Source organism: Vigna unguiculata, chromosome 3 (genome assembly GCF_037176805.1).
Source record: "Vigna unguiculata cultivar grain cowpea cultivar isolate G323 ecotype 2 chromosome 3, ASM3717680v1, whole genome shotgun sequence".
In the NCBI taxonomy this organism is placed as follows: Eukaryota; Viridiplantae; Streptophyta; class Magnoliopsida; order Fabales; family Fabaceae; genus Vigna; species Vigna unguiculata.
This window is the reverse complement of record NC_140794.1, coordinates 19,835,687-19,907,775: the sequence shown is the minus strand read 5'-3', so window position 1 is coordinate 19,907,775 and position 72,089 is coordinate 19,835,687. Positions and strand designations below refer to the sequence as shown.

Here is a 72,089-nt window from a genome sequence, read left to right as displayed (position 1 = left end):
ATCATGCATTAACACATTTTATGAATTAAAAACATGCATGTGGAAACATTTCATTCCCCCTTCATTTAGGATAACTCGAGAGCAATAATCTAGGATAGAAAACTTCATTGACATAGGTGATGCATTCATCCAAAATCTTGCTAAGTTTTGTAGACTAGAAAAAGATTTTAAGAACAATTTGGACTCGCTCTTGATTGAACAAAGAGAGAGAGAAAAATAAAAGAGAACAAGAGAAAAGCTTCAAGAGTTTGAAAAGCAAAGAGTAATAAAAAAGCTTGCGAAGCTTCGTGCTGAGGCACAAAAAAGAGAACAAGAGGAATATGAGAAAAATGAGAAGAAGAAAAGATATGAGGAAGAAAAGGAAAGAGAGGAGAGTCTTAGAAAAGCCAAAGAAGAGAATGAAAGAAAAGAATTTAAAGAAAGAGAGAAAATTAAACAAGAGAATGAGCTTGAAAGAAAATCACAAGTGGTAGAGTTAAAGAGCATTTCAAACGAAAAAAGGGAACTCATTGTTAGGGATTTGGTGTACCATCATTCACCAATTCCTTCCATGAAGACCCAATTTCCAAAGATACTTTTTCCATCTTTAAACTCTTCTCACTTTTTCATTCAATCTTTTGTTTTTTTCCCTCTCAAACATTTTGTTTTCCATCTCATTCACTTATTTCATCCTCCTCAACATTTTGTTTTACACATATTATGTATAGTGCATATCACAAAAAGTTTTTAACAACATTTTTATGTATTATTCGTATCATTTTCAAAATTATTACTACTTAGAATCTTTACAATCGGTACAAAAATGTTGCAAATTTAATTTTTTTGTAATACTTGAAAAATATCTTCTATACATTTTATAACATTTAAAAAAAAGGTTACCTATATACAGTTTCTAACATTTAAAAGAATGTTACTAATTGTGTTATTTTGTAACAAATAAAAATTGTTACATATTGCCTTTTTTTAATATTTTAAAATTATTACTATTTATCTATTTAAAAAAAAAGAAATAGGTGATATTAATTCACTTTTTATGATATTGAAACAATCATATGACAAGATTTAAGTAAAAATCAATTTTGTAGTACCATAACATGCTTCATACAAGATTAAAGGGTAATATAAATCTTTATATAGTAATTTTTCTAAAAGTACATAGTAGATTCATATTAGATTTGTAAGTTTGAGACAAAGCCATCACATTACCATGTAGATATAATATTGAGTACACCTATATAGGAAACATAATAAAGTTGCTACAAATAAGTACCTAACTACACTAGCATTATGACATGCTAGGAATCAACAATAAAGTATGCCACAATAAGAAAACATGTTCTAAACAAATTACAATTAAAAAAAATGTATACAACCATAATAAAGGTCATTATTTCTTCCCCTTTTCTTGATCTTAGCACCACTAAAATTTCCTTTCTATTGTGTCATGGCTTTAAACTCATTTAACACCTGTAAAAAAAATATGGTTAAGAATAAATAGGATATTACTCTTGTATTGTGATTACAAAGAAAATAAATAATGCTTTCATCTTGAGAACTGATTCAATTGGATAGATTTCTTCAAGTCCTGGATCCACTAATTTGTGAATATCTTCTAAAGATTTCTTCAAGTCCTCTATGAATTCAGCACATCGAACTGGAAAGAAAGTTGAAAACCACAAAATATAACTCTAGAATCTATTTGATAATCAAAGGTATGGAAATACAAATATAATCAACAATCGAATGCTTAACATTTTTAGAAGTAGAGCAATTTTCCAAACATAGTTGCCACACAACAATTCCTCAACAAACAAAACCACAATTCCAAGAGACACAACATCGTGTCAATTTAGTCTTTTTTTTCAATGGTAAAATTAAATGTAAAAAAAATTAGTTAGTGACTCAATTTGACTAAAGTTTAAACCTTTTGCACTAAAATGATAAAAAAAAATAGTTAGTGAACATCCAAGTTTTGTCCATGACTTTGGTTTCCTCGTTAAAATGACAACACAGCTAACTACAATTGAAAAAAAAAGTACTAAAATTCAAACAAAATAATTTGACAAGAAAGTTTATTCTTTTCATGGGAAGAGAACTTTGACAAACAAAAGTCTCCCAAAAATGTTCATAGAGAAAGTTATTCAAATAGACCTCATGCAAACAATTTGCACAAAAATAGCCCAAGATCCACCAATATACACATAACAAGACAATATATATACATTTTTTCTCTGAGTGTATCACTAATGAATGATTAAGTTTTAAGGAAAGTGGACTAAATTGTTTAACATTGGCCTCAGGAAATGTATATTACACCCATGATGTTGGAGGATTTGAAAGATTTTGAGTTTGAAGATGCTTTACTGAGTGAATGCTCCCCTCGAGTTTTGTTGTCACATGGATGCTAAAAGAACACTATGTGTTCCTGCAGAACAAATAAGATAAGTTAGGCACAAGCGTCACCTTACCAAGTAGTCCGCTATCTCTTCGGTTGGTCTCTCTTTGATCGACACATGTCAGCTTAAACCCAGGAGGGGTTACCTGCAGAAGAATCTCCGAAGCTCAAGTAAGTAAACAATGTGCACATCAAGACAACCAAGTATTCAGCCTAGGCCGACTTAGCCTAACTTATACCAGTCTTGACCTAAACTAAACATCTAAAGGGACAACCCACACCAGCATAAGCCATCAAGACAAATAGTCGGCCTAGACCGACTACTCCAGCATATCCGCTAAGTTTAGAACCTAGGCCGACCACTCTAATGAACTCAACATAATGGAAGCGTCCACGTCCAATAAACCTTAAGGGCCTAGGTTAGGGCCCTGGCCCACTCACAAGCCCTACCTAGAGCCCAAGTCAAGGCCCAGCCCATGGAATGGTCAAACGTCATTAATGCTCTATAAATACACGTGGACCCCATCATTTAAAGGTACGCATTCATTAATCACTGATTTGACTCTCTGAGAACTTTGACTTACTTGAGCTTCGGAGATTCTTCTGCAGGTAACCCCTCCTGGATTCAAGCTGACCTGTGTCGATCAGAGAGAGACCAACCGAAGAGATAGCGGACTACTTAGTAAGGTGACGCTTGTGCCTAACTTATCTTATTTGTTCTGCAGGAACACTATGTATTCAAAGAGCTCTTTTTTTCCAACTCAATTGTGGCATGTATATATACTCTCTTATAGTTATCAAAGAACGATGACACCAAGTGGGGATCAAATATTTTTACTGGCTACAACAAACACAAAAACTGGAATCATCCTACCAAAGAACTACTGGAAGTATAGACAACCATACATTGACTCCAAATCATGTTTGCTCTGATTGACAAAATGTTTAGAATGCGTAAAATGAAAAATAATAAAGTAATTCTTATTATTTGTTTAGCTCATGACTATGTATTGTTGTTCTAGTTTTGTTTCCCAAACATCTTAGTAACTCCTCAAAAATGTATCTAATCATTACCATATTTGGTTGGATCTAGAGAAGTTCATATGTATTTAATCATATATTGAAGAGTATATGAAAGACAAAACTCTTCTAGGGTTAAGAACAAACAATAGAGACAATAAATTAAAAAAAATAGAAAAAAGACGAAGATGCAAGAGAGGCTTTGATATTAGGTAAATTATAAGTGCATGGGAAAAACAATATGACATGCTTTTGAAAGAATCCAAAGCAATTAATACAACTCACCCTAGTAATAGAAATGGAAACCTCATCCCATATTCCAGTATTCACATCTTTGCAATTATATTTAACAGCTAAATTTCTTATTGATATATAGTTCGCTCATAAGCAATGGCAAACTACTCCAAATTTTGTTTCACTTTCTTTTCTTTTTTAGTTCATATATAGGAGGACATCATAAAGTCATCAAAAGGAAAATATAAAAAACATATCCAAAGGAAATTCAAGTGTCATATTAGATAAACTTGCTCCCACTTTGATGTCTTATTTTGCCTTCAGCCTAAATGATCTTTTACATTAACTTTAATAGTGAATACAACTTATTGACAAAGTAAAAGTGTCTCCATTTGTCTAAAAAAAATAAACATTCTAATAATTCAATCACAAAAACTTTGTTAAGTGAGATATCCAATTTGTTAGTGGATATTCAATATACAAACATTATATTTCCTTAAATAACTACTTGAAACTACAAGCCTAATAATCAATTAAATTACTCTAGACATAAAGTTAATAATCAAGAAAACATGAAACAAATGCACATACATATATACCACAAAAGCATTAAAATCTTCTAATGAGTTTTTCTTCTAACCAAGCTACAATTCAATATAAAATGAGTCTTGTTATGTAAAGGCGAGACTATGATAGTTTTCTAATGAGTCCCTAAAGTCCAAAAATCAAATCAAACACACATAAACTCTACAATTTTCAATGAGCTCTAAAATTTAGTGAGGCCACTAACCAAGTAGGGAACACTATTAACTTCTATAACACATACATGCTATGTTAGGGGTTGGAACATAAAGTAAAGTTTATGTTCTATAATGTAGGATCACATAAACAAATAAAATAACAATTTATCAATATATTGTTTAAAATTTACACATTTAGATTATGAGCGAAAAGGAGTAAAAGTGGAGACAACAAAATAGTAATATAATCATGAATGTACTTCATAATAATAGAAGGCAATGTAATGGACAATAACAAGACAATCATGAATGTACTTCTGATGGAGACGTGACAATATGCAAGGGTAAGGATCCACTTGAAGAACTTGGAGGACCTATGACAAGGGCTGGAGAAAGGAAAGCAAAGGAAGCTCTTCAACAAGTGTTGTCCATATTATTTGAATATAAGCCCAAGTTTTAAGGAGAAAAGACCAAGGTTGTGAATTGTATCATGGCCCAAATGGAAAAGGAAAAATGTACCAATTTGCTACAATTTTTTTTAAGTTAATAGTTTGTTTAAATAATGGCTCAATCCTTTGTAAAATTGGCTTATCAAATTATGTTTTGGGTTAATCAATTAATGGGCTCTAGTTTGATTTTATTTCAAGTTGTTATAATGGCCCAATTGGCAACTTAGTCAACAGCCTTCTGGAGACCAAGAGGATGCATAGCTAGAATGCTTTTGGGTGACTTTTGGGTTGCAACAATTTTAGTTACAATCAACCATTAAGGGGTGGGATCAGTATTAGCTTAAGTGGGATGTAATTGCAATTAATGGATATTTTGTAATTTTGATGGTTAAAGTTTCTATATAAGTTGAATCATTTTTATCAATGAAGACAAGTTGAGTTTTATTCAGAAATATTAGAATTCATCTCTTCTATCTTAGTGAGAATGATTCAAGAACCCTTGGTTGTATCAAAGGACTTTGTCATCCTTTGTGTGTTGCCTCCTTTGGAAAGACTGGGTCTTTTCTTTCACCTTTCATATTTACCTCTTGTTCTTTCTTCTTCACCCAAATTTCATAAAGAGAAAAAAAAAACTAATTCTACCCAGATTTATCTCGTGGCCATAACTCTCATTCCACTTGCCCAAAATTAATGTTTTTTAAGCCTAAATTATAATTCAAAACATGAAATTTCACCTCGCTTGGAAGCATGTCAATTAGAGTTTTACAACCCGAGATGTTGACATTTCCACAATACTGTCCAAACTAGAATTTGAACCTTTTTCTATTCCACATTTTCACTACTTTTCCAAGTTTCCTACAAGGTTCTAGACCAAAAATCCTAAGACAACCCTTGTGCAAATAGGGTTCACATCAACTTCACATAGCAGACTTTCATAAAGAGACCAGATAGATATTTAATACCAAACACAATGCACTGAATGAATGAAACACATTGTGGAGTCAAGTCTTAATTCATCATCACCATCCACCTCAAATTATAACAAAATATCAACATATAGCATTTGGTTTACAAAAAAACGAGCAGGCAAATCTACAAAGTCTATAAGTCCCATAATACTCTAGAAGATTGAAGATAAATTTGTAAAGTTGTGTAGTGCATAGTAAGAATGAAAAATTGTGACGTTCTATCCTAAAGTTGTCAATGAATCTTAATATATAAAAAGTCAACTATTGTCACTGATAAGTGAGGAATTTAATCATTTTTTCACATGCTCGATGAAATAGGCTTCGCACAAACCTAGCTAAATAGACTCACTTGATAAAATCATAGTAATCAATCTTGGATAATGGTGAATAGCATCAAACCCTTAAACATTAGGATTGGATCATGAATTGTAGGGAATATTTGTTATAATTATTCTAAAATTTTGAGAAGCTAATTAAATAACTTATACCACATGCAAAAATGGTAAAGATAATATCCAACAGCTAAGACATGATCATAATTAATGATCAAAATGAGAACATAGCATTGTCATGGGGATAGAAAATAGGAGTGTGGCTAGAAACTCTACCTCAACACTGGAAATATCTTCAAAAAACTTAACAAAAGTAAGAATTTAACATAAATAAAGAGACGAAGATAGTCAAAATGGCAGAGAGAAAATTGATCTCAACATAATTAGTTTAGGATATCTCTATTTACGACGAGGGGATGAACCTGAAAATAAAAATTGAGGGAAATTAGGTTAATGTGTTATTTGTTTGTGCATAAGAAGTGGAATCGCATTGTTGTTACCTCATATTCGACCTTGTGTTTATCGAAATCCTCAAGAGGAGCGTAGTATTTGGCAAGACGAGCCTTATATGTTCTGCAACTGAAAGATTCAGATCTGTGAACACGAAAAGGTAAAACAATTTACAAAAACAAAATTGAAATTGTTCTACAACCAAATGAAAAATTGAAATCATTTCTTGTGATACTAAGAATCAAAGTTCGAGTGTTGTTGTTTGTTTTGCATGCACAAAGCTTATCCTGTTTTGTGACGATCGAGTGTTGTCATTTGTTTTGCACATACAAAGTTTTTATTGTTTTGTGAAGTCTAAGTATTGCCAAGGGAGCATTGTTCTTGATGTGTTAGTTTTGTTTTTAAGAATAATAGATGATAAATTTACTTATTTTTTATTATTCAATTAGATGTGTTTGTCCAATTTAAAAAAAATAGTTTGAAGAACAAATAATTTAATAATATTATAAAATAAATAATAATATGTTTTTTCAAAAAATATTAATATTTAATATTTAACAATATTTATTAAAATAATAATATAATAAATTAATTTTATTAAAATAGTGACATTTATTTAAAAAATGTTACTATATAATTATTAATATTTGTAGGAACATCTATTTAAAATATAACTATTATAATATTTTTAATAATTGTAACAAAGAAAATATTACTAATGTAAAAAATAGTATAATGTGCTATGGTAACGCTTTCAAAAATGTTACAATATTATATTTAATAAGATTTTTACTAACATTTTTAAGAAAATGTAACTATATATTAACATTGTTAATAAATGTAACTAAAAAAAGTTACAAAATCTAGGAAATGTTGTAGTGTAAGTTTAGGTCTAGATATATTACTCATTTTTATTTTAAGTAAATTATAAAATTTTAGTTTAAGTTCCAAAAATATTTATTTGTATTTTGTTACTAGTATTATCTTGTCTTTTTTAATTGATTTTTTAAATATTTTGAAATTTTTCTTTCAATTCGTTTACATATTATATATATATATATATATATATATATATATATATATATATATATATAAATGAGACACTTATGTATAGACACAAAAAAACACACTAGAACTTACATAATTTACTATAATATCTTTATATGATTTACAATTCTGTCTTTGCTTTTATTATTTAAGTTTCTTTCATGAAAATATATCGTCTTTTGTCAAGTTTGTCCCGATGAGCATCTTGTCACTTCTGTTTTTTCTTTTAAAACTTTTTATTATGGGAATCTTGTCATATCTTATTTTTCTCTATCAAACTTTAACGATGGGAAATCTTGTCATATATTCTTTTAATCAGACATGTCATAGGAGTTAAATTGATTACCTTCTTTTTCATAGTGGGTCTTTAATGTTGTTGATTTTTTTTTATTACTTGTTCAAATTTTTTCATGCTTGTTGTTGTCACTAATTCTACTAATAAACTTTGTTTTTTTCTGAAAGATAAGATGTAATTCAAGTAAAAAAAAAAGCGAATTAATAAAACTCATACAAAATAAATAAAAAAAGAATTTGAATCAAAATGTTAAATTTAATAGATATAAAATATTATTATTTAAACAAAGTAAAAGTATATGATAATTATCCACCATGATGAAGTAAGTGGTGGAATTTGAAGAAATTGATATTGTTTTCTATTGAATGATTCCGTAAGTAAGGATGGGTGTAATTAAGCTTAAACTATTTAAAAGGATTAAGCCATATGAAGTTATGATTTAATGAAAAGAAGGTAGGTGTAGGTGTGAGGAATAGTATCGCAATCATAGCAGGTAAACATTCCCCATGTTGGAGGAAAAGTATAAATTAAGAAGTCATAAAATTGGTTATCAGTCGTTATTATAATTTGACCAAGACCAATAAAATATAATTGGAATAGAATTAATGATGGATCATAGATGGCACGTGACTGTCTCCTGGAATAGAGGGAATAGAGGGCACGTTCTCTGCATGATAGCAAATGCAGCAGTGGAAGAAACAAATCCAGCTAACTACAAACAAAACACAATGATTATTTGCTTGCACTCCCCCACCACCACAGCAACATAATAATGAATGTCTACAATCTCAACTATTAGCAGCATGTTCATGCTTTCTCAATGTCCTCACATGTAATTTAAGTAAACCCATGATTATTTATTTTGGAATAATCACCTGTTTAGTTCTGAAAATAGATCTCAAACTCAAAGGATTAAAAGCTATGTTTATAGAGATCATTAGTCTTAAACTCTTAAACAAGGCGATATACCTCTTACTACTAAAAATAAATTGGTAGTTATTTTTTCGATTACCTTTATATACGAATGTTTAATTAAGTTTTAGATACTATATAAATTGAAATTGAAGTATTTTTAATTAAGTTTTGATTAAAAATTATTTCATTGGCTGTTTATTTATTTATTTTTTTGTCTAGGTGTCTTGTTATTTAACTTTCTTGTTAACATGGTGACACAATCATTATTTTCATTTTTTACTTTTATCTTCAACTAGTCGATTAACTTTTTTTTCTCTCTCTTCAACTCTGTAATTTGTCTATCAACTCACTCTCAAGCAGGACATGAGTAAGTTGACCGGTGAGTTTAAGGAGAAGAAATAAGTGAGTTGACTAATGAATTAGATACGGTAAAACAAAAGTAACAATCACGTCATCCTATTGACACCAAAATCCAACGGTGGAGTCTATAGAAAATTAAGAAAAAAATGAACATTCAATAGAACAAAAATTTTAATAGACACCGTAAAAAATAAATAAAAACACTAGGAAAAAATAGATTGAATTGTATTTTAAAATATTTTGTAAAATTTCACAAAAATATTGTCAGATGATGAACAATTTAACAATAGCCTATGACCTTAAAAACCTTAGTTTCAAATACTCCTTAGGTTAGCACAAATGCAATAACAATAAACTACATATGACTATGTTGGTCCAGTTGTATATTAAGGAGACAATGAGTTGGTATGGGGTGTCAATTAGCATAGTATCAGATAGAAACCTGAGGTTTACCTCTAGATTTTGGTAGACATTGTAGGAGGCGATAGGAAGTAGTTTGAGGTTGAGTTCAGCTTATCATCCTCAAATTGAAGGTCAAACAGAGAGGACTATCCAAACTCTAGAAAATATGTTGAGGGTTTGTGTCCTGGATCACCTTTGGAGTTGGGATGAAGTGCTGCCTCTAATGGAGTTCACCTACAATTATAACTTTCATGCTACTATTGGCTCTCTACGAGGCTTTGTATGGAAGGAGGTGTAGGACTCCCCTGTGTTACTTACAATGAGGGTGCAATTGTGGTTGGGCCTAAGTTCCTGCAGCAGACTAAAACAAGGGTGAGGTTCATACAAAAAAGGGTGAGAAAGAAACCTTTAGAGTTTGAGGTGGGACATCATGTGTTTTTAACAATTACTCCTACCACTAGGGTAGGAAGAGTGTTAAAATCCAAAAAGCTTTCCTCTATGTTTATTAGACCAAATCAAATCCGTTGGAAGATTGAACCAATAACTTATGAGATTACTTTACCCCTTCATTTTACCTAGTCCACATAATTGTTTCATATGTCTCACTTGAGAAAGTATAGACCAGACACAAATCATGTGTTAGAAGTAGATAATGTCCAATTCAGGGAAGACCTTTTAGTAGAAGCAAAACTAGTAAGAGTGGTGGATCATCAAACGAACCAATTAAGGCACAAAGAGATATGTCTAATAAAGGTGTTTTGGCATGAGGAAGTTGATAATGAAAAATTGGAGTTAGAGGAAGAGGTGAAGAAGGTTTAACCTTACTGATAAGGTTGTCGTTGACGCAATCAAATTATTACTACTAAACTATAACAACTTTATTATTGTTAAAATAGTAGCCAACAAAATAGAAAGAGTAAAGTCAACCCTAAGTCGTTTCCCAAAGAACACAGAATTGATTCCTAACAAGTTAGTTCTTATAAAATATATACAAAAGAGTTAGTCAAATAAAATAAAAAATACTATAAGAAAATAAAGAGAAATAAGATCAATAAATATAAAATGCAATGAAAAATCAAAGAGATAACAATGAGATAAAATAATAAGGATGAAAATAGGTTAATTCCATTGCTTTTTCAAAAATAGATTTATCATTGATCATCTAAAGATTATTGTTAAATTAATTATTGTTGTAGATTTGCAAATCAATCAATGTAAAGTCTTAATTAATTTGTTGACGTTTTCACTTTTAACCAAAGTACAATCTCAATTAAAAGTAAGAACTTTTAAATTATCCATAGGAAATTCAACCAAAGTACAGTCTCAATCAAATTATGCCTAATCATGTCTATTCCTTTGTCTCTTCTCTAAATAAAAAGTTTAATTAATCAAAGCAAAATCTTGACTAATTTTAGTTAAAGTAATCACCTTTAATCAAAGCAAAGTCTCAATTATAAGTAAAAAATCATTTAATCACATAAAATTTTCTAAATAAAATCAAAGTAAAGTCTCAAATAAATTTAAAAATCTTTTGACTAATATGATTAGCATGCATATATATTTAAACACATTGCTAATTAGCTAGAATGTAAAATAAGTTTTATTTGATTCAAAAACAAAAGGCATAGATAAATTGAAACCTCAACAATAATAAAAAGAATAAAGAAATTATTTTAACTTAACTTTAGAATTCATAATGAAATTACAGTGGATTCAATCCTAGAAGCTTAGCACTTCATGAAATCAAAATAACATCAAAATAGAAGAAAAGATTGGAGAAAGAGAATGAAATTTGGCCCCCCTTAAAGGGTTCCTGAACTCCAAAGTTCTCTTTCTACTTCTTCTCGATTTTTTATATAGAACATTCATTAGGCTTGGATTCTAACTCTTCTGTTGCTAAAATCTTTTATTATGGATGTAATATTTCTCAAATATCTTTAAAATAATCTAACAGATCTGGTCAGTTTTTAAGAATAAATGGTAATTATTCTTTATTGATATGTTTTGATATAATTAAATTAATTCTTTAAATTATCAACAATTGAATTTCTATCCAATTTTTCGATTCAACCCTCTTGTTTGAGAGGAACCTAAATATTTTAAGATGGATAGTTGACACTTGGACCGTCAGGTTATGGTTTGATAGGTGCCATGCTCGCTCCTTCTCTCAAATTAGGTTTTTCTTGTTTGACTGGAACCTGAATATTTTAAGATGGATAGTTGACACTTGGACCATCAGATTAGGTTTTGACACATGTCAAGCTCCCTCCTTCTCTCAAATTAGGTTTTTCTTCCTTGTTGCATGCTCGTGTGGTTGTGGTTACTACATCTTTGCGTTGGCGGTCCATGGAAAATGAAGATCTCGTGGTGGCTGAACGTCAAGATGGCTTACAATTCTGATCACGTGTAGGGTCTCGTGTTGCTAGTGGAGTGAAGGTTCATTTCAGCATCTCACTCATGGTGGTTTTTGATGTGGAAAAGATATCTATCAAAGTTGCTTTGTGTGCATGATGCACGATTTCTAGCGAGGGAGCTCTAATGTGGTACGTCAGGATCTGGGTGCGTCGCCATCATTGCGAATTTCAGTAGGGTTGCTGAACTAACATCGCGTTCATGTTCAGGTGTGTTACAATGGTCATGAAACTCTGGCAAATTGTAGGTGGTGGCGTCTGGGTCGCGAAAAGGCATAGACAAACTGCACTTCCGACATGGCTGACGGCGTGATGCTGATCTGGCAAGTTACAACTGCGGGTTGGTAGGGATGGCAAATAAACCTATTCCCATAGGTATTGTCCGAACCCATCCTCATTTTTATGGAAAAATCCCGCGGGTTTGGGTATGGGTATGGGTATAGGTATGAGTATAGGAAATACCCAACTTTTTCAATTGGGTATGGGATGGGGATAGGGATGTAAATATTCGACCCGACTTTTATTTTTTATTTCTTCTAATTTTTTGGCTTGTTATAAAATTCATTCGCATCTCCAAGATAATTTTGGTCTTATCACAACCTTTATGCAATTATGTTCAAATAATGTATGTCAATTAAATATATTTTATGTCTCATATTTGAATATTTCTACTATTTTTTTATATTTTTATTTATTGTATATTTTCTTTTCACATGACAATGTTTAACACTCTTGATTTAAGTGTTCGATAACAAACTTTTTATTTATTAGGTAATATAAAAAATTATCCTTTTTATTCTATTGTTATTGATTTTTTTTATCTGAAGAACTCTTTTGTTTTCCTAAAACAATTTTCGTTATCTATCAACAATTGACTAAGTTCATATTTGAAAAGTTTTCTTAGATTTCTAAGGTGATTTTCATCTTATTATACCTTTAATTATACATTTGTTTTTCTTTGTGCCATTTCATTCCATGGTCTCTCAAATTGTTTTTAAGACACACATTTGGTCATCTTTTTAATACTTTAATTTTTTTGTTTATTTTTATCATGTAGAATACTATTTTGATATTTTTATATAATTATTTTTATTTTCTAACTCATTATCATACTTTTAATTTTATCAATAAAATTGTATAAATAAATTTTATTTGCTATAATATAATAATTTAATGTAATTGTCATGAATTGTTTTTTTCACCGTCCTTTAAATTGAAAAGATGAAATATCTATGTTAAAATTCTATTATTATTAGTTTAATCTTTGTTCCTTGTGTGATTTTGATCAAGTAATGTATTATAACTTTTATTAGTATATAAAATAAAAGTTTTCATAATTTAAAAAATTAAGGTAAACAGACATTTAAAATATTTTTGAAGTTGAATATTCGTTTTTCTTTTATATTTTTTAAAAAATATTTTTAAATTCTAACAATTAGGTTTCATTAGTGTTTGAATTCAATAAATGTTTTCGTTCTAGTGAAATTTTATTTGGTATTCTAATTTGAAATGTATATAATTGAAATATATACAATTATAATTTCTTTCTAAATATTTTATATTTAAGAAACAAACATCCTTTTAATATTTAAAATGTGATAATATTATGTTTCCTTTACCGTAATTTTTTATTATTTTATAAAAATGAATTAATTAATATTAAAGCAGTAAGAAAGTGGGTTCAGATACGAGTATATACTCGTTGCCTGGTGTGGATGGGAATGGGACAAAATTTTGATACCTATTGGGCTTGGGTATGGGGATGGAGATGAAATTTTTTCTCTAGGGATGGGTATGTGATAGTGAAACATGTCCCCGCCCCGCCCCGTTGCCATTCCAACTAGTTGGGACCTCATCGGTGCAATGAAGGAATTTTTGCTTGAGTTCTAGTTAGAGAGGAGAAGATGGTAACATGGCACAATCTAGTTGGTCAACTGGTTAATGCAAGGATTATGCCACGTGACATGTTCTGGTTGGATAGTTTTAAAAGTTGAGGATTTCCAAATAGCAACTTATGATTGAGGCTATTTTATGAGTGGTAGATAGGGGTGGAAAAACAGGTTGGATCCGACAGGCCAGTTCATCAGCCCATGTTAAAAGGGACGGTTCGGGTTGAAGATTTCAACTTGTTAGCTTATTCTAGCATTGTTCGTCCAGCCCGTCAAATATGGACCAACAAGTCCCAACCCTTTGAGCTTATTTAAAAATTAGAAAGTAAAAATTAAAAAGACTAATTTTTTTATATTATATTTTTTAAAAAGGTGTAAATATATAATGGTATTGTAATTTAAATCATTAACACTTATAATTTAAGTTTCAATTATTAGTTATGATAAAGTAATATAACATGTAAATGTAATAATTATTTTGAGTTATCTAGTTAAAAACATTAACTAATCAATTAAAAGTTTAAAAAATATTTTATATGATTAAATATGTTTTTAATATTAAATTTATATGTATATATAAACAAATTTTAAGAAAAAAAAATTGAAATCAAAATTAAAAAATTAAAAAAAGCCCCTCTAACTCATCTTGTACAAGGTGGTTAGCATTATTGGGTCGTTTCTATTTGATAAATCAGCTTGGCCTGACCCATTTTTTATGGACCACGAACAGGTCGGGCCCAAACGGGGGGCTGGCCCATTTTGCGACCTATAGTGGTAGGATGGATGAAGGTTAGTAGATTAAGGGGTGTAGAAACAAGTTTTGGTGGTCAGATTGAAAAAAGGTGAGTGTATATGAAATTTAAGGGGTGTATGACAGAGTTTTCAAGAATTTGTTGATTTTGACCTTATTTTGGAGGTGTCTTGTAACTTAAACCAAATTATTTTTATACCTTCAATGAAGTTAACTTAACTTTTTTAGCTGCATTAGCAAAACATTAAAATATCTAAAAATAACTTATGCAACTAAAAAACACTTCTTAAGACATTTTTATCTCACAAGCTCAATAAGCTTAATTACCACAAATCTATTTAAAGCAATCTTTTAAAATAGTTCAAAACAAAATGCCTCATGGAGAATAATAAAAAATGCAAATAAACCAAAACAAAACATCAAACCCTAAGTTGGGTCATATGAAAACTTGAATTCAATAACAAAACGAGATTGTTAAAGCTTCAAGGGAACGAAAATGATTGTTGTAACATAGAAAATGTAAACCCCATAGATGAGTGTTGTTCCAAGTGGCAACAAATCAAAAAACCAAAAGGCCCAAGCTTTCCAAATGTGCAGAAAACATAAAACCCAACAATGGATGTTGTCAATAATGCATAAAACATGAGAAAAGAGTGCTAAAATGTGATAACTAGATGGGCACCTCCATGGGTCACCATACAAAGGTTCAAAAGATAAAAATGGAGTATGAGGAAGAAGGTAAGGGCTGCCACACAAAAATGAGACCTAAATCTCGTGGTCACATCACTCTGGTTCACTCTATTCACCAAAATGCCACTACATACTTCAAAATTACAAAAATGTCACTATAAGCCCAAAATGTTAGTCTAATGACCTGGACAAGCTAATTGACATGGCGCGGACGTGACAATGATGTGGGAATGATGTGAAAACTCTCTCTTCATCTTAAGATTAGTGTCCAAGCTCCAAAATTGCTTCACCCAAAATACCTAAAAATAATTACAAACGAAATTAGACCAAATAATCTAAAATTAATCAAAATTCGGAATAATGGCCCAATAAAGCTCAATGGATGAAAATGCACTAAGATAGACCATTAAGCACTAAAAATCCATCAAGATGAGCACCAAAAAGGTATAAGAATAAAGGAAAATAATGATTCATCAACATTCATATTTTAGGACAAAAATTTCCTTTTGTTGGGGAGAATGTAAGGACCATAGGATTAGAAGAGGTGGTGTTTGAGGCACGTAGATGAGTGGTGTTGGTGGTAGATGGTAGAGCCTTGAAGGAACCAAAGAAGTATTGAGAAGGTGTATTGGTAAAGTGTTAAACGAAAGGTGTAGGTTGTATTAGTCAGACGATGTGACTTAGTAAAAGATTGAGCGTAAAATGCATGCACCAAACGACTAGTTAACCACCCCAAGTAGATGAGTTATGGTTGAGCGTTAGATGTCATGGTGGCAAGCATTAAATATTGCTTGCGCACTAAGTTGTTCGGTTGGGTGTTGGCTGCATAGTGATGGTGACTCGTTGATGCGTAATGTAAGACCCGGGAAAATTAAATAGTTATTTAATTAATTATTTAATTAGGACGGGTAGCGGGAACATTTAAAGCAATAAATGCGAGGAGCTATGACATGGAAGAGTACTAGCTCAAGTGGTTGAGAGTACTTTATTGTGTGTGAGGACTTGGGTTTGAGTCCTATGTGTGCCACTTGGATGTTATTTAAATTATGCGTTTTTGTGTGCTTATATATTGAACGCGTATAGATGATGATAAATTCTTAAAATTGTGGGAGTCATCATGAAACATGTGTTGGTTGAGTGGGTGGGCCTTGGCTTGGTATGTGCATGAGAGTGGGTTCAAACCTTGTTGAGAACTAAATAATTCCTTTTTGCCAAATTTTTCTTGTGCATGAATGTGGAAGGATTAGAAACTTAGCAGCCAAGGGAGGGGTAACCTAAGGGCTGGAAATCAGAGAGTTAGTTGAGTATTTGGTTAGCCTTGGTATCACTTTTTAATTAAAATTCGTGTAAGCCACTAAAGGAGCAATTAAAGGAGAGAGATAGTGAGAGGAAGGGTTAAAAGAGAAGAAAATAGCATTGGGGGTTCGTGGTACTCATAAGCAAAGGCTTTTCCGAGAATTGGGACTGATAAAGTAAGGCAGTGAGGCTGGAAACGCAAAGGTTGGAGTGGAAAGCAAGGGCTAGGGAGGCTTGGTGAAGGGATAAGCACACCTATTCGAATTTGGGCCAAGAATCCAGGTTAGGGGAGTTGTTTTTCTTGCCTTTTTGATTGCAACTGAATAACTGTGCAATGCCTTGAATCATAGCATGATCACTGCGTCATTTTCTGCACTGTAGCATTGAAGTTTCTGGATTTTTCCAGAAACCGCCTGGCGGTTCATCCCGTACCGCCAGGCGACTCATCAGTGGCGTGTGATTGTTCTTGTTTTGGTTGAATCGCCTGGCAGTGATGGGTCTCTGCTAGGCGACGCGACGCTGTTGCGCTTGTTTTTGCTGGGGGAGTTTTGATGCTGTTTGTGTGGAGATTGTTATGGGTTCTGAAATTATTGTATGTGGATTGTGTTAGATGCATTGTTGACATGAAACTAACCTGTAGTTGGGGGTATGACCAAGTTAGGTCATATTGGGTATAGAAAGTTGTGATTTTATGTTCAAGCACGAGAGGGAATGTGAGTGTGGTTAAATTGTGGAAGATAAAAGCTAGGAAGAAGTTAAGAGTTTGATCGAGAATAGGAAGTCTAGTTATCATAGAGGTATTACTGCAAATTGATGTACTAGGCGACAAGGATGAATTTGTTAGAGGTATGAAGCCATTCACGAGTGTAGAGGATTCTGTAAATTGGTAGGCACTGTTGTGCCGCCTGGCGGCGAGCCTAGAGCCGCCAGGCGATAGCGAGCCCAGGGGTTGTGTTCTGAGATTCTAGCGGCCATGTTCAGGACTGTCGGGAAGGCCTGCGAGTTTGTTTGGAGAGAAAGAATCTGTGGATGGATTGGGGTGGAATTTGGTATGAGGTGATCATCATAATAGGAATCTTAGAGTGATTGGGTTATTAAATTGAATGTGGTAAGAACAGGTGGGAAGCAGTAGCAATTAACTAAGAGATTAACAATCAATTAGCAAGGATTTAGTGTGAATTTTTGAGTCCTTAGAGAGGCTGTGATATATTTGAAGGCGGAATAAAAGGTAATTGTAATGCTAGCAATTTCATAGGATGGGTGAGGTTGTAATTTTATGTTAAAGCTTTTGTTGAAATTGAGGAGAACTTAAATGAGTGGATTGACCGGGGTGAAGTACATGTAATTGTTTACATATGATATTGGTAGATTCGCCTAAGCGAGGGTTGAGATTGGGGTTCTTATGCGATCTATGTAAGGGAGTTAAATGGTAAACTGGATTAACTGGAGTGTCATAAACCAGAAAAGTGTTGTTCTGGTATGGCGCCTGGCGGTCTATTGATAACTGCCAGGCGATAGGCTTAGCGTGAGAGAATACTGCACCGAGGGGCGCCTGGCGGCACGGTGTGCTCCGCCAGGCGGTGACGAGAAAACAGTGGGTCTGGGAGGACGCTGGCGCCTGGCGATGAGTGAATACCGCCAGGCGGTCTGGAACAGTTTCGCCTAGCGGCGTGTGGGCCGAGCCAGGCGGAAACGCTGTTGTTCTTTACTTTCTGGTGTGTTGTTTTAACTGACAATGATGCTTTGCTTGGATCGGGAGATGCTGTGCCATGAGCGGGTAGGTTCATGGATGATGTGACATGTGATGATATGAGCGGGGAGGTTCATATCAAGTTACTCTCACGTGGGGATACGAGTGAGGTAGGTTCGTATGTTCTGTGCTCACGTTGAGAGATGCCACGTGCGGGGAGGTACGGGGGCTGGTGGATCACATGTGTTGGACTACAGGCGGGTAGGTCCGTAGAGCAGGACTACGAGCGGAGAGGTTCGTAGAGGCAGGACCACGAGCGGGCAGGTTCGTGTGAGCATCAGATTCCCGAGTCCAAGGCTAACAAATTGCATGATTTGGAGACTGATAAGTCTTGGGGTTAGGGTCTTGGCCAAGAATTATATATAATGAATAAAATGGGTATATGATTTATCTGGTGTTTTATATACTTGTTATTTTATTTTCTCAGCTCACCCTTTCTGTTTGTGTGTGACGATGATCGTGTAATTCGTTACACGGGAGCAGATGTTGATACAGGTGGTGCTGAGGATGTTCAGATGGCGGAGTGAGGGCTAGCCTGGGATTAGATCTAGGATTTTCTCCTACATGTATTATTTTAAGTTTTTATTATGCACACGAATAATGGGAACTTGTAACCATTGACTGATTATGATATAAGTTTTGGCGCGCGTTTTCATGAAATTAAATATTCCCGCGTTGGGATTTTTATCGAGACGACTACTAATATAATTAGTTTCTTTTATTATTTATTTTTAAGTTATATTCCCTAGGGATGTTACACGTAAAGCAATAGTGGACTATTGAGCTAGAAATAAGTAGAGAAGTGTTCTCGAAAGGGTCAAGTGAACTGAAAAGTGTAATTCTATGATTGGGTGATTTGAGAAAACACATTTCAAAAATAAAAAACCTCATCATTGAGTACCTTATTTAGAAACCCATACTTCTCTTTAGAATTCTTTCCTTTTTATTGCCTTCTCACTTCTCTCTAAAGCTTGTGGTGTTTTGCTAGTTTGATTCAAGATCATACAACAACTTGGTGTTAGTAATGAGGAGAGCTTTTAGTTGAATCGATTGGAAGTGCAATCAGGGTAAGTCAACTTTAGCTCTCATGTGTTTGGTTCCTAAGGTCGGTGCTTCTCTTTAGGTGTTTGAGGTCTTATGGGTGTGCTTAGATTCCTAGTATAAGATTTTTCTCTAAATAGAGTAAAGTTTGTGGGAGTTATACTCGCAAGATTGTGTTGTTTGCAATGAATTTGAAGTCTTTTAAGGTCAATGAAGCTAACAATGTTTTTTGCTTAAAGGTATGTTGTGATGTATGTATGATTTGATGATATGATGTATTGATGAGAAAAATGTATGGTGTGATGATATGAACAAAGATCGTATGATGTTTTGAACAAGGTTATATTTGTTATATGTATTGGTGTGGAATGCATGTTCATTGTGTGCTTGCATGCCATGTTTTGAATGGCTGTTGGACATTGTTGAACTTGGGTAATAATGGTGACTTTGGTAGTTTTAGTCATAATATGTTATGTTAGAATGGTGAGTTCTAACTATAGCAATTGTCGTAACCGTAAAATCATAACAGGACAGCAACATAAAAGCTATTTTAAAAAAAATATATTTTTAGAAAAGGAGTCGTCACCATAGTTTACTAAGGGAAACTATGGAAAACCTTATAAATAAATGGTCTGCGAAATCAGTTTGAGTTCGGGAGTCGGTTACATGTAGAGATGGTATTAGCACCCCACATGTTCGTGCTAAGACGGGTTCTGTTTAATTAAGTGTGCAAAACTAATGAAATTTTCAATATTTTTTTCCAAAAATCTAATAAAACAGACAAATATGAATAAAGAAAACATTTTTAAAATTTTTTAATTGGGTCCAACAAGGTCTTTGACCTTGCTCCTACATATTCTCGTTCAAAATGAGAAATCAAGGTTACATAATTCTTTTAAAATTGAAATATTTAATTATCAAGTAAGTTTAAAACTTAACATGACAATCGATTTTAGTTAAGATTGAAATATTTAATTATTATGTAAGTCTAAGATTTAACATGATAATTAATAAACTCTTAAATTAAAAAAAAAACAATTAAAAGAGAGAAATGGTTTATATGTCAAAACATAGATCCCAAATAAAAACATGATGTAAGAGTAAAATAAGGCTGCTCATAATCCTTCAACCAATACCACAAGGATTCAAGTATTAAAACAATGAGTGCAAAAAGTAAATGAATAGGGGTGTAGTTGAATTTGTGAGATGTGTGTACATAATAATGGGTGCAGCAAGTAAAGTAAAAGTAAGCCCAAAAGCAACAACATAGGCGTAACGGGTATGGGGTTAACAACAATGGGGTACACAAATTAAAAAAAGAAAAACATTAATAGGTGGAGAATGTAAACAAAAGGGTGCAACAATGAGAATCGAGGCTGCACAAACAGCAAGAAACAGGCTCAAACCCTTTTCTTCTTTCTCACTCACACGGAGCAACTTATCCTTCTCCAAAACCTTGCAGGGACTTATCAACAAAGCTTCAGCCAGAACATCTTCATCATCTTTATATGGGAAAAATCGAACATATTCAAAACCAAAACAAAATTGAGTTGTTTATCACCCATACAAATCATGATTTCTCCAAACAATTATAATCCATAAACTACAATTAAATAGAATGTAAGTATATTCAATCATTTGTTGACTTGAAAGGTGTTCATTTTATGCTTAGTATTCACAAAGTGGAATAAAATCCCTTCTGCATAACTTTTCATCCTCGAATCATCAACCACAAACAAATGTCTAATCCTAAAAACAATAGAATTCAAATGATTCAAACATCCAACATTTAAGTAAATCTTCACATGCATCAAACATGGGAACATAATCTGATTTCACGGGTTCAATTACAGAGAAAACTTGATAAAGGAAATCCAAAATAAAACATCATTGCATCAACCTGAAACCACAAATGCATCATTATGAACTAAATATACAACCTCAAACAGATTAGAATTTTGATAATCAAACCTCAACGATTAACAATTAATCGATAACACTCGAACATGACCCCAAACACACATCAATCACAAACACACACTCAAACAGATTTAAAGCTTCAATAATTCAAACAAACTTATATGAACAAAACAAACAATATTTACATTTCATTACTCAAGAAAGACGCATAGAAATTTAATCAAATAAAACCAACCACAGACCCTGAGTTCAGACAATTCCAATGAAGCACCGGATCAAAACCAGCGTTGGTTCTTGGTGTCGCCATGGATTGAAGTCAAGGATTGAATCCTTATTTTTATTTAATTCCTATTTTCTGAAAAACTTTCGTCTCCTCTATTATTTCTATTTCGTTTTATGATTTCTGAATTCATTGTCTGGATTTTGAATTTATTATGTTGGATTATAAGTTGATTATGCGAAATATAAAACAATATTGCAGTACACTATGAACTGATTCTAAATTTAGGAGATTCATCGATACGCAATGCTGAATAAAATTGTAAAGAACAACTGAATACCAACGTTTGCAAGATTTCTCCTCGTTGCTTTTGTTTTTCCTTTTCACGCCTCCAAAATCTCAACCTTGGCTTCCTTTTTTCTTCTTGAGTTCTCCAATCCTTTTCCTCTAACCTTTCCTTTTCAATTTTCTTCTGTGTTCAACTTCACTCTCCGATTTTTCTTTTCGCCAAACTTCCCCTCCAAAAAAACCCTCAAAACTTAATTCTCTTCTCTGTTTATAATGTTCCCCAAGAGTGAAGAGTCGGTTATGAGTTCAGTTGGTGTCTGTGGTGCGTGTGTAAGGTGAGTGAAAAGTTAATTGACTTGATTAAGTGAATGTGTTAGTTAAGTGCAGTGCGTGAGTGAGTGAAGGTGAGGATTTGGGTGTGGTTAGTGTGTGTGTGAGAGAGAGAGAGTTAGTGAGCTGTGAGCGAATTAGTGTGTGTAGTTAATGTGAATTAGTTGGTGAGCGTGAGTGTATTGTGAGAAAGGAGAGTGTGTGGGTCCCATGTGATGTGATGTGTGTTACGTGAGTGTTTATTGTGCAGTGCGTGAGTGGGTTTTATTGTGGTGTGTGAATGGTGAGGATTTTGGGGTAGGATAACTAGAAAAGGAAAATGATATTTTAACCCACTTTTTTTGACTCACTTTTAACTCATTACTTTAATTATCATTAGATTATTTTTTTTAATTTTTTTTAGTGATGTGATGTGATAATCTAATAGTGATTCAAGTGATGGGTTAAAAGTGGGTCAAAAAAAGTGGGTTAAAGTATCATTGTCCACTAGAAAAAGTAGGGCTGAAGTACTCAATATATTTTTGGTCATTAGATGGCCATTCGGGGGTTAGGGAGCAATCATTTGATAAGTGATAGCCCTAATAGTCGATTTTGTGACTAAATGTAATGAGTTTAAAGATTGTAGATTTAAATATATTTTTGTCCTTTAATTTTTACATTATACTTTTTGTGTGGATGTACTATTTACAAAAAATGGGAAGAGATGATTAGGAAGTGAATAATGTGTTCTTTTGAAGGTGATACAAGGTGGTGATAGGAGGAGATGATTAGAAAAATTCATTGAAAATTTAATCTCACTATCCATAGTGAGATTATAGGGTGACACAACTGGATTTACTAAATTACCCTTTATTATTTAATTTTTTTGCATGTGGTTTAGATGTTAAAATCAATACACGTGGTTTCGGTTCACTTTTTTAATTATATGTTACCGGTAATAATAATTTATTATGGTTATTATAAAAATTTATTACTTCTAAAATTACTATTAAAAAGGAAAAAAAGTTTTCACGTAAACAAATTATTTTTAACCTTATATATTAAATTTATTTTCATACAAAATATATTATATTATTCACCTTTTTATAAATATTTTTTTATATTCTCAATCATTCAATAAAATTTATAAAATAATTTTAAATTATTTATATATAATTTTATATTACCTATAACAATAGGAACATTTTGGTAATCTAACTTTTTTTCTATTAAAAGTTTTTTAATATATTACATTAGTCAATTCAGTCACAAACTTTCATAAACTTCACTCTCTAATCCACTCTAGAATCACCTCTGAATCCCTTAACAGAAATAATATCAACTTCATCCTCTAATCCTTCTGATATCTTCCATTCCCTCTCCCTCTTCTCTCAAAAGAACACAACCTTAGTAAAAATTGAAATTAGTCTCTCTTTAAAATCTTAAACCAATTTAGTCTCTCAATTATGTAAATATGTGGATTTAGTCCTTTTAATCAAATTTTAATAAGTTTATTTGACGTTTCAAACACATTTCAGTATAGTATTTTAGTTTGTTTACACCATTTGACACATGTTCGCTTCAATGTTAGTTGAGAAATACGTTTGAAACGTCAAATAAACTAAAAACAATTGTTTAAAGGACTAAATACATGCATTTCTAATTATAAGGGACTAAATTGGTTCATGGTTTCCAAGAGGGAATAATTCCAATTTTCACTAAAAATTGGAGGACCAAAAACATATTTAACCAAAGATTTTATAAAGACATTAGATGATGCTTCATAAAAATGAGTTCCTTGCCAGAAAAGCATGACGAGGTGTTTTTTCTGGGAATGTAATTTATTTTTTGAAGGTCTTCTTTTCTTTGAAAATGAAAGTGTTTTATGTTGGAACTTATAAATTTAGTCAAGGGAGACGCAATTAGGAGATGGGAGTCAGACATTAGACGACTACGTGATGGAGACAATTTTGAACTCGGTCTAATGAAGAAAATAAGGGTGTAATCTTTCTTTCTTATTACTCTACTTTGAAAAATGAGGTCACGTGAAGTAAAAAGTGAGGAACGGAGTAGAGCCATTGGCCTACAAAGGATATAGAGTTGCATATGTGTGTGTAGACTAAAGATCTATGTAGTGCTTGGGCTAGGCCACAAACTATTGGAGTGCTTATGTTGGTGGCTAATGGGAACCTGAGGTGATGGTTCAAAGGTGTATACATATATGAAACAAGATTGGGGCTTGGTAAGTCACATGGAATTTACTTTTCCATAAGGGAAATTGGATTGATGGCTCTTCTTGGAGAACCATGGGTACAGTTGTTACTCCTCAAATCTTATAGGTGCCTTTGACAAGTTCAAGGTCCATGGTGCTTAATTCAATTATTCTTAATCTTTTGGAAGTGAGTCTCATATGCATGTAGTAGACGCATGGTATGAGTAGATGTATGTGTACTTGATGTTTGTATGCATAGTGATGTGTGTACTTATATGATGGAGATGTTCATGACTATAAAGATTTTTCTATTTATATGTTTGTTCCTTTCAAAGTTAGTTGACCCTTTGTCTTTTGTGGATGTGTGGTTTCCACGTGCAATAACCGTGTTGGTACACATGAGCACACGAGGTAGCAGGTGTTGTATACCAATTTATATTTGTTCCTCAAAGTAGCGTGATGTATAGAGACAATATATGTTTTGTAAAACATTTTAGCGGAAGAAGACTGAATGTAATTGTGTATAATAAATTTTCTATACTCGTGATAATCTTAGTTATAATTGGTTTGGTGATACACTTTATTTACTCCCTAGATGTGTCTATTGATTTTATGCTTCAGTAGACGAGTATGCTAGATCATGATTTACTAGACGTTAGGTTGTACAAATGATAAGGGTAATGAGACACCTGGTCTAGGGGTGTTACATGGCTGAGTTTGTAGTGTTAACATCTTTTCTTTTCCAAATAAGTTATTTGCATGAAGCAGTATTCAGCACATTCTTCAAGAGATCTTTAATGTTGATAAGGCATTGTGATATCTTCTTGAAAGACTAAAGAGGCTTGGATTATTGCAAGCATAACATAAGCATTTATTAAGTTTGACATGTATTGTAAAGCGCTTGATATTTGCGTCTATTAGATGAAATATACTCATTGTTTGTTTAATAAAAAATTTATTAGACTAATACACTAAATTTCAATGTCGTTATTAAAATCAAAGATAATCGTCTCTAAATTTTGTAATATATAGCACAACATAGGTTGATTCTCAAATGTACATATTGATTATATTTATTAAAAATATATTTTTTGTACAAATTAATTTAGGGGTTTATGGTGTAAGAAAGGAATGGACGGGTCAACTATTTTTCCAAAAAGATATTTTTCCTTAAGTTCTTTTCAAAATAGTTTCAATTCAAAAAATCAAAATGCAATTAAATTCAAAATCGTGTTTGATATAAGAATTGGATAGCAAAGCAATTAGAGAATGTAATGTGATAATGTTGTTGTTGATGTTATCAAATTAATATCACTAAACTATAGCAACTTCAGTATTATTAGAAAAGTAACCAATTAGAAAGGGTAAAGTCAATTATGAGAAAACCTACACTAATAAACTAATTATGAGAAAACCTACACTAAACTTTAGGAAAACATAATACAAATAATAAAAGATAAAAATAAAGAGTTAACCTGATTCAATTAAAATAAATAAATATGAATGAGATGTAAAATATGCAAAAGATTATGACTTAAAATCTACAAAGATATGCAAAATATGATGAATGAAATAAGGCATGCAATATAAAAATCACTATTTTTACTTGATTGATTGGTAAAATACATACATAAATGCAAATTACAAAAGAACAAATAATTTATTCCATTCTAACCTCATAATCCTATTAAAAAATTATAACAGAATCAACCCTAGAGGCTTAATAGTCTATGGATGGGGTGTTACACATCATGCATGAATGCTAAAGGAAAGAATGAAAGAAAATTTGAAAAAGGGGGTGAAAGAAACGGAAAAGGTGTGGTTGAGTGTCATGACATAAAATATTTATATTTTGTTGAATAACATAACAGAAAATGTGTAATATTAGTCATGTTTTCTTATATTATATGGATACTTTCTTGGAAACAATTCATCATATATTGGTGGTCAGCATAATCAGGACATTGGTTCTTAATTTTACTATGATTGTCATCTCATGGGTTACTTAAAAATTTATTTAAATATTGAATACTAAAAAGAAATGTTTTATGTGAGTTGGTGAGTCAACCCACTTAACCCACCAACCCGTGGTGGGTTGAGCCGGGTTACAAAATTTTTGGCTCACCATAAAGTGAGTTGGGTTGGGTTCACTCATTTTCAACCTGGCTCGTGGTGAGCCAACCCGTGTGAGTTGAGTTGGCTCACTTTGACATGTCTAGCTATTCCACGAAATTAAGGTTGCCAAGCTCTCTTTTGTGTCACCACTATGTCTCTTTAAATAGAATTTTGGTTGAGTCTTCTTCTAACTTTTCTATTATTGAAATAATCTTTATGATAATGTAATCTCTCAAATATCTTTTAAATAAAATTTATATCTCATTTATCTTTTGGTTGTTAAGAATATTTAAAAACATTTTGAAAGGTTTAGCAAGATTTGAAAGATTTGATAGTTATTATCTATTGATATTTTCTGATATAATTAAATAAAATAATCATTTAAAATATCAAATACAATACCTAAATATATAAATGCCCTAAATTATCTCTTATCATAAAAATTATTGCATTATCAAAGTGTTATTTTCGCTAAGCTAATAAGTTGAAAAGGATAGAGAAAATTGCAAGGTGTCAACACCAATTTCGTTCGGGTGAATAAATTTATTTTCAAAAAAAAATAAAAAAAATGTGAAATGTTTTTAATTATCACATCCTTTTTCTTAAGCCCAACAACTCAACATATCTTCTACCTTTGCTTTGATAGAGAAGTTAGTAATGTGATTTTAATAATTAAAAGTTATATCTCTTCATATAATTAGAATCAATATTACTAATTGGGATTGATTTTGTGCTTTAATTTATTAATGATTAGAATTAATATTACTGATCTTGATTGATATTATGCTCTGATGTACTGTGATTTGAGTCTCATAATGTGTTGCTATCATAATCAATTCCTTCCTTATATTGTTCATTACAATTTAAGGCTGAGATTGCATTGATATTGCAAGATGTAAGTATAAATACGCACTCTGTCATATGAAAAAAAAAAGAAAAATTTTTTATACACTTCTCTAATTCTTTCCCATCATCACTCCCACATACACACCTCCTTTTTTTATCTTTCTTTCAAAAAAAAAAACAAACAAACATGTTGGAGCAGGTAGGAAAAATAAGAAGAAGAGATAAGATAGTTATAATGTAGGGAACAAAAGAAGGAGATTGATAAAGAAGAGGAGAAACTGAAAAGTTTAAAAGGTATGTCAATGTCAAATTTTTTCATTTATTCATTTCCAAATTTTCACTATATTTTGTTTTAATATTATACGTTTTTTTTTCACCTACTTTTGGTTTTTTTTTTATCTTATTCTAAAAATCATAACAAAAAATAGTTTTTCTCATTTCTTCAGTGTTTATCTAACACCAATTTTTAAAATTCTTTTTTTCTTCAGAAAATATAAAAAAAATATAAAAAAACTAAAATAAAAAAAATGTTTTCTTTGTTTAATTTTTAGTGTTTTTCCGACCGCTCAGTCGTATGACACCTATTTCCAAAAAACAAACATAAAATAAAATTTTTTAAAATTATAAAAAATCAAATCAAAAAGTTTCTCAAATAGTTTTTTCATAAAGAACTACGTAACTCTGATTCTCCATTGTGAATGGAGATACGTAGGAGTGATGATTAATCCTCGTCGGGCCCAAAAAGCTAAAAAAGTATTTTTGTTTCTTTTGTAAATTTATTTATTATTATTTTTGGGGAAAATAAATATTTTGAAAAGATTGCCAACATACATTTCTGAAATGTGGCTGGAGCAATGCATAAGCCAAATGACATTCTTTTGTAGACAAACACTCCAAAGAGATAGTTAAATGAAATTTTTTCTTGGTTTAAAGGATCCATGAATATTTGATTGTAGCTAGAGTATCCATCTAAAATATAATAGTATGCTGGGCCAGCTAGTCTTTCTAGCAATTGATCCATAAAGGGTAGTGGAAAATGGTCTTTCTTGGTTGCTTAATTTAACTTTCTGTAATCAATGCACATTCTCCACCTTGTGACAATCCTCGTTGAATCAATTCTTTATGCTCATTTTGAATTATTGTCATCCCTCCTTTCTTTGGGACAATTTGGACTAGACTAACCCATTCACTGTATAAAATTAGATAAATCATGCCAACTTCTAGCAATTTGATGACTTCTTTCCTCACCATATCTTTCATGCTAGAGTTTAGGCTTCTTTGAGGCTGATCTACTAGATTGTAATTCTCCTCCATTAGAATCTTGTGCATACAATATGAGGAATTAATTTCTTTGAAGTCAACTAAGGTCTAACCAATAACTTTCTGAATAGCCTTCAAAATTTCCACACTAGTACCAAAAAACCTTTTTATACCGGTTAAAAGAGACTTTTGATATCGGTTCTGAAATCGGTATAGATATAGACGGTATAGAAAGTTTCACCTTTCTATGCCGCTTTCATAATAGGTATAAAAAATCATTTTTTATATTGTCTATAGAAGCGGTATAGAAAGTCAAATTGGGATGGGAAAATTTTGTAATAAAAAGTTATTTACTACACTGGTTATAGTTACAACCGGTATAAAAAGTTTCACCTTTTATACCGATTGTGCCCTTAACCGGTATAAAAAGTGATTTTTTTTATTTTCTTATGAATATTTTTTTATTTTTTCTACTGCACACAAAATCTGTATATAATTACTCAAAACATCCTGACAACAAATGTCATTCAATTTAATATTTACATGAAATACAATCTAATGTTTATATAACTCCAAACCGAATGAATATACATCTACTATTCACATAAAAACTCATAAGACTTTTTGGTTAGTAGTGTTAGTTTTGAAATTGTGAGTTTAGCCAAGAAGGGGGGTTGAATTGGCTTTATAAAACTTTTTCGAAAGCTTAAATCTCTTTTCAATTGAATCTAACGGACTGGAAAGTTTGGATGTAAATGCAGCAGACCAGTACACTTTTAGTCGATTAAAATATAAAACAGCAGACTAAATTGTTCTTGATGCTATGAAACAGTCGATTAAAAAGGCAATTCAGTCGGCTAAAATACTGGAGAATTATGCAAAATGCAAAATTTGCGAATTCAACTCAAACAACAATCTTGTATATACAAGACATGTTCCAATCAGTATTTATAACAAGTATAAAGCCTCAGATTACACAAGAACGCATTAAATCACACCAAAGATCAAATTGCTTGGTTTTCTTGAGTTTTTAAAAGTTTCAAAGAGAGTGAGATGAGGGAAAGAAGAATGCACAACTGTTTTTATACTGGTTCACTCAATCACAGAGCTACATCCAGTTTTCCAGGACAACCTGAGCTTGGTTTCCACTACATTCAAAAGTTTTACAAATCAAACACCAAGATTACACTTTTGAACACAAAGCACACAAGATTTTTGACTCACACAAAAATCTAGAACCACAACCTACAAGAATCACACTTACAGACCTGAAATCACATCAGGCAAACCATCCAGAGGCACAAGAGCGTCCAAACCTGATGGTGGTTGTCCCTAGCACACCATACATGTGTTCTTCAAGCTATTCACAAGCCAAAATGCCTCCAAGATCAACCAAGATCAACCAAGATCTTCAAACACGAGTTGCAGTTGTGTATTGCAGAGAGAGAACGCTTCCCAAATATGAATGACACGATTTCATTTAGAAAAACTCAGATCCGCACCTCTGCTCACGAAAACACAACTTATATAGTCTGGTTTAAGTGAAAACAGTCGATTAAATTTTTCGTACAGTTAGCTGATTTCACCTGACTTAAGTGAAATCAGTCGATTGAAAAATAATTCAACTGACTGAATGCATTCATACCAGAAACTATATATAGCAAGCTTTTTAACCTGTTAAAACCCATTTTAACAGATTAAAAGAGACACATTAAGACACACAAGACATCTAACCTATGTCATATAGCCTATCAATAATGTATAACACTAACACATTACATTTAACATGTTATATACAGATTTAACATACTAAAACTAAATCTTCAAGTGGATCTTCATCAATCTTCATCAAACACATAAGATCTTCATGCACATGGCTTTATCAATTCTTTGCTTCAAGCTTGCTTGTGCCAACAAGTAGATCCTTCATGAACTTAGCATAAGTATGCATTTGTTATGTAGTTTTTGTGAATGGAATGTTGATCTACAACCTTTTAATCATGTCCAAGAACCTTGTAAATTACCTCTCCTTATCCTTCCTTGAAGTCGCATGAGGATAAGGCAAATGCAACATTAGAGGATTTTTCACTTCATTCTTCTTAACTCTTCCTCCAACTTTTTTTTTCTTTTTTCTTTTCTTGTTTTTTCTGTACATTTTCTTTTTCTAACTCATTTATTTTCTCTCGTAAATATATTATTCGTTGGATAAAATAATTAAAACTCATTAATTTAACTAAATTTATCGAATTTTCACAATTCTCTTATGAATTTATATAAAATAAAAGTGTTCAAACCTTTGATGAGTGAACTTGTAAGCTTGAACAATCTTAAAAAACACTTGAAATAATCATGTTTACAAGAACATAAAATTGTGATGGTAAAACTGCGTCATCAAGAAGAACATCAACCCCCGAGAATCACTTTATTTATCAATAAATAAGATAAAAACAATCAATACAAGAATATAACATGGAAATTCCAAAACCGGAGAAAAACCACGATAGTTTTTAATGACAACCAGATAATACCATTATGTGAAAACAACAAATAGATAACTCTCTCATGCTTTTCGATCTGAAATACACACACGCTCCAAAGAAAGAATTTAACCGAAATCTTACAACATTTTACTACATGAATATAAGAAAAGTCAAATACAATTAACTTAAAGAGTTTTTGATTTGGGGTAAGAAATACTATACACTTTAAATTATAGCCACTAACACATATTTTATAACTTATCCTAATTTATGTGCAATGTCCTGAGATATATTATTTTCATTAATTCAACAAATTGTTTATAAGAATTCTTTTAAACATACGTGTAACATGTAATAAATCAGTAAAAGGTATCAATCTTTATATCACACGAAGCATGAGATAATAAGAATTTTATGCAAAAATATATAAATCGAAGACTATTCTAACTTTAATATAAGGAAACTAAGGTGAAAGTATAATGAATAAACTTTTTTGTAAACATTTTAAAAATAAATAAATAAAAGACATAAATGAATATAAAATTTCAAATTAGTTTATACATAAACTAACTTATACATACATTATCTCTTTTATATAATTTTGTCTTAATTTTTCATTTACATATTAATTACTTTTAGTAAATAAAAAACTCTTAAAAAAGATATACAATGTCTCAAAGAAATAAAATTACTTTTCATAGAATAAGAATATGATAAAAAAATATATCATTTTAAAAGTAGTGACTCTACCATATCTATTCGACCACACAAAAGGCCAACTCGTTTTGAATTAACTGGGCAAACGTCAAAATGTTTGTATATTTTATTTGTTAACCTTTCCATATATATATATATATATATATATATATATATATATATATATATATATATATATATATATGTGTGTGTGTGTGTGTGTTTGTTTGTATGTTTTAAAATGCTATTTGTTCGAGTTAGGAAAACCCATATTATATGATAAAAACTTAACTTTCTCGATAAATAAATAAGAAATCTATTTAAATTCCCAAAACATTATCTGAAATAAATTAAATATTAGCACTTGAGTCGATCAAAGCTTAAATTTTCGTCATTAATTAATAATAATATATTCATCTTTCGCGTAAGAATAAATTTTAAAAAACAGTAAATTATGTACAAGTTAATAATGCAAAATATTACCAATGAATTACAAATAATTATTTATAATAAATTTCATGATTTTCACAATAATCATTTTAAAAATTATATAAATAGTTATTTTTATTGATTAGTTATGTAAATAATTTTATACTTAAAATGATATAAATTAAATTCTTAAAAAGAGGTTAAATTGTTATTTTCATAATGAAGTGCTTAAACTTACTTGCTAAATTTGCCTTTCTTTATAAGTCAAACTCCACATAGAAGATATTTTTAATATTTGAATGTGAAATTTATTTGAGATTAAAAATCATAAGTATATTATCATTGAATAATAAATAACTTTTGGCATGCTTTTTAAGAAAATTATTGAAAGGTAGGCATATAATTCAATCTCTACAATTTATTATAGCTTTTTTATTTGGTTCTTCTATATAAAACATTATTAAATAATTTAATTTTACGAGTTACTGTACATTCGCTGTTAATCCTTTATTTTTTTTATTTTACTCTTTATATATAAAATTTTATTGATTAATTTAATTTTTTATATAACATAAATTTACTCACTTCCTATAGGAAACTTTATGGATATTTACAAAATATTTAAAAAATATGAAAATAAATATGTGACGTGTTAAATATATTAAAATAAAAAAATTATTTATATATTAATTTATGTGTGAAAAAAAAGGGACCAAATTCCCCTTACTCTTAACAAAACTTAAAACTCTCCACCAAACCCTAATATAAATTTTTGATTAAATAACGTATTTTGAAATTAAAAATAGGATTAAATTATATAATTTTTCTTTAAATTATTATAAAATTTATACTTCGTCTTTAGACTAAGTTATAAAATATAGTCTATATAAATTAATATAAAACATCATTTAAATATATATATATATATATATATATATATATATATATATATATAATGTTTCTTATACAATAAAATAAGTTTTATAATAGATTAAAGGATTAAATATACTTTTGATCCCTTAAATAAAATTGGAGTTAGTCACCCCTCGAAAGTTTGACCCAATCTAGTCCTCCAACTTTATAAATGCGTATATTTAGTCATTTTAATTAAATTTTGTTAAGTTTAGTTGACGTTTCAAACATTTTTCATCATAACATGTGAGTTTTTTATATAGTTTGATACATTTTGGCTTCAGTGTTAATTAAGAAACTATCATGAAACACATCTGAAATGTCAAATAAACTTAACAAAATTTTATTTGGTTAGAAAGATTAACCACGTATTTCTAAAGTTAACGAACTAAATTAGGTTAAAGTTTTAAAAATGGACTAATTTCAATTTTCACTAAAAATTAAGAGATCAAAATATTTAATCCAAAATAAAATATAACATTCATAAATTATGGCTTAAAGAAATATTTTAAAATGACTTTTATATAATACAAGATTAAATATTTTATAATTTATATTTTTATTATAAATTTAAGATGAATTTTTATAATAGATCGAAAATGAAAAATATATTTAACTTTAAAAATATATCATACTTAATATTTCTTATGGATTTAATCAAATTAAATTTTATATTTAACTATTATTTCAAAAGTAATAAACTTTTCAATAGTATTTATTCCTTGGTGCATCCTCATAGCCAATTTTTCTTTTTTTTCATTTTAATTATTTGAAGATGGAAATACAAAATGGTGATTCATTTGTGTCCTTAGTTTTTTCCGCTGAGGAACAAGTCTCGCCCAAACTGCTAGATAGGTTCAGATAGAAATCGCCACTAGACAACCAAACACTGCCTCCCCAAAAGTTGAATCGGCACACAGAAAAAAGTTGAAATCCAATGTTCAACATTAGAATTGTTCTCGGTGTTGTCACGTTTCTGATTTTCAACCATGCGGAATCAGCTTCAGAACACAGTCTGCCTCGCGTTGTCACTCCACTTCCTGCGCCTAAGATAACCAACCTTCCTCAGGTCAGTTTTCAATTTCTTACGTTATTTTTTTCTTTTTTTAGAGTTCGATGGTTTTGGTTTGCTTGAGAAGGAAGCATGACTCGGTTCAGTAACAGTTTCAAGGACAGCACAAGGAGAGTTTGTACTGGGGAACGTATCGTCCTCAGGTCTATCTGGGAGTTCGTGCCAGGTTCATTCTTACAAACTCTCAAGCCAAACAGTTTTTTGTTTAATATTTAAAATTAATATTGTAGTTATATTTACTGTGAAAGCACCTTGGTTTCCGTGTCTGGTAAGAAGAGTATAATTTAAAAAATTAAAATAGGAGTTAAATATATTTTGATTTTTAGATAATAAAAATTAGAATTAATTATTTTTTAAAATTTTTATTTAATTCAGTATCTCAACTTTAAAAATATGTGAACATAATTTTTTAAATAAATTTTGTTAAATTTATTTGACATTTTAAATGTATTTCTCAATTAATATTGAAACGAAGATATGCCAAACAATATAAATAACTCAAATATTATCATGCAAAATGTATTTGAAATGTTAAATAAATTTAATACAATTTGGTTAAAAATAATTAAGTTCATGTATTTCTACAAATGAGAGACTAAATTGATCCAAAATTTTAAAGATAGACTAATTCCAATTTTCGTAAAAGTAAAAGGACCAAATAAACCTTTAAAATAAAACTAACAATGTGAGGATAAAAATTGAGAAATATTTTTAGTAGAAGGATAACATTTTTTTAAGACCGACATATATTTTATCAAATAAAAAATTGATTTTAATTTAATTTATGTAATTAATAAAGAGATTCTCCTTTTGTAATAGTAATTACATAATTGAGTATAGAACTTGGTTATAGAAACGAGATTCAGACATACACAAATATAAAATCATAGAATAGTCGTAGTCTTACACAATTAAGTTTCTACAAAGTCTTATATAAAACATCTCCATATTTTACATCAACAACCATCAGACTATGATGTATGCTACAAAAATTTTATATTATGTACATCCATCAAACCAAGGAAACAAACACTATATTGAGGCGCATTTATCCGACTGTTATCACCATTAGCTCCTAAAACATTTGTTATTTATGCCAAAATGACGATCATCGCAAAGGAAAAGAAAATACAACCATAAGCAAAAGAGGATAAGTTAATGCTAACATGAACATACATAGACAATTTATCACTTAATATCTCACCCAATTCAAAACATAACATTTAGTCATCACACCATTCATAAATACCTAAGAAAAATATAATACTAGATTTGATATCCAGATTTATACATTGACTCGGACTCCAGAAGTCGTGCATCTGTCGTCAAATGAAATTGAAATCCATAAAACTTCAAGTGTTACAAACCAATAATAAAACCTGGTTTCCCCCTCCTCATGGCAGGATAAATTCTCTATAACTTAAAAGAAACGAAGTCCATAACTCAAAGACTAGCTATAGAAATCTCCTTAACTTTTCACCACCAAGACTCCATCCTCTACATTAGTCTAGTGGAATATAAGGATGACTTCACAAAAGGCATCCCTACTCAATGCACAACACTAACTAACTTACCATACCATTCCTCCTTAGGAAAAATATGGCCATGCAACCAAAATATACATACAAAACAACATGTCTTATCCCTTTATATTAAATAACATCCTTGAAACATTTCATAGTTTTGATACTCCTTAATCATTTCCTCGTCATCTATATTTTTCATAACACATATCCAATTTATATAAATAAAATTATTTCATCACATTGGCATGCCTTATTTTTGCATATATCACATTCATTTATCATTCCCAAAACAAATACTTTTATATCAAGATCAACCCACAACAATAATGAGAACATACTGACTCATCATATAAAAATACTATTCTTAAAAGAGAAACATAAAATATTATGCAATCATGAAAAATTAATTGGTCTAACTACAAACTTTAAAACAACATCCCACCAATCAAAGTAACCATTCATGTGTCTAGGACCTATGTTAAAAATTCTAGCTTGATCTAACGGTTAACGAAGCAGGAATCCCATTTTTTCGAAGATGATGCAAACTAGAAAACATGGTGGCGCCCAACACTGTAAAAGTAGCGATAAACACACAACTTTACGTACAATTCCAGCTAACTCATTTTAGTTCAGAAATCTATAACTCTAGGCTCAATACCATAACTCTCATACACAAACAACTATGAAACAGAAATCAATAAGCAATTAAATAAAATTAGCTTCCCTCTCCTTAACCAAGGATGTTTCCCTCAAACAAGGATTTCTCTAAAACACCAAAACACACAGGATGCCCTTGACAAACAACAATAACCTTCGTTAGAGTTTTAAGACTACCATTAGGATCAGAGAGCAACAAGAGCCACCAAGGTCAACATTGAGTCACATGCACTACTCTAGAAGTCACATGCGACTCAAGACCTAAAATACCTAAAAAGGAGCAAAACAATAACTTACTCTATTTAACTTTTTGATATGTGAATTTTGTGGAACTTCTTACTAGGAACAATCCTCTGGTTAGACTAATGTCAAAAACTAAGAGAAAAGGCAGAAAGAACTCGATAAATAATGTTTAGAGAAAATGTGATTTTTATAAAAATGAAATTTTCTTATTAAAAACTTTTATATAATTTAACCTTTTATTATTAAAATATTGAAATGTTATTTTTTACAAAGAGCACCACCGCTCTAAAGCCATTTTATAGATTCTCACACCTTTTAGTATGAACAATTTTTTTCATTTTAATTTTTAAATAAATAATTTTTTAAATTTAAATAAATATTCATAATAAGCAAAATTATTTAATAATAAAATAATTACCTATAATAGAATTATAAAAATATTTATTTTTGTAATTTTATTTTTATAAAATTCATTTTATAATATAATAATATTTTTTATTTTAATATTTAAAGTTATTTTATAATTTAATATTTTTTGTTTTTATAATTTTTTATATTGATAATTTTTTTGGTATAATAAAAAAAGTAAACAGACTCATGTGATTCCCCTAGAAAAATATAAGAGTATTTAAATAAAAATAACAAGAAAAAATTTATGATTGCTTGAAAGATAAAAATTCTATTTAAAATGATAAAAATAGTTATGTCAAATTGTATGATATTTAATAGATAAGTAATTATTAAAAAATATTAGAATATTTCATTTATTTAAGCGGTTTAATAAAATTAATTTTAATAATGAAACTACAAAAACTGAAACTTTTTGGTTTAATTGATTTTATATTTAAATTAGTTAATCACTTGAGATGAAATTCAAAACGTTTAATATTGATAACTTTGTCAAATTAATAACTTGATAATTATTAATTACTTTTCTTATTTTGAAAGCTTTAAGGCTTACCTCCCTGTGCTTGTTTTAGATATGACTGATTTTGGAGAAACTTTTTAAGGTTAAAAACATTTAGTTTAAGAAATTTTATAGAAGCAATCATTCTAGCTTTGTTTTTACTTTTGGTTGTGGTGTGTTGATTGTATTTCAGGACTCCAAAATCTTTGATTGCTGGATTGATGTGGATTGTAGTGAAGAATAGCAAATATCACTTGCGGCATGTGTGCAAACATGAAGATGACCTAAGTACTTATGGTTGGACTAAGCACAATGGACGTGATTTTGGACATCAAGTGCTGCTTGACCAGGGCGTGGCATTAACTACTGCCTTTTTAAAATCTAAAGAGGAAGGCAGTGGCTATGGAGGGGATTGGGCAATTCGAATTAGTGTGCAAGCTGATAAGTGGGTGATGTTACCAACTTCATAGCACTTTCATGCATTCACGCCACAGCATTTTGTTCCTAGTTTTTCCTTATACAGGTTATCTTTAATTGTTTTACCACTAGTCTTTGTTCTTGTCCAACTTCAGGTCCAAGTGGAATGAGGAATTTGGAACAGGTGCCCATCTTTTTTTCTATATAGCAGACGAAGGTGCTAATGCTCTAAATTTAAGTAGACAAAACTTAAACACTCTTGAGGATTCTTTACTGGCATCTGGGTCTCATGCGGACATTGGAGACTGGCAGCTTCATCTGAAATCAATGGTAATGCTTGCTTGGAAATAGTGCATGGTCGAATGTTATTTTTTGTGCAACTCGTACTTGTATTGTATTCTTTGGAGACCTGTAATTTAATTTCTTATGCCTGGTAATAACCGGTTATTCTCTTCCATGTATTTTTTTTTTTTCTCTTTTAGGATGATTTGGAGCTGCATTATTCTGGATTTCGCACTCCTCATTTTCACAATTTGTCTGATCTTGTCGAGGAAAATCTTTCATCACAAGTATGTTAGGGTTTTCAGTTCAATTTTTCTAATGAGGCTAATGCTTAGCATTTGTGGTTGTCGAGGTTAGTATTTATTTATTTTGGGTCTTGCCTTCATATCTCCACATTTTGTGCTGTCTTAGTAGATAAGAAAGAATGCTCCACCGCTGCTATCTGACTCATCGGATGATTCTCCAAATGTATTAGTTTTTCAGGTAATATATACAATTTAATTGATATGGAAGCGTATTAGGCAAGAAAATAAAAGTATCCTGAGAAAGATTGGAACTTTCTTTATTGGAGAATTCTTCTCTGAAATAACTATTTCCATGATGAGAAGATAAACCTGAATGGTTGATTACAGATGTCCAAGACTTGAGATCCTAGTCTCTCCTCGACTAGCAAATTTCTCAAAAACGAACCCCTTTCCCTTCCTACATTCTCTTTATATCAGTATAACTTCATAACTAAGTTATAACTAATTTTCCTTGTTACAAAGTCTCATTAACAGAGGCAGGCCCACAAGAATTGGGCGTAACTCTACATCCCTTCCCATATGGTTTTTCTATCATATGCACTTCTCATTCTTTATTCATGCTACAGATTATTGGTGGATTTTCTTTCACAACAGATGTTATATTTATTTCTGGAACTCATTCAGAAAGTTCAAGAGTGGAAGAGCGTGTCAGTAGTCTTTCAGGTTTTATTCCACTTCTCTAGAGTGTTTATCCAAAATATGCTTTCATGTATAAGAAGCGCAAATTTTAGTTCTTTACTTGTTGCAAGAATGTTGAAAATATATACTTTAACTATATGTAAATTTGAATTTAAATGAGATAATTTTTTTGTTTCAAATTTTAAAATACTCTTTAGACATAGAGAAAGATATTATGTTACTGTGTAGATTTAGAAAATTAATATTAAGATATTGTTATTAGTGTATTGTTTCGAAATATGCTGGGATGGATAGCCCGTGCAGAAAAATTTCTGAAGTGCAGAACGTTAATGAAGCGGAAAAATTACGTTTGGCTCTTAAGTGCATGGAGGAGAACGCAAATCATTGGTTTAAGTTTTGGTGCCACAAGACCAAGAACTTGGGAGGATTTCACATCTGTATTGAGTTTAAGATTTGGTGGTAGGGAACGCAGTACCGTATATGAAAAATTAGAAGTTATATGACAACATGAAAAGGTTGAAGATTACATCCAGGAGTTTGAATTATTGGTGTCGCATGTTCCTCGAACATGAAAAGATCTGGGGTATTTCTTTGTGGGGTTCCAACCAAACATTCGAAATCAGATTTGTCCACATAATCCAAAGGACCTCACTAGAGTAATGTAAATTGCTCGCGTGGAGGAAACTATGCATGGATCGCATAATACATCTAATTTTTGGTATCATGGAATAAGTGCGATGGTATCATGAGTTGAAATCTTCAATAACACCAATAATACGCAAGTTTCAAATGGCATGGACAGCACTTCGAGGGTGAGAACACTGGCCAGCACACAAGGATCAAGAATAAGAGGATGGTGTTTTCATTGTGCAGGAGCCAGCAGTTCAAGACACCGTTGTCCAGAGAAAATTTTAGGAGTAATAATCTTGGCTGAAGATGAGGATTCAAGAGACATGAGAGTATATGGAGAAAAATCAGGAGGAGAATTTTGATCAAGATTGTCATTATATGGACTTATCCATTTTTTCTGCAGGATGACCCAATCTCACTTTATAAATATGCAGGGAGAAGTGAGGGGAAGATCCGTGTTGGTTTTGATCGATAGCGGGGTAAGTCACAACATCATTTCCTCAAATTTGGTGTGGTTACATGGTCTACAAGTGGGAACAGCTCCATTTTACAATGTAAGACTTGGAGATGGACAACGTAAGCAAACACAAGGTTGTTCCAGGATGCAGAAGTGTAGCTGGAAGAATACAGGGTCAAGGAAACTTTTTTTTTGTTTGAGCTAGGAGGAATATATTTGATCTTAAGGGTAACATGGTTGGCAACATTAGAAGATGTTAAGATGAATTAGAGGACTTTATCCATGAATTTCTGCATACAAGGCCGACAGATCATATGAAGTTGTTTCCATCATATGGGGAAGGAAAAATGCTGAACTTTTGGTAGGAGATGAAGAGAAGAACAACTTATCTGAAAAGTAGTGAAAAGAATTGGGAATTATTCTAAAAAATTTTGAAAGGGATGCCACCTTACATGGATGTTGATCACAAAAATTCTGATCAAATCTGGAGTAGACCGAGTGAATGTGAGGCGTTATCGATACCCACATCTATTAAAAATTGAAATCAAAGGTCAGGTCAGGTGGGGAAAATGCTGAAATCGGACTTTTAGAAGGCAATTAAGATGTCAGATTATGTCTTGTGTTTTTATAGAGGAATTGTTAGGGGAAACCCTATGCCTGTCTTTAAATCTACCCTAAAACCAAATCATTTCTATAACTTGTCCTGATTCAGTGTGTTTATTTCTGTTGTTCGACAATTTTTGGTTTATCGCAGGGTCCTTTTGCATTAAACATTATGCATGTAAAGACAATGGGACTACTTTTTACTGAACTTGTAGAATATTTTATTCTGATTAACATTAACTTGCGAAATGCTAAGTATATGTGTAAATCTTGTTTTGTTCTCGATGTTAGGAACCTCATTGTACAATCAACTGAAATATAAAGAGAAAGCATTTGATGAAAAGTTTGAAGAAATTTTCAATTTAGAAGAGAAGGTACTAAGTTCTTTGTCCTTTGACTTATTTATGTTTTGTATTAAGCTATCTGTCGTATTGAATTATCCATAATTGTTGTTTCGTCTTTTGATGCGCTATGAATCTCGGAAGTTAAATTTAATTAAATAAATTCGTTCAGAAGTTTATCTTAAAAATGAATTCTTTATCGTAGTAGTGAATTTCCAGGTGGATTCAGAATCCATATCTGTTGGTAAGGCAGCTGTGGGAAACTTATTAGGTGGCATCGGCTACTTCTATGGTCAGTCAAAAATTGCTGTTTCAAGAACCGACAATGTAAGTTTCTTTAGTAGTTTAGTCTATTATTTATAGTTCTTATGGAAGATTTTTCCCAGGCCACCCCTTAACTGCATATCACTTGACACGAATATTATCGTAATATTTCGTGTGCTTATTTACAACTTTGTAAAATTAAAGATGAGAGAAAAAGTGCAATTCTATTCTATTCTCGGAACATAAAACCCGAAGAACATCGATAAGAGAGGAAATTTTATGGAAGAAAGGTTCTGACACAATTACTTGATTGTAGTTTTACAAGAAAATAGTCTATTGAATCCAACCTTTTGTTACTGAATTAAGAATCTGATTCTATAGAATATTGTTGCGACAATTTGCTAGCGAAGGCTGTATTTATAAACGCAATGGTATTGTGCAGAACATTGTTTGTGAAATTTCTTGGGATTATGGTTCTTTTATCCAACTCGATTAATCTCTGGAATGATTTTTCAGCTCCGAGATCATGTTAATTATATATCATATTGGCCTGCTGAGCTTTACACAGCAATACCATGTCGACCTTCCTTTCCAAGAGGATTTTTATGGGATGAAGGTTTTCATCAACTTATAATCTGGTGAGTGTTTGGTGCAAATAGTATCCTTTATGAGCATCACTATCATTTCTCTTGTTTGAAATTCAGTTAAGTTCATGTCTGCATTTTCTTGACTGCATAAGGCTTACTGGTATTGTTTACAAACAAATAATGTGTGATATTTAAATATGCTCTATTTGATCTTGTGCACACTAACCAGGCGTTGGGATATCCATATTTCACTGGACATCATTGGACACTGGTTAGATTTGATGAATGCTGATGGATGGATACCTCGTGAACAAATTCTCGGAGATGAAGCACTGAGGTGTAGTTCAAAACATTTAGTTTAAGTTTTTAGGTGTTCTAATGAGTTTAGATTCTTCTTCACTTGCATGCAGCCGGGTCCCTGAGGAATATGTTCCTCAGCATCCTACTAATGGAAATCCTCCAACTCTGTTTTTAGCATTAAGCGGTACCTTTTCTCTTTTCCCTTTTCTCTTTTCCCTTTTTCTACTGTCCCTTTTCTAGTTATAGCGATCCCTATTTCTTTCAAGAAAATGAGTCTTTATTTCAAAAAGAGGTTTGCGTATATTATTCATAAGACATGATTTTATTATTTTATCTTTTTTTTTTTTATGAAATATTGTTAATGTTTTACTGTATTAAGTATTTAAGATGGTAGATGTCAAAAAAATCTGTACATGTAAGTATTTACAAATAAAACTTGTAATGGATAGGCAATGGATATTATAAATAGATACTTGAGGATAAAAATTACAAGTATTTTATATATCCACATGTTAACGAGACCGATACGGGTATCATAGATACCCGTACCCAATATATTCTAATTCAAATTAAAAAATTTTAAAAACATAATTAAAACATTAACACATTGATTTTGAATGTGTTATTTTTTATTAATTGGTTTTAAAAAATTCACATTTCTTTGTAAACTGTCATTCAACACTATTTAAATTTAAATGAGTTATTTGTACTTTGTTTGAAATTTATAAATATTATCTATTGTATTTTTATTTGAATTTATGTAAGTACCTGTATAACGGATATCCATATGGATATGATACCGGCATGAGACGGATATCTATTTAGCGTGTACGGTACAAAATAATTACTACATATTCATATCTTACCCGCCCTATTCATATTCCTAGATAAGATGATTGCAATTATACTATTATTAATTAGATACTTTAATATTATTTTAATTATTTTAGCTATTATATTATTTAGCATATTTATTTTACTACTTCAGGGGTATACGTTGTTTTATTTTTATTATTTTTCGTTCTATATTGTGTATTTTCAAAGCTATTTTTACTTTTTTTTCCTAAATATCTTTTGTCCATTCAGAGCTTTGTTATTTTACTTATTTTAAATTTGAAGAGAAATATGATCAAATATAATATAAAATTAATAATAAATACTTATAATGTGAAAAATAGAAAATATATAAGTAAATAAATTTAATTGATCTATAAATAAAAAGCTATAAATTAATTAGCAACTAAAATTACAAGTACCCTTAAAATATATTTTATCAGTAAAAAATTTAAATTTTTATAAAAATCTTTTATATAGATAACTAGATCCGTCATTTTTACATTTTTCAAGCTACTTTTCACTTGGAATTTAAATGAACTAACACCTAGTAAAGATTGCTAGGTGATAAATATTATAAAAATAAAATAAAATAAATTGATCTAAAATTTAATTTGTAAAAAATTTCTTCTTTATAAATTGGTTTTAACTGATGAAAAAGTTTATTTATTTATTATTTTTTATTTTTTCTCTAAGAAATAGTTATAGGCAACTTCATCCAAACATATCTTTTAATTTAATCAGTTATAGTAAATTTTTATTCTAATTTCATCCAAGCATAGCTTAAAGCTTAAACCCTTTCAGCTACTACATACAGTTTCAACTTCTAACTTTCGAACTAAGTTAGCTAAAGATCTTTTGAGAATATCTAGATAGCCTTAGGTGTTTCTGAGTAATAACTTTATGGAGACCGTTTGAGAATTTATATGAAGTACATTATATCAATAAACATTACTTTGGGTCGGAAAATGTTATTACTTGTTGAAAATATTGATGCTGCTGAAAAGAGGAAACTTTTTTATGCTTTGTAAATCATATGCAGCACGAAGATTTAAGAGAAGAATATGAAAGTTATCGCCCCCTCATTTACACAGTCACAGTTCGTAGTAGGGAACAAGATTTTATTTATTTGTTTATTTATTTATGTAAGTGTTTTTTTGTAGAGATAATAAATGGCTTGAAGAATAATGAGTTTACTGCAATGGATAAAACTGACATCCTTGTATTCCTGGACCGTGCCTTTGTTCGATTAGAAGCATGGTTCCAATGGTTCCATACAACTCAATCAGGTATGCTCTATAAATGCACCTATGTTCTGATTTTGCACGGTTAAAATTATTTTTTTAATCTTTTAAATAATTATTATAAAAAATTAATTAGATCTCTAACTTTTAATGTAGTCTTTTAATTTTATAAAATAATTTAATTTGATATTTTTGTTTTTCGTTATATTAATGGTAGATTTTCGTTAAAATTAATATACCACATCATTTCATCGACCAATCTAAATATTCAACATATAAAGAAAAAATCTAATTAAATTAATTTAATAATTAAAGAACTAAATTGAATTAAATAAGAAAATAAGGGATATCATTGAAATGTTTTATGAAGTTAGATGAGGAAAATAGGAATTTAACCGACATGGTTTGTTTGGGAACTTCCATTCCCTTCTTTTACTGTTACCAGGGAAACAGATGAGCAGCTACTACTGGCATGGACGGGACAATAAGACCATATATGAATTAAATCCCAAGGTTCTATTCTACATGCATTCTTTTTGCCCTGTACTTGTGTGCAAGAGTTCCCTGTCCATAATGAAGACACATGAAAGTAACAAACATTATTTCTGACATTTCCAGACCCTGTCCTCTGGATTTGATGATTATCCGCGTGCTTCACACCCAACTGCTGACGAACGCCATGTGGATCTTAGATGTTGGATACTACTTGCAGCAGAATGTTTGCATTCCATTGAAGAGTTATTGTATAAAGAAACTAAACCTGGCATGGTATGAATTCGAATAATAAATTCAACAATACTGTAATAATGCATTCTGAATTTTAGATATCAAGTAGCCTAAATGTATGCAGCAGAAAGTTAAATCACCTAAGTTAATTGATATATTTAATGAAATGAATTACGCAGAATTATGGTTCCACTGCCCAATTGCTATCAGATATCGAGTTACTGAACCAGGTATTTTACCTTCGCTCCCTCTCTCCCTTTCTTCGGAGTTGTTGCAATTTGTTGTGTGTTGGTGATACAGTATAGTTGAATATGAGCAAATAGTGAATATCATTCTCCTTTCGCAATTTACAGATGCATTTTGATGATGCATATGGAGCTTATTTTGACTTTGGGAATCATACAGAAAAGGTAAACTGTGTAGTTGTTTATGCATAATGTTGCAAGGTTAACAATGCATGGGTCCTTGTTAATGTCTAGAAAATTGAGATATTGTTCACGTGCTAGGTTCAACTTAAATGGAAAGATGTGGATATAGGACACAACCATGCTGATCGCCAACTTGTCAGGGATGTTTTAGAGAGGCCTGTGTTGAGATTGGTTCCTCACATTGGTTATGTTAGCCTATTCCCATTCATGGGGAAGATCATTCCATCTGTAAGTAATGATCCTATCATCAATATTATGAATTTTTATGCCAAGAATTATGAATATTTTGTTACCACCATCTCATTCAGGGATCATGGATTCTGGAAAAGCAGCTTCAACTCATTTCAAATGATAGCCTCTTTTGGACTGACTATGGACTACGATCGCTTGCCACCACAAGGTGTACAAGTTATGCTCAAATGTATCTTTAATGGATTTAGTTGAGTGATCTTATTCAGCATATGTTGATTATGGTGAACCCAAACCTAATTGCTTTTCACAGCTCCTTGTATATGAAATTCAACTCAGAGTCTGAGGGCCCATATTGGAGAGGTCAAATTTGGATGAACATAAATTACAGAATTCTTTCAGCGCTCCACCATTACTCCAAAGGTAATATGAACAGATCAGGCCTAGACAAAATATCTGCAAATATTTCACTGCATTCATTCATATCTTTTTATGAACTTTGTAGAGAATGGACCATATCAGGACAGAGCCAAAGCTATCTACAAACAATTGAGAAGCAATTTAATTAGGTATCAGTAGCATTGTAATCTTGTTTACAGATATGGGTTGGTTTTCAAAAATAATTTCTATCTTAATGCAGAAATATAGTACGCAATTATAAAGAGACTGGATTTTTATGGGAACAGTATGATCAGAATAGCGGGGAGGGAAAAGGGTCGCATCCATTTACTGGCTGGACATCTCTTGTTGTATTAGTCATGGCGGAAGAATATGACAGAGTTTAGCACATTATCCAATTCTCATAATGCTATCATACTGCAACAAAGCATTATAAACCTCCACCAATCCCCTTGGTGAGTAATGAATAATGTACTCATCATATGATTAGAACATGCTTAGCCCTCTCGATAACGGCCAAAATACTGTCCAATCTTTTGTTCCAATAGCAAACTTGGCAAATGTATTCTTGGTATAAATATAGTGTACGTACTTGTAAAGAAGTATGTTCATGTTTCAAATTATGTGATGTGAACTTTTGAAGTATTAAACTTTTTCTACATGGATACTAATGTTTGTTATCAACTATCTTTATCTATTGAACAAAAAATAGACACAATCTCTTCAAACATTCGGTACTCATCATCTATCACAAATTGTATTTTCAAAACGTAACTCGTAGTTTACTTTTATAATCTTATAATAGAAAACTAATGTTAAAGCAAAGTTCAACATCGCTCTAGTTTTGATTAAGTGTTTGTTAGCACAAAAATACGAAGCATAAAGATTCTTTGATTGAAAGAACAAATTGTGAAAAAGAGTTGATCATGTAAACCCCAAGTGTTTTATCTAATAGACTTTGCAACACATTACAATTTTCACAATGAAATATTCAACGAACAAAAAGTGTACACGGACTTCAACCTTACATTATACCTGATCAAAATATTGCTGAAGATTATTATTGTGTTACTACTGCCTAGATAACTCATAAAGCATAAGTTTGCTCAAGATGTCTTGGGATAATAAGAGCTAAAGTTGTTTTATTTCAACAATCGTCTTGGCACAAGCTTATGTTAACTCTAGTTTTTACAATCTTTGTTTTTACTTCATTTTGAGTGAAAAGTTTTCTAACTTAGTATTGATAAGTAATATCAGCTATCAAGTACGACTAGCTATTAAAATGTTGCTTAAAAGGAGATTGACATTTAATGCTACATGAAACATATTTAATCCACCCTTTCGTTCACATTCATTTAACAAAATAATATGAAATTATCTAATTTCGAAAGCTTTCAATAGTTAAAAAGAGATTTGCAATGACTCCTTCTTCTAAATTCTATATAAGGTTATCTTTTTGAAGAAAAAGATAGTGAAGTGATCAATTAGAGCAACACAAAGTTGAGATTGAAATTTTTAAAGAGAAGGACATGCATATATAAATAGCTAAAAAACTACAGATATATTAAAAAGTTGGTTAAAATACATATATTTGGTCCATATTTCGTTCAATTGGTCAATTTAGTCTTAATATATATTTTTTTGTTAAATTAGGTTCTAATTTTCGTCAATTTTATTAAATTTGGTCTTTTCTTGCTAATGTCTTTTAAATAATTAACGATAATGAGTAGTAACTGTCATGTGGTTTTTTTTTTAAATGTTCACGTGTTAATCCAACGGCATGTCACGTGTCAACCCTACAATGTCCCATGTGTCAAATTTAATGTTTTATATTAAATTTGGTTCTTATGTTAGTTTTTTTTTTCAATTTACTCCTACTTTTTTTGTTAAAATGAAACAATTTTATTCCTCTCCACCAAATATAATTTTATTTAAATGTGACAATTATGTTTTTATTAGAATTCACATTTTTGTTAAATATTTTTTATTTAGGATTACAATTAGTTTAAATTTAGAAAAAAAAATTTAAAAATGATGATTAATATCACTGATCTAAAATTTTAAGAGGCTAAAAATTGTTTAATCACAATCTGAAAATTTTAAAAAACACACCTAATTTTACCATTATTTGATTTGATTACGAAATTAAGGATGAATGTTTTGAGAGATGAAATTAAGAGGTTAGTTTGTTGCATGTTTCAACTAGTGCACCGGATGTTTACATTTGTAAAAAAAGGAAAGTATTAATGTCATCTGTAAGAAAGAAAAAAACAAACAAACTGAGAACTGGATGTCTATATCCAGTAGAGTCTAGAGTTTAGAAAAAAATAAATGAGTAAATACCATATATTAATATTCGTAGGAGACAAAAGAAAATTCAAATAAGGAACCGGATGTCGTAAATAAAATTTGGGGGTGAGGCTCAATTATTGTGTATTAATTAAGTGAGAAAAAGAGTAAATTTATTTTAACCGATGACAAAATAGGAATTTAAAAATAGTGTGGGATGTAAGAGAACTGATCGGAGGTGTAGGAAGAAACCCTTTGAGCCCAATCAACACTCCACGGCCATGTCCATTAACAATGAAGTCACCGGTCTTCTCCCTTCCGAACACCACTGTTACCATACACTGGCCAAAATCACCTAGTCATACCAAAACATCTGCTACGCTATTACTCCCTCCATTTGAACTCCAAATTCCTAGGCATGCAGTAGCATGAATCTCTGATCCGCGGAAAATGACCGGAAGTGGAAGAACCGCCGTTCGGAGCAGAGCGAAGTCCCTCTCTGACGCCGATTCTCGTCGAGAAAGGAGACCTCTGTTGAATCGGCACAGAGAGAGAAGCAAATACGGAAGCTCCATTCCGATATTCAATACTGCCAATCTCAAAGTGGTGCTCGGCATATGCTTCGTGGCATTCTTCACCATCTTCTTTATGATCCGCCACCTAACGAATTCCGCAACAGAACCGAAGCTTCCTCGCGCCGTTACGCCATTTCCCGCGCCAAAGATAATGGACCTACCTCAGGTCAACTTTCTACTTCTCCGTTGTTGTTTTTTTCGATTCTTAGAATTTTGATGATTTTGGTGTACACGGAGATAGTAGAATGACGTGGTTTGGTGACAGTTTCAAGGCGAGCACAAGGAGAGTTTGTATTGGGGAACTTATCGGCCTCACACGTATTTTGGGATTCGTGCCAGGTATGATTTTTAACTTCTGTGAATTCAGGCGTAGTTATTTTGGAAAAAGTATGTTCTTGAGGTGCGTTTTTTATTATTGAAAGATAAAAATACCGGGTATATGCAGACTCTTTGCTTTATTTTATTTGCGCAGAAATGGAGTTATGAAAGTAGATAGATTATTTTGGTAGTAAAGGCTTGTAGTGTTAAAGGTGTGCAGTCTGAATATATTTCGAGTTGGGTATAATTTGAATGATCTGTGCAGGGAAATTGCCCATCACCCAGAAATATTGTGCCAAATTATGGCTTAGATTGTGTTCAGGATGTCAGTGTCCGCACCATTTGATTGAGAAAGCAAGCATTCTCACTTTTTTGTGTGGTTGGTGGTGGTGTTTCTATTCAGGACTCCCAAATCTTTGATGGCTGGATTAATGTGGATTGGTGTGAAGGATGGCAGATATCATTTGCGGCATGTCTGCAGACATGAGGATGACCTGAGTACTTATGGTTGGACAAAGCACAATGGACGTGATTTTGGACATCAAGTACTTGTTGACCATGGCATGACCTTGACTACAAGGTTTTTAAAATCAAAAGTAGAAGACAGTGGTTATGGAGGGGATTGGGCAGTTCAAATTAATGTGGGAATTGACAAGTGAGTGATGTTATCAACTTCAAATCACTTTTCATGTGTACTGCTGCAGAACAATTTTTTTTTTGTAGTTTTTCTTACTGCATTGTAACGCTACCTGGTACCCTTCTTAATTTTGAGTTACTTGTAATTTTTCGTTTGACATATTTCCTGAATTAACTATAACACATTTCCCAATATCCTAATGAGCAGTAACTTGGTTCTTAATTTTACTGCTGAAGTTTTTCTTTTCATTGTTTTAGTCTCTGCATGCTTTGCTTTATTTAGTTATCTATTGAGTGCTTTTGTTCTTTTGGTCCAATCTCAGGTCTAAGTGGAATGAAGAATTTGGCAAAGGTGCTCAGCTCTTCTTCTATTTGGCTGATGAAGCTGGTAATGCTCTAGATGTAAGCAGAGAAAACTTGAACATTCATGAAGATTCTTTGCTTGCAACTGGCAGTCGGGGAGATATTGGAGATTGGAAGCTACATTTAAAATCCATGGTGATAATGGGAATTAGTGTGATGATTGAGTTTCAAGATTTTGTAACTTGTATTACCATTGGATATTTGTGGTTCACTGCTTGTGATTTATTTACGCATCCTTAAAGAGTGTTTCCTTCTTTCAAACAATTTAAAAATATTTGAACCTGTTATTTGTTTTCAAATGCTTTATAATTTTCAGGATGATTTGGAACTGCATTATTCAGGATTTCGCACACCTCACTTTCACAATTTGTCTGATCTTGTTGAGGAAAATCTTGCATCACAAGTAGGTTATCGTATTTCAATTCAATTTATTTGATTATCTACTTTTCATGTAATGCAAGAATGTGGTCATCTTTGACATCTTTGCTCATGTACATGTTTTAGTAGATACATAAGCATGCTCGGCTGCAGCTATCTGACTCATTAGATGATGCTCCAAATGTGTTAGTTTTTCAGGTAAATATACCATGTACACTTTCTACTACCTGATTAACATTTTTAAAGTTTGATTTATGAGACTCTCTTTATCTGTCTCACCCACCCACCCACCTACACTGACATATCTCTGACTACTATTGAAAACTTCTTTCCTGTAGTTACACTTTGTTTGTTCTGATTTTAGTGTTGTGCTTCAGATTATTGGTGGATTTCCTTTCGCAACAGATATTGTACTAATCACTGGAACTGATATAGAAAGTTCTCAAGAAGAGCGTGTCAGTATGCTTACAGGTTTTACTGCACTTCTTTACAGTGTGCAAAATCTGGCATGTATATTTGTGTGTGCATTCATGAAAAAAGGAGAAAAATCCAGTTCTTTACATTGATGTAGGAGTTGGTCATTGCTTTGGAAACCTGCTTCTCATGTTGATGGACATTGTTGGGGTTGTTTATAGAGCAGTGTGGCTAATTGTATCTGTTAATGTAATGGCTGAGATTTGGAAGACATGTCTACTTTACTTTAAAAAGCTTTTGGTTTGTCTTGTAGGCACTTTTCTTGTTTAAATGTTTTGTAATTTAATTCAAAGTGGACTAGGCTACTCTTACTAAATTTATAGAATATTTTATTCTAATTGACATTAGGATGCTACGTGCTCGTGTGTAATTTCTTTGTTATTCTGCTGAATATTAGGTACCTCACTTTCCAATCAACTGAAATATAAAGAACAGGAGTTTGACCAAAAGTTTGAGAAAATCTTCAATTTGGCCGAGAAGGTACTAGTTGTCTTTCCATTATATATATATATATATATATATATATATATATATATATATATATATAATTCTTTCAATTTCAAAATTTTAGTGCCAATTTAAAGAACTTAACAACTTATTTTGACTTATCTTTTGAAATAAGCACTTGTGTATGTAAGTTTTTTGGGAAGCTTGTGTAAATAACTTGTCTTGATAAGTGATTTATAGCTTATTTTAATATTCTCTCCAGAATATTATGAAAGCAACCTTTCAATATATATGAAAACAGTTTAAATCTATTTCCTCTTCACTAGTGCTTGTTAGTACTTATTAAATAAGCCCTTGATTAAGTTTATTTAGCCAAATGAACCTTATTCTTCGATATTTGTCTTTTGATTTGTTCTGAATATCTAAAATTTCATTTGATTGAGTACATTTATTTGGAAACTTATCCTCAATAGAAATTAATTCTTTATACTTAAAGTGGATTTCCAGGTAGATTCTGAATCCATATCTGTTGCTAAGGCCGCCATTGGAAACTTATTAGGTGGCATCGGCTACTTCTATGGCCAGTCAAAAATTGCTCTTTCAAGAATCCTTAATGTGAGTTACTTTAATTTTTTATTAGTCCTTAAGTTCTAACTGAAATGCATGCCCGCCATCAGTATTGTTAAGTTGACATGTGACTATTATCATAAATGTGGAAGTTTTGTTTCATGTGTTTCATTTTCTGTCGGTTGAGAAGACATTTTAGGGATAAGAAAAAAAGAAGTAGAAGAACAGAGGATTGCAAACTAACAAAAAGGATTCTGGCTAAATTAAATTCTTCATTTGCGTCCATAAATGAATTAATGCTTACTGAAAACCTAGACAAACTAATTAACTAGGAAATCACGCTACTTATCATCAAAGAATTTACTTTGAAGCAGATATTATCTGAACACTGTTAGATTTCTCAAAAGAGTGAAAGCTATTTTATTGTAACGCCAGCACAAAAACATTATCCATGAAATTATGTCTCTAACCATAAACTTCTTAACAGCATACATTGTACCATGCCCAGTAGCCAGCCTTGTCCTTCTTATCTAATCTCGTAGAATGCTCAAATTGGATTGAATGTTCCAAGTTCTTCTTACAAACTTCACAATTCACCTGTACTATGAAAGATTAAATGTTATGAATGAATTTAGGGAGTGTAAAAAAATGGAAAAAACCTCTACAGGTTTTATGAAAAGAAAAACCTAAATGGGGAAACCTAAATTTAAGGATTTACTCCAATTTTATTATTAATTTTGTCCAAATGAAAGAGGTTAGCTTAGATGGGATCTTAGACTTCAAGAGGTAATAAAAAATATCTGTTTGAACAATCGGAGATTGGATAAAGAAGTTAAAATATTATTTCAAGTGTAGGACTTTGAAGTCTAAATCCTTGTCGGTGTCAATGAATTTAGAACTAGAACAAGACTTAAACTAATAAGAAATTTCAACCTGAAAGCTCCTGCAGAAGTAGTTGACTGGGATAAGAAGGAAAGTTGTTTGCTTTATAAAAAGTAGAAGGAAAAAAATATTTAATGGGTGATCCTGATAAGTACCCAAGTGCTTTGAGAACCCAACCTCAAAAACTAGCTATTAAGGGGGTAGAAGCAAACGTATGTACTCCACTGAACATCCCATACTACTTGATGTTGCACTTAGGCATTTCATAGTAACCAAGTCCATATCATAGCATTGACCCTAAAAGCCAACGTATTATCAGTTTTCACTCTATTACACTTTACTCAGAGACACTTCATTCAACTTCCTCTTTGGTGGAAACACAATGTAGGTAGGCTTTAGGAGATATCCTCAACCAGATTTGATTCCCATTCATAAACACCCAAATGTTTAGGGAACATGCCCTCAAAACTAGCTATCAAGGTGGAAGAACCAAACACTCAAATAGTCCACCGAGCATCTACTGAGCATCTCACACTACTCGTTGTGGGAGTCACACCCCCCATAATAACCAAGTCCCAATGAAATTCCCTGCCAGAATCTTTACTAATCTGAAAGCAAGAACAATCTCCAAATCTAAAAGGCATTTTACAAGTGAAGGAAAATTCTTAAGCACAAGCATTGGGTTTTTTTCCTTTGCAGCTTAGAGAAGATGTCAATTACATATCATATTGGCCTACTGAGCTTTACACAGCTGTACCAAGTCGATCTTTCTTTCCAAGAGGATTTTTGTGGGATGAAGGTTTTCATCAACTTATAATCTGGTTAGTTTTTTTAACTAACATCCTTCATGTCCTTCATCATCATGTTTATTCTTTTCTTGTTTGAAATTTTTATTAAGTGATGATAATGCTGTATTTTCTTGGTTGCACAAGACTTAACAATAAATTACATGTGATCTAAAAATATGCTTTATTTTCACTTGTTTGCATTAACCAGGCGTTGGGATATTCATATCTCGTTGGATATCATTGGACATTGGTTAGATTTGATGAATGTAGATGGATGGATTCCACGTGAGCAAATTCTGGGGGCTGAATCACTGAGGTGTGGTAGTATTAAACATTTATTCAAATAATTGCTGTATATATCAAGTTATGAGCAGTACCATTGACATACATTCTTCTGTACTTGTAGTCGGGTCCCTGAGGAATTTGTTCCTCAACATCCAACAAATGGAAACCCTCCAACTCTGTTTTTAGCATTAAATGGTATATGCTAACGTTCCTTTTCTATATGCCCTTCTTATATATCATTCTCTTCTAGTTATGAGAAATCTTCTTTCAAAAGAAAGGCTAGAGATTGGTTGCCATTATTAAGTTCAAGCAAGCCATAGCTTGAGTCCAAGTTGCATGTGACAGTTTTCCCCTTTCATTGAGGGGAAAACGTTCATTGAGGGTTTCCAACAAATGGAAACCCTCCAACTCTGTTTTTAGCATTAAATGGTATATGCTAACGTTCCTTTTCTATATGCCCTTCTTATATTATCATTCTCTTCTAGTTATGAGAAATCTTTTTTCAAAAGAAAGGCTAGAGATTGGTTGCCATTATTAAGTTCAAGCAAGCCATAGGTTGAGTCCAAGTTGCATGTGACAGTTTTCCCCTTTCATTGAGGGATGATATTAACGACTTTCTTGCTTGGTTATTTTTTGCCCTTCTGTGTCAATATATGTGTAACTCTTGTTTAACATTCCTAATTTAAATTTTGCATTATGCATAAGTGATCTGAGTTTGATGATACTTGAGATGTTTCTAGGTAATAAATTTATGGAGATAGTTTGACAATGTATATAAAGTACATATTATACCTATTAAATCTCAGTTTTGATCAGAAGCACGAGAAATGTTCATCTGGTGATTTTGAGCTAGGTTAAAAATGTTTTTGTAGATATAATTAGCGGCTTGAAAAATAACGAATTTACTGCAATGGATGGAAGTAAAATCTCTCTATTCCTGGAACGTGCCTTTGTTCGATTGGAAGCATGGTTCCATTGGTTTAATACAACTCAATCAGGTATAAGACTAAATACATATGCTGTCTGCTTGGGCACTCAAAATAGTTAGATTCTTTTTTACCTTTTCATTATTATTATCATCTCTTTTTAATACAGGGAAACAGATGAGCAGCTACTATTGGCATGGACGAGACAATAGGACAATGCGTGAAATAAATCCCAAGGCAATATGCATCCTCAGTATTTTGAGTTTTAAATTTCAGCACTCACTTGTCTTCAATTTCATTCAGAACTAGATATGTAGCTTAGTGGATTTACTTGCTCAAAACAATTACTAGCATGGTTTAAAGGAGGATAATGTTTAGACAACCACAAATGTGATAAATAGTATTACAACAGGACAAAATCCTACTTAAGCATAGGAGGTGGAAACATGGTTGCTCTAGAGTTCTTACCAGTTTAGGCTATTGATGGTCCATCTTAAAGAGTGCAATAGGACACTATTTTTCTGAAATACTAAATAATAAAGAATGCACGTGTCTCTCTCTTCAATCATGCATCACATTAACTGTATAAGCAATGTCTGGTCTCATATGTGATAAATAAATGAGTTTTGTTACCAGTATCTGATATTGAGTTTCTTTCTTTCTTTTTTTTTTTTTTTTTTTTTTTTTTTTTTTTTTTTGATATAGGAGAGCTCTCCTCACTTATGATTCAGTGATTCTATTTAATAGGAACTCCTGAGGTTTTACATCCCAACTTATCTCTTTCATTACAAAGATCAAATACATATTTTCTTTGGGAGATGAAAATCCCCTTTTTTTGAATAAAAACCTCTATTCCACGTAAATACCTAAGTTTTCCAAGTTCTTTCATTTCAAATTGGGTCATCAATTTTTCATTTAAAGCCAGTTTTTCTGTTTCATTATCTTTTGCAATAATCATGTCATCCACATATACCAACAATAGTGTAAGGTTACGTGTATGATCTCCTTGACTTTGCTTATATCCTAAGGAAACCATTGCCTTTATAAATCTTCCAAACCTAAGGATTTTGTTTCATGAAAGGTGACATCTATGGTGATATAGACACTTCAACTCTTAAGATAAATTAGTACCCTTGGGAGGATACCCAATAACTACACATTAAGAATTCTAGGATCTAATTTACTACAATTAGGAATATGAGGATCTAATTTACTACGATTAAGATTATGAGAGTGAAAAAAATAGAACATCCAAATACTCGACAAGGTAGGCTTGACACTAGGGGTGTAGGGAGGAAAAAGACAAAAAAGACTCAATAAGGCTAATGTTATTCAAGATATGAGTGAGTAACCTGTTAATGAGGTATGTGGCTGTTAACACAACTTCTCCCTAAGTGGTATTGGGAATAGAAATCTCGAAAATGACAATTCTTCCCTTCACATATTTAGTACAATTATCAGACCTAATTCATTTGATGTATTTTCCAAAACTTTGAATGACCTTAGATTTATTTTTCATAATGTATGTCCAAATTACATGAGTATAATCGTCAATAAAAATACAAACTATATTGCTCTATAAATAGTTTTTAAAATATGTCCCCAGACATGAGAGTGAATCAAGTCAAATGAGAATTTATTCTTATTATTAGAGATGGGATAAGATGCTTGTGATGCTTTGACAATTAAGAAATATCACATTTGAAAGACTCAACAAACTCTATAGTGAAGAAATGAGGGAATGCCTAAGTCTTTTATGATGAAAGCATATATGGGAATTCACCAATGTTTCTGATGTTGCTTATGACATTTGTTTTGTTTTGGCCCTTGGATTCCAATAGATACAACTCTCCCCTTCTCAGCATTAAAACTGTCTTCCTTGTGACAAGGAAACACAATAAAAAGATAAGAAGTTATTGAACAATTCAAACCTTTTGTAAGCTTTTATATAGAGATATGACTATTAGTCAGTTGTGGGACATATAAAACATTCTTCAATTCAATAAATGATTCTAAAGTTATATTCTTGGATCACATATGGGTACACTATCACCATTTGCAACTGTAATGATTTGTTCTTTCATCATTTTGATGTACAATTGGCGAACGTAGGAAAAGGAGTCATGTGATGAGTTACTCCTAAATCAAAATCCAAACATCCGGACACAAAGGGCCAATAGTATTGAATATACTCTTACCTTTCATGGGTAGGGTATATGATCTGAAAGACACTCATTGATTCACTCATTGTTCTCAAATGATTAAGTTCCTCTTTAAAAGCTTTCATACCAAACAATGGAAAAAACACAAAACAAAGAGACAATAGAGATGCAGCCCTTATCCACTTTGATTTGTAACAAAAGGAACTTGTTTGGGAGAAAAACCAACAACGATGGCAAACCACACTGATGACCTTTAATGTGGTAGCACAAACAAGGCTTCCAAGATCGGGAGCTTTGATATCAACTTGAGCTATGTGAGAAAAATAATTACTTTATTGATAATAACCACACTAATTGCATTTTCATCATTTCTATTTGTGATAATCAAAACCTTTAAAATAGAGAAAAAAAAATGCTGAAATGAATAGGAAGATTCTAAAGATATTATTTCCTAATTATTATAGAGATATTATTATAAAGATATTGAGGATATTTTAGTCCTAATACTATGCTATTTACAATAGTATTGGATGGCTATATTTGTGTTTTTTAGAAACTACATGTTATAAACCACGGGCATAGGATGAGTCTGAAACCAGAATTCTCATTTGTAGTTGTTCTTTGAACTATTGCATCAAAGAATCACTTAATACAGTTATCAGTATTTATGTTGGTCAACTAAGACAAAGCTTTGCTTATCCCTATCCTTAACGATGATACCTACTTCTAACAATCACCATGGCCGGAATTTTCAGGCACTGTCCTCTGGATTGGATGATTATCCACGAGCTTCACACCCAAGTGAAGATGAGTACCACTTGGACCTTAGATGCTGGATGTTACTTGCAGCTGATTGTATGCATTCCATTCAAGAGTTACTGGATATGGAAAGCAAACCTGGCATGGTATAATTTAAAAAATAAATGGCACAGTATTATAGTAATTGTTGGCAGCAGATTAATCCCATATTAATTGACGTATTGAATGAAATAATGCAGGATTATGGTTATACTGCTAAGTTGCTATCAAATTTTGAGTTACTTAACCAGGTATTATATCTTTGATCCTTGTTTCCCTTCATATTTCATGGTGGTGGTGCCTCCATACTTGGTGATGCCTAACTGAACTAGGAAGAAAAGAGTGAGATAAAGAGTAGAGCATACAGCACATACAGTAATAGAACAAGATGGATTTGAAACGTGGAAAGAAAATTACTATGGAAAAGAAAACTTGATTTTTCCTTATTTAGAAAGACTTTCACACTGGCATCCTTTATTTTTTTTGTGCCTGATTTTTTTGTAGAAAAGAATCTTATAAAATCAGTGTGGAGAGTTCTCATCCAGGCCTTCTCCTAGCTCATTATTATGGAATTCTGAGGAATGGGGACTTGTATACGTAATAATAACCACTGATTATCGACACACTGCATGTATATGGAATCATTTTTGGAAGTTGTCAAATCATTTCAAAAGTTTGCTCTTGGCAATTGAAACTTCTAATAATGATTGTATTATGGTCCACAGAAGATTCTGTGTTTTTTTTATTATGGATAACGTATGCAGTATAACATAGAGAAAATAAACTAAATGGTTCAAAGAAGATTCTGTGTTTTTATGATGGGTAACTATGCAGTTTAACATGGAGAAAGTAAACTAAGTTTTCATTTCTTTTTAAATTGGAAGAAACAATGCAAAATATTTTTAATAATTGTTTGTTGGGGACTATAGAGAGTCAATTCAATTTGTTGCCACTGTTTGTCTAATTTGTTCTTGATGTCCTCCATACAGATGCATTTTGATGATGCATATGGTGCGTACTTTGATTTTGGAAATCATACGGAGAAGGTAGAGTATACAATTATCTTATGTTGAGAATTATTAGCAATACACTAGTTCCCTATTCACGACTGAGAATAAGAATTTCTTTACACACTTAATCATGATAGGTTCAACTTAGATGGAAAGAAGTGGAAGCAGGAAACTATGCTACTCGCCAACTTGTCCGGGATGTTACGGAGATACCTGTATTGAGATTGGTTCCTCACATTGGTTATGTTAGTTTATTCCCATTCATGGGGAGGATCATTCCACCTGTAAGTGATGTGCATTAATTCTCAATTTCCTGATTTTTCATGTTAAGAAGTAAGAATTTATTCCTTGTTTGAGTGATTTCACATGCATATTTTATATTACTGTTTTCATTCAGGAATCGTGGATTTTGGAAAAGCAGCTTGAACTCATTTCAAATCGCAGCCTCTTATGGACCAATTATGGACTGCGTTCTCTTGCGAAAACAAGGTCTTACTACCATTCTCTAATGCATTTTTTAAGGGTTACAGTGAGTGAAATTATTCAGTATATGTTGATTATAGTGGACCAAAATAATATTTCTTTTTGCACAGTTCTTTGTACATGAAGCACAACACTGAGCACGACCCTCCATACTGGAGAGGTCCAGTTTGGATAAACATGAATTACAGAATCCTTTCGGCGCTCCATCATTACTCCCAAGGTAATAATAATATGTATTTGGTTGCCATAGACAAAACTACTGCAAATAACTTGTAGAACTAAACTTTAGTTGGAATGTTGTAGAGAATGGGCCATATCAGGAGAAAGCTAAAGTTGTCTACGAAGAATTGAGAAGCAATTTAATAAGGTATTCTTTGATTTTATTTGGTTTAAAGTTATAGTTGACTTTTTGAATAATGTATGTCCTCCTTACTGCAGAAATATAGTGCGCAATTATCAACACAGTGGATTTTTGTGGGAACAGTACGATCAGATTAAGGGTAAGGGAAAAGGGGCACATCCATTTACTGGGTGGACATCGCTGGTAGTATTAATCATGGCGGAAGCATATGGCAATATTTAGGATAGACACAGCTTGGTGAGAGGCTATATGACCACTTACACTCCTTGCTTCCTTCTCATCTTTCGTTTAGGAGTAAGTGATTGTAGTTTAATTATATATATAAGAGACAGATTTTGTAAAATATTTTATTTTTGAAGCTTCCTAAATGGAATGCGAATATGATAGATACTTCTGCAGTTTTTGTTTTTGTCAACTGTTTTAAACTGAATCTTTTATATCCTCAAATAAATCACTGGAAAAACAGGTGTTTGGTTGAGTTGGAATTTGCAAATCATGCATACAGACAAGTAATAATTAATTAGTTGGAAAACCATATTTTCAAATACAAGGAGTTGTCGTTATAGTTTTTTATGAAAACATAATCCTTTTTTTTTATTTTAAAAATAGACTTCGAAATTAAATTTGAATTTGAGAGTCCCTTGTCCTAATATGGTTATGTTTAATGAAAAGGGTAAAATTCAGGTGAAATTAGTCTTGTTTACATGTGTAATGGAAAATCAGGCTATGTAGTTCTTTTTTAAAAAGGATATGTGGAAGTTACGTTTTTTTTTTGAAGATGTTTTTCTTTAACGAAAAGGGTCAAATTAATGCAAAATTAATCTTATTTGCATGTGTAATGAAAAATCAGTGATTTAGTTCGTTTCTAAAAAAGATGTGAAAGTTACGTCTTTTATAATTCACTTGAAATTAGGGAAAACGTAGGTGCGTGTATGTATTTTTTAATTTTTATAAAATTTGAGTTAAAATTAATAAGAAATATTTAATTAATTTTTAAAATAGTTGTTAAATATAAAATTAGAAAAATAAAATATGTACACAAGAAATTTTTAGAATAACTGTTAAAAACAAAAGATGTCTTTAGAATAATGGTTAAAGATAAATATGGGTGGTAAAACGGGCTCACCCAATCCGTTTTAGCTCGACTCGACTTTAGCCTATAAAAATGAGTAGGGTCGGGCCAGTCCGTTTCAGATTTGTGGGTTTAGATTTTCAACCCGATTCGTCATTTGGCGGGCTGACCTGTAAGGTTTTTTTTTTTAAAAAGAAAATTGTTGCGGTTGACAGTGGTAGTGGCTGGAAAATTTAAGAATCAAGATACATAACTAATAGTGAAAAACACATGAAAATACATTAAGGTGCCCTGGCATATATAATTTAAAATTGCCATAAAAGTCCAAGAAGCCTTCCTGTAATGCAGTTCTATCATTACATTTTATAATGCAATTTTGCGGATGAGGTTTTCATTTGAACCCGAATAAATGCTGCTTGTTTTGTAAGCAATCACAGTGGGGCAACAATCAAGATTACAATGGCAGAACTAAGGTTCAAAGTCCAATAATTTCTCAAAACAATAGTTCTACAACAATTCTAAAAGTCGAATAATGTCTCATAACAACAATTCCACTTCTAAAGCAGTTCAAACCAACAATTTCTCAGAACAACAGTTCCATGACCAAATAAAAGATAATGTTCAAAGTTAAAACATCAAAGCACATGTAGAAGTCCAAAGGCAGGAAATAAGGTTCAAATTTACAACATTAATTCAACCAATTAACAACCACCAAGAATCAAGTCATTCATCATGTTGTTCCATGTCAAGAATATTTGAAGTAGCCATGGTTGTTGTCCCCTCCAATCTTCCATCTGTGTGAGCAATTTCATCATCTTTTTACAATATGACATGTATATCAAACAAAAAAGTTAGAATATAAAAATGGAGTTTCAAAAATACATAACAGAAAATAGGATTTAACTTAGACAACTTACCATCACAAAAACCATGCTTATTATAACTCGAAGTACAAATAATTGCTTCAACACATTCTGACAATAATCAATTTCTATACTTATTTAGAACTCTTGATCCAATGTTGAATGAAGATTCAGAAGCAACTGTAGTAATTGGGATACTTAGTAAATCCCTTGCCATCAATGACAATTATGAAAAATGTTCATTGTTATTCTCCACCATTGAAGAACATCCATATGTTATGTGAAGTCAAGATCTAATGTTGGCTCATCCAAATATACATCTAGTTGATTCCTTCCCATTTTGATAGTAGCTTGAAGTTTGTGTTTTTTAAGAGTCTAACATGAAAAGCAAGAAATAGTTTATTTTATACACAAAACAATAATTAAATTAGAAATATGTTTCTAACATTAAAAAAACGTACATTAAAAGAAGATGATGACACATTACTACGCTTTACATCACTTGAAGTTGAACTCTTTGCAGAATATTGAGAGAAAAGGTTGTGCAACTTGTCCTTCAAGTTTTCTAACTTTGTTTCCCAAGTAAGGGGATCAATCTGTTCATAACAATAACCCAATGTTTCCAACTTAACTCTTGGGTCACAAATAGCACCGAATGCAAGGACCACACTATATTCTTCCCAATATTTATCAAACTTCACTATGATTCTTTCAGCCATATGTCTTATAACTTCATCTTCAACATTTATGCTTTCCATTAAAAAAGTTTGGATATTCCAAACTTGTAAAAAGTACAAGTTAGATATAGGATATCTTGATGTAGAAATCATAGTTGTGATGTCATAAAATGGCATCAAGAAAGTACATATTTTTCTGCTCTTTTCTATTTCACAAGAGATGGAGAGAACATGTAATTCTCATGAAGTAGGTGTACACTTCCAAACCCTCGTTGGTATTTAAGGGCACTTTGAAGCATAAAAAAAGTTGAGTTCCACCTTGTGGGAACATCTATAGACAAAACACTTGAAGCATCAATACCCCCTACTTGTTCAATGCATTGCTTAAATTTTATCATTCTACTCTCAGATCCTCTAACATACTTGATACTCTCCTTAATTTGATCTATAGTATCTCCAATTACCTTTAACCCTTCTTGCACAATTAAGTTTAAAATGTGTGCACAACAACGCACATGGAAGAACTCCCCATCACAAAGCAACAAATTTTGCAAAACAAGCTTCTGTTTTAAGGTTTTAACCAAAACATCATTACTAGAAGTGTTTTCCAAAGTGATAGGAAATATTTTTTTAAGGCCCCAATCACAAAGAAATTCGTTCAACTTCTTAGATAACTCAAAGCCAGTGTGAGGTGGAGGCAAATGGGAAAAAGTTTAGAATTTTGCTACACAACTTCCAATTACAATCAACATAATGAGCTGTCAAACATTAACCCTCTGTCGTACATGAATTCCACAAATCAGAAGTTAAACAAATCCTAGATGGAATGCTCATCAACTCTTCCTTCAATGAGTTCTTTTATCTCATGAAAATTCTCAAAACATCACTCTTAATGGTATTCCTAGAAACCAAAACAACATCTGGGTTCAAATAAGTGATCCAGGTTCTAAGTTCTTCATATTCAACAAAATTAAACGATAAACCATGTCGAATAATTAGATTAGCCAACAACTCAGGGATACCATTTGATCTATTTTTTTGGATTTCAACTTTCCTTGCATATCCATCATCATTTGACTCACATCTTTAAAATTTATTTTGCTACATTTTTCAACATGACGCTTTAAATGTGAAGTCCCATACTTCTTACTTCCAATTATATATTATTTATTACAACCATTACATTGTGCCCTCTCTTCTCCATCCTCACCAAGGCCAGTCTTAGTGAAAAATTTCCAACAGTCAGATGTTGTGGACTTTTCCTTTTTCTTATTAACTTCAACACTTTCCTTATCAACCACATCTTCAACCTCATCATTCACTTTAAAACTATTGTCCTTGTTAATGTCATGGACATCTTATCAGGTTTACTAACTGAATCATCTATTATAGGTATAATGATCAATCCTATACCAATGAACTAATAATGTAAAACAGTTTCAACACCAATTCAAAAAACAAACCAATTGAAGAGAATAATAAAACTAAAAATTCAAATTCTACATCTCAATCAAAGTCATAATAAAACATACACAAAAGGCATAAAAAGTACATTGCAAGGCATTAGTAGTGTGTATGCATGTCAATAATCTCCTGCTCACGAATAAGCATCCAGTGACAATCCAAAATAACATATAAATGCTACTCACACTTCAATCGAACAGACATATGGAAGGCTTCCCAACAACTCATATGAACCCTCCAACACAACATATAAAGCCCAACACAACTGATTCAAACAAATCAACGATACACATAGCCACCACACACATATCAAGGATACACAAATGAAGGATACAAGTCAATCAAACTAATCATATAAAGTTCTAATTAACATACCTGCACTTTCATTGTCACACGCAAAAAATGAACAAAGCCTCCATGAAATACACGAATCAGTACACACTCCAGCAACCAATACCAAATTGATACCTTCTACTGCAAATTAGGAAACAAAGTGAAGAAATTAGGGTCAATGTTTCGTTAATACTCGAAGAATAAAAAATGAAGTAAGAATTTAGGGCCAATCGAACAAGTACTAAACTAGCGCAAACCAAATTCAAGAAATTGGGGATAAATGAGGAGAAAGGGAACAAACCTCTCTCTCTACTACGTGAGCCATGGTCGAGGAGCTACTAAATGTGTTGACGAAGAGAGCTTAATCAATGACATTGACGAAGACAACACCAACGACGTCCAATGTCGACAAATAGAAGATAAGAGAACATGAATAACAATGCAATGGTGATTGACGAACAAAAGGTGATGAAGTGTGGTATGGTGTGATGGTGTTTGAAGCTCGCGAGAAAGAGAAGAAGAATGTGTCTGTCTGGTGGGGTGTTGTGGGTGACTGAGAAATGAGAAAGAAAAAGAAACGCGACTGCCTCAGCCTCACGCGTGAACCATTTTTTTTTTTAATTTTCCCTTTGCCATCGTGTTGCGGGTTGACCTGCCTTAACCCGCAATTACAACCCGTCGGGATGCTAGTTGAGGCGGGGTCGTGGGTTGTCTCCTCTAACCCGTCCCACCATTTGCAATGCGGGCTGGCAGGCGGGCCGTCGGGCCAGACCTGCATTTATACCCCTAAAGATAAACTATTTATAAAATAATTAATTTTTAAAATAATAATTAAGGATAAAACTAGAATAACGAAATATGAATACAAAATGATATCCTCTTTATATTTTATTATATATTTTATATGTTATTATATATGTTATTATTTTTAAAATTACTTTACATTAAATAATTAACTTTAGACTAGTTGTTTGATTGTATTTCAGTTGGTTGTAATAGATGAAGTTGTTGAAGATATTTTTGGCCATGAAGGAATCATTGATGAGTCTAAACTTGAAGATGTTGAAAGTTATCAACAATTAAGCGTTGCAAAACGGGTCAGCCCGACTAATTTTGGCCCGTCCCGCCTTTAGCCTGCTAAAAACGGACCGATCAGGCTAGCTCGCCACTAGTAAACGGGATGGACAATTCAACTCATCCCGCCTCAGAGCGGGCTGACCTGTAACTTTTTTTTTAATTTTTTAAAATTTTCTTTTAACTTTTTATAATTTTTTGTTTATAAATTATATATGTTTTCCATAATTTCAAATAACAAGTGGTTTGTTTATTATTAATGTTAATGTTAATGTTAATCTTAATATTTATGATTAAGACTATATCTTGTGCAAGTGGTGGGGTTTATTGTGTCTTTATCTGATTGTTACCTCATCGCATATTACTTTTGAGTACATAACATTTACATGCTCTTGAAATCTCCCTTAATCTATAAATCACATGGAAAGGCTTTAAGTTGAAGAAATAAGTTAAGTTCTCACTTCTCTTATTAAACTAGATAGTTTGTGGCAACATTTTTATCAAAATATGTTTGATATAGAGTACGACAACCATTAACCACTTTGTTATCTGAGTTAAAATCAAATTGATTACTAAGTGAAGTAAATTGGGAAAAGCATTTATGAGATATTAAGTGAAGCAATGCCTTATAAATGAGTACATTATGCATGATGTCAAAACCACCATTTGTTATTATTTTAAAAAATATTCATAAATCTGTATTGACTTTGCAGATTGAATTTATCAATAACATTCAATGAGTCTCCTGTTATTTCTGGTGCAATACATTTGTAACATTATTTTGCACTTTTTTTTATCAGGAAAGAGGAATCTACATTATGTAACATGGAATAGGGAGGAAAGAATGACTTTTTGTTTATTTCTTAACTAGAAATGTTCATTTTTGTTATGCATATGTTGTATTCCTCTATAAATGTTAAATTTTGTTGAACTAGAACAAGACTAACAAATAGTGAAGATGCATATGTTGTTCTGTTGTGTTTTTCCTCAGTTATTTCCATCTTTTCTTGTATTCAGAATGAATATTTTTTTCTAAAAAAATGCCCATGGGCTGGCCCTATCTGAAAGGGCTTTTGTGGACTTTTTGGCCTTGTGGGATTTTTCAATGAAGGGCTTTTTGGCCTTGTGGGATTTTCTAGCCTCAACCCATTTGGGCTAGGGCCAAACCATGAGAAGGCTAAAAATGTAATTTCTGAAAGCATAGCATTTGGTTAGTTCTGTTATTCCCCTTTCTTCATTTCATTTATTTCATTTGTTTTGGTTAGAGCATTGTAGGTTTCTTTTATTCTCATCCATTTCCTTGCGTCCGTCATTCTCGCATTGTGGTATTGCATTGGTGAGTTTTTTGGTTTTTTGTCGAGTGATTATTTGTGGTGTTTATTGGTGGTGTTTGTCGTGGATGTAGTTTGTCTTGTGCGGGATTTCTTTTTTTGGGTTGAATTGTGTTGAGGTGTGGTGTTGACAGCGTGGGTTTCGATAAGTTTTCCAATGGGTTTCATTCGACATCTGTAGTGAGAGAGTTATTTAAAAAAAAGTATTTTTTTTTTCGATTTTCATTTGTGTGTGAATTTCTTTGATTATAAATTCAAATTTAGAGTGGAAGATGAAGGTTTTGAACTTGATTATATTTGGATTAGGTTTTTCTATGTATGTTGGGTTGGTTGTAGTGTCAAAACATTGATTAGGGTTAGATTTTGGTTGTTAGTTTTGAAATGGTGATTTTAGCCAAGAAGGAGGGGGGTTGAATTGACTTTATAAAACTTTTTCGATTGAATCTAATGGACTGAAAATTTTGGATGTAAATACAACAAACTAATACACTTTCAATAGATTAAAATATAAATCAGTAGACTAATTTGTTCTTGAAGCTATAAAATAGTCGATTAAAAAGACAAATTAGTTGGCTAAAATACTGGAGATTTATGCAGAATGCAGAATTCGCAAATTCAACTAAAGCAAAAATCTTTTACATATAAGACTTGTTCCAATCAATGTTTTTAACAAGTATACAACCTCAGATTACACAAGAACGCATTAAATCACACCAAAGATCAAATTGCTTGGTTTTCTTGAGTTTTTTTTAAAGAGTTTCAAAGTGAGTGAGATGAGGGAAAGAGAAATGCACAATTGTTTTTATACTGGTTCACTCAATCACAGAGCTACATCCAGTTTACCAGGACAACCTGAGCCTGGTTTCCACTATATTCAAAGGTTTTACAAATCACACACCAAGATTACACTTTTGAACAAAGAAACTCACAAGATTTTTGACTCACAAAAATCTAGACACACACCCTGCAAGAATCACACTTACAAACCTGAAATCACATCAGACAAACCAACCAGAGGCATAAGAACATCCAAACCTGATGGTGGTTGTCCATAGCCAACCATACATGTGTTCTTCAAACTACTCACAAGCCAAAATTCCTCCAAGATCAACCAAGATCATCCAAGATCTTCAAAACACGAGTTACAGTTGTGTATTGTAGAGAGAGAGAGCTTTCCAAAGAAGAATGACAAAGTTTTGTGCACAAAAACTCAAATTCGCACCTATGCTCACGAAAATACAACTTATATAGTCTGGTTTAAGTGAAAATAGTCGATTGAATTTTCTGTACAGTCAGCTGATTTTAGTTGACTTAAGTGAAATCAGTCGATTGAGAAATAATTCAACTGAATAAATACATTCATACCAGAAACTATATACAACAAGCCTTTTTAACCTGTTAAACCCCATTTTAACATATTAAAAGAGACACACTAAGGCCCACAAAACATCTAACCTATGTTATATAGCCTACCAACAAGATATAACACTAACACATTATATTTAACATGCTATTTACAGATTTAACACACAAAAACTTAATCTTCAAGTGGATCTTCATCAATCTTCATCAAACACCTAAGATCTTCATGCACATGGTTTTATCAATTCTTTGCTTCAAGCTTGCTTGTGCCAAAATTGATATGTTCTATTTTTCTTGACATTTACATTGTTGAAGGTATGAGTTTTTAACATGTTAATTGACTTGTTGTTATAGTTTTGCAAGTAACATATTTGATCGACTAAAATAGTATTCAATCAGTTGAATTCACTTAAGTCAAGCGAAATGAACAAATTGAACAAAAATTTCAACCTGTTCAATATCTCAGCTGGTAGACGATAAAGCTTGTGTTTTTTAGAGAGAATATAAGAGATTCATCTTTCTGGCGCAAAATCAATGCCACTATTATAGAAAAACTCATTCTCTCTGAACTTCACAGTGTTGCAACAATTCATGATTGATTATTGAAGTCGTGGAGTCATGGTGGCTTGGTGTGGGTGCTTTGAAGAAAGCTCTTGGTTGGCTAAAGAGAGCATTCATTGAGGTTTGATCTTTCTTAGGTATTAGTGGTTTGTTTGGTGTGATTCTAGATTTGTAAGTGAGAGTCTTCTTATGCTATATTAGATTTTTGTTGTTTGTTTTTCAAAAGTGTAATCTTGTAAGGATTTTGTAAAACTTTTAAAATAGTGGAAAGTTCGGCTAAGGTTGCGTTGACAAATTGGATGTAGCTCAGTTATGAGTGAACTAGTATAAGAATTTATGTGCATTGATTTGATTCTTCTATTTTTTATTTTTCTTTGATAAAAATCTGTGTGCAATATTGTAATTCAAGTGCTTTAATGTAATTTGGTGTTCAAATAATGCTTCTACTATCAATGGGAATTAATCTCGATTGGTAATTTGATTAGATTTGAAGTCCTGTAATAATTGAGTTTTCTGCATAATTTTTCCTAGTATTTCAATGTGTTGATCCTATTCTCAATATGTTGAATTATTCTGATCTCTTGGTGTGACTCTCTATTTTATGAATGAAGTTGTATAAAAATTTATGTGCATGGGTTTGATTCTTCTATTTTTAATTTTTCTTTGTTAAAAATTTGTGTGCATTGGTGTAATTCAAGTGCTTTAATGTAATCTGGTGTTCAAATATTGATTTTACTATCAGTTGGAATTAATCTTGATTGGTAATTTGATTCGATTTGAAGTCCTGAAATAATTTAGTTTTTTGCATCATTTTTCCTAGCATTTCAACCTGTCCATCTTGTTCTCAATATCTTGAATTATTATGATCTCTTTGTGTGACTCTTTGTTAGCAATTTCAATCTGCTGATTCTATTTTTAACCAATTAAAATGCATGTTCCAGAAGTGACATATTGCTAAAAACTTAGTCAATTAGATTCAAACTAAATATTTTTTTTAAGTGTAAAACCGAACCTAATTTTTAGAAAGGGACATTTCACCCTCTTCTTGGCTAAACACTCATTTTACATCGTACAGAGTAGAGCCTCATTTTTTCAATGTGGGACTTTGCTCCCTGTAACATCCCGATAGGATATTACGGGTTTTAATTAATAAAATAAAAATAAGAAAATAAAATCACATTTATTATAAGTCCATTTCCCAAAACGCGGGAAATTAAAAACTTTAATATAACATAATTCATATGTTCGTAATTACATTATTACAAAATCCACCAAATTCAACATAATAAATTTTTACATCAAAAGTCTAAATATGAAAATCCTTTCAAAAGCCCAGGTAGCCCCTGCACTTCGTCTCTAAGCATCTCCTGGCTCACCTGTCAAATCATCTGCTCCCGGATAACAAGTTATCCGATCATCGCCACACACACACACATAGATAGGGTGAGCTATGCACAATATATGAATATATACATGAAATAAATATGCCACCCTCCCAAAAATAACAATACTAGGTATTTCATTGTTTTCAAATTACCCATCCATGATCTCATAGTCCTACATGAGTCATATACATGAACTAGGTCTTGATACTTTACTGTGCTCCCACAAAACTAACCCATTCGTGGTCCAACCCTATGAGCCTATCTTGCTCATAGTCCTGTCCTACAGACTCCTCGTTTGTAGTAAAATCATCCAAGCCTTCTTAACTTGGACCCTGGCACGCACGCAATCACCATACTATGGACTCCTCGCCCAATAGCAGCCGACGAGAATCTAACAGTTCCTTGCCCATCGTGCGTCCGACGGATGTAATCACCATACTAAGGACTCCTCGCCACTTAGCAGCCGACAGAAACTACACAGTTCCATGCCCATCATGCGTCCAACCAACAAGCATATCCCAGACCCCTATTGGACTTAGTCCTTCAAGCCCAAACACCACAAACACATGCAATATAACTTCCTATAATTAGGAAAGAGTAGCCAAACCAGCACATAAAACACATATAAACATAGCAATTCGCATAAACTCGCTTAAGCCAGGGACTCTCGTCCAAGTTAAATCCTCAGCCTCGCTTAGGCTAGTCCACCTCACCTGAGCGAGCTTAAAATAGTGGTGTCTCCACCTTATCTCGCTTAGGCGAGCTCTTCTCGCCTAGGCGAGTCACACCTTCACTTAAAATAACACACACACCTCGCTTGGACGAGGATTTGACGAGAAATGCATCAATTCAACTTCGTGAACTCGCTTAGGCGAGAGTGTTCATAGCTCAGAACTCAAAACTTCTCGCCTGGACGAGAAGTCGCGTTCAAAATGGTACAAGTTTTGATCGCGTCCTCGCTTAGGCGAGCCACTCTCACCTAAGCGAGAGTCTTTGTCGCTCAACTCCAACACAGGTCGGCTGAGCGAGTAGCGCGACCCCAAGAATAGAATCGAGGTTCTGCAACTCCTGCTTAGGCGGGATGGACTCGCTTGGGCAAAACTTGCAGAATTGGTCTCTGTTCACGCACACAATTCACCACAACCAAGACCAAACCACATTCCAATTCATGCCAAACAATGGAGAATCATGCACCAAACATGTACACCTAATTCAGACCCAAAATAATCACTATAATCCCGGTTTACAACATAGTTCACACTTACAGTACCCAAGACCCTCCTCCTATTCTTATAAAACACCACAAGGGATTGGTACCCAACATACAATCCATCAATTCCCAATTACAGTGCGTAAAATGCCAAAATCATACCACATGGAATCCTATTGAGGACAAAATGCAGAATTACAAGCAATATAGAAATACTCATAAATTCAGCACCCCTAACCTGGAATTCCTAATTAAAATTGAGAAGAAACTTGATGTTCCTTTGTTCACCACGGTTTTGCTTTAGACATCCTCCCAATCAGCCTCTCAAGCACCCAAATTCCCCTCTCACTCTCTAAAATTTCGTTCTCCGCCCTTTGGCTGCTCCTCACTCTAGTTTTACCTTTGCCCTTTCAACTCCACTCCAACCTAGAATTAGCAAAAATAAAGCCTACTTTATGTCCACCAAGGTTTGAACCTGTGACCCTCCACTCATAAGGCCAAAGCACAACCACTATGCCAATTCACATTTAGTGATAACCATTATGATCCTATGATTATAATATCACTCATCAGTCACAATCATGTTATCAAAATACAATAACACACAAAAATGGCATACTTAGGACTTGAACACAAGTCCTCTCACACAAACAAAGTACTCTCAACCACTTGAGCTAGTACTTTTCCATGTCATATCAATCAATATTCAATGCCATAAAGGCTTCCACTACCCACACTTATTAATTAATTAATTAATTTTCACGGGTCTTACACTCCCTATGCATGAAGCTTAGTTGAGTGTTTTAACATGGCACCTTGTTCATGCTAAGTGCTTCTTCAGAA

General features: G+C 32.0%; 2 protein-coding genes and 2 long non-coding RNA genes across 6 annotated transcripts; 2 read left to right on the top strand and 2 right to left on the bottom strand.

Moving 5' to 3' along the window:
* Nucleotides 1–20,596: 20,596 nt before the first annotated feature.
* On the bottom strand, nt 20,597–22,314 carry LOC146887560 (uncharacterized). Its single transcript, XR_014993720.1, has 2 exons — nt 21,920–22,314; nt 20,597–20,937 (listed from the first exon to the last, which is right to left on the bottom strand). It is a non-coding gene; the product is annotated as an uncharacterized LOC146887560 (long non-coding RNA).
* Nucleotides 22,315–33,922: 11,608 nt separating this feature from the next.
* LOC114176371 (mannosyl-oligosaccharide glucosidase GCS1-like) lies at nt 33,923–46,852 on the top strand. 3 transcript variants are annotated; one of them, XM_028061410.2, is made up of 22 exons: nt 33,924–34,191; nt 34,287–34,360; nt 37,721–37,972; nt 38,100–38,274; nt 38,427–38,513; nt 38,641–38,709; nt 39,098–39,194; nt 41,152–41,234; nt 41,421–41,528; nt 41,982–42,103; nt 42,282–42,389; nt 42,463–42,536; nt 44,350–44,475; nt 44,876–44,943; nt 45,049–45,198; nt 45,336–45,386; nt 45,510–45,566; nt 45,663–45,812; nt 45,893–45,984; nt 46,087–46,196; nt 46,279–46,342; nt 46,422–46,852. In XM_028061410.2, exons 1-22 carry the CDS (start codon nt 34,060–34,062, stop codon nt 46,432–46,434), a joined length of 2,262 nt encoding a protein of 753 aa, XP_027917211.2. In that variant the 5' UTR covers nt 33,924–34,059; the 3' UTR covers nt 46,435–46,852. The 3 variants fall into 3 exon arrangements, 2 of the variants coding, with proteins under 2 accessions (XP_027917211.2, XP_027917210.2); XM_028061409.2 differs by having other exon boundaries at nt 33,926–34,191; nt 46,414–46,852; XR_014994086.1 differs by lacking the exon at nt 46,422–46,852 and having other exon boundaries at nt 33,923–34,191; nt 46,113–46,196.
* Nucleotides 46,853–48,730: 1,878 nt separating this feature from the next.
* Nucleotides 48,731–60,392, top strand: LOC114178344 (mannosyl-oligosaccharide glucosidase GCS1-like). The gene is made up of 22 exons (XM_028064184.2): nt 48,731–49,202; nt 49,302–49,375; nt 49,758–50,009; nt 50,314–50,488; nt 50,670–50,756; nt 50,861–50,929; nt 51,109–51,202; nt 51,603–51,685; nt 52,160–52,267; nt 53,801–53,922; nt 54,098–54,205; nt 54,296–54,369; nt 55,047–55,172; nt 55,270–55,337; nt 58,018–58,167; nt 58,261–58,311; nt 59,050–59,106; nt 59,208–59,354; nt 59,468–59,559; nt 59,664–59,773; nt 59,857–59,920; nt 59,992–60,392. Exons 1-22 carry the CDS (start codon nt 48,912–48,914, stop codon nt 60,134–60,136), a joined length of 2,547 nt encoding a protein of 848 aa, XP_027919985.2. The 5' UTR covers nt 48,731–48,911; the 3' UTR covers nt 60,137–60,392.
* Nucleotides 60,393–61,440: 1,048 nt separating this feature from the next.
* LOC114175905 (uncharacterized) lies at nt 61,441–65,077 on the bottom strand. Its single transcript, XR_003602942.2, has 3 exons — nt 64,625–65,077; nt 64,366–64,464; nt 61,441–61,801 (listed from the first exon to the last, which is right to left on the bottom strand). It is a non-coding gene; the product is annotated as an uncharacterized LOC114175905 (long non-coding RNA).
* Between the last annotated feature and the right edge of the window lie 7,012 nt (nt 65,078–72,089).

Coding starts and splice junctions, on each gene's coding strand:
- LOC114176371 (XM_028061409.2), top strand. CDS start 34,060: ATGTTCAACATTAGAATTGTTCTCGGTGTTGTCACGTTTCTGATTTTC. Junction 34,361..37,720: donor TATCTGGGAGTTCGTGCCAG/GTTCATTCTTAC, acceptor ATTGTATTTCAG/GACTCCAAAATCTTTGATTG. Junction 41,529..41,981: donor CTGTTTCAAGAACCGACAAT/GTAAGTTTCTTT, acceptor ATGATTTTTCAG/CTCCGAGATCATGTTAATTA.
- LOC114178344 (XM_028064184.2), top strand. CDS start 48,912: ATGACCGGAAGTGGAAGAACCGCCGTTCGGAGCAGAGCGAAGTCCCTC. Junction 49,203..49,301: donor AGATAATGGACCTACCTCAG/GTCAACTTTCTA, acceptor GTTTGGTGACAG/TTTCAAGGCGAGCACAAGGA. Junction 50,757..50,860: donor AGGAAAATCTTGCATCACAA/GTAGGTTATCGT, acceptor ATGTTTTAGTAG/ATACATAAGCATGCTCGGCT.